Below are 72,089 nucleotides of genomic sequence, written 5' to 3'. Positions count from 1 at the left end.
TAACTTGGCTATTGTGAATAGTGCTGCAAAAAACATGGGTGTGCAAGTGCCTTTGGAGTAGCCTGTGTTGCATTCCTTTAGGTATATCCCCAGGAGTGGTATTGCTGGATCATATGGCAGATCTATGTTTAGATTTTTAAGAAGCCTCCAATTTTTTTCCAGAGTGGTTGCACCAGCTTGCATTCCCACCAGCAGTGCATTAGAGTTCCTTTTTCCCGACATCCTCGCCAACACATGTTGTTGCTGGTGTTTTTGATGATGGCTATTCTAACAGGGGTGAGGTGGAATCTTAGTGTGGTTTTGATTTGCATTCCCTTTATTGCTAGAGATGGTGAGCATTTTCTCATGTGTTTTTTGGCCATTTGAATTTCTTCCTTTGAGAAAGTTCTATGTAGGTCAGTTGCCCATTTCTAATTGGTTCAATGATTTTGGAGAGTTTAGTTTCTTAAGTTCCCTGTATATTCTGGTTATCAGTCCTTTGTCTGATGTATAGCTAGCAAATATTTTCTCCCACTCTGTGGTTGGTCTCTTTAGTTTAGAGACCATTTTTTGTTGTGCAGAAGCTTTTTAATTTTATGAAGTCCCATCTGTCCATTCTTTCTCTTAGTTGCTGGGCTGCTGGGGTTCTATTGGGGAAGTCCTTGCCTATACATATTAGTTCCAGAGTGTTTCCTGCTCCTTCCTGTACTCACTTCAGAGTTTCAGGTCTGATATTAAGGTCCTTGATCCATTTTGAGTTGATACTACTACAGGGTGATAGACATGGATCTAGTTTTAGTTTCTTGCACATGGACAACCACTTTTCCCAGCAGCATTTGTTGAAGATGCTGTTTTTCTCCTTTGTATATTTTTGGCCCTTTTGTCAAAAATAAGGTGGGTATAGTTGTGTGGATTCATTTGCGGATCCTCTATTCTGTACTACTAGTCTTCATGTCTGTTTTTGAGCCAGTACCATGCTGTTTTTGTTGCTATTGCTTTGTAATATAGTTTGAAGTCGGGTATTGTGATACCGCCAGCATTGCTCTTTTTGCTGAGTGTTGCCTTGGCTATTTGCAGTCTCTTGTGTTTCCAAATGAACATTAGGGTAGATTTTTCAATCTCTATGATGAATGTCATTGGAATTTTAAAGGGAATTGCATTAAACATGTAGATTGCTTTTGGGTGTATAGCCATTTTTACTATGTTGATTCTTCCAGTCCATGAGCATGGGAGATCTTTCCATCTTCTGTAGTCTTCCTTGATCTCTTTCTTCAGGGTTTTGTAAGTCTCCTTGTAGAGGTCATTCACATCTTTTGTTAAGTTTACTCCTAGGTATTTGATTTTTTTTTGAGGCTATTGTAAATGGAATTGTTTTCATGTATTCCTTCTCAGTTTGTTCATTGTTGATGTATAGAAAAGCTAATGATTTTTGTAAGTTGATTTTGTATCCTGCCACCTTGCTGTAGCTGTTTATGGTGTCTAGGAGTTTTTGGGTACAGTTTTTTGGGTCTTTAAGATATAGGAGCATATCATCTGCAAATAGGGATATTTTGACAGTTTCTTTACCTATTTGTATTCCTTTTATTTCTTCTTCTTACCTAATTGCTCTGTCTGGAAATTCCAGTGCTATATTGAATAAGAGTGGGGATAGTGGGCATCCTTGTCTCATTCCTGATTTTAGGGTGGAAGGTTTCAGTTTTTCACCATTAAGTATGATGTTGGCTATAGGTTTGTCATATATGGCCTTTACAATGTTGAGGTACATTCCTTCTATTCCTAGTTTTCTTAGAGCTTTTATCATGAAGTGGTGTTGGATCTTGTCGAAGACTTTTTCTGCATCTATTGAGATGATCAAGTGGTTTTGTCTTTGTTTCTATTAATGTGCTGTATTACATTTATAGATTTGCTTATGTTGAACCACCTCTGCATCCCTGGAATGAAGCCAAATTTGTTGTGGTGTGTGATCTTTCTGATGTGTTGCTGGATTTTGTTTGCCATTATTTAATTGAGGATTTTTGCATTGATATTCATTAAGGAAATTAGCCTATAGTTCTTCTTTTTGGAGCTGTCTTTGTCTGGTTTTGGGATGAGAGTCATGTTGGCTTCATAAAACGAGTTAGGCACTGTTCCTTCCCTTTCTATTTCATGGAACAGTTTAAGGAGGATTGGTATTAGTTCTTTAAACATCTGAGAGAATTCAGCAGTGAACCCATCAGGTCCTGAACTTTTCTTTTTTGGGAGACTCTTGATTGCTGCTTCAATTCCATTTTGTGTTATAGATCTATTCAGGTGATTAATGTCCTCTTGGTTCAGTTTTGAATGGTCATAAGTATCTAGAAATCTGTCCATTTCTTCAAAATTTTCAAATTTATTAGTGTATAGGCTCTCAAAGTAGTCTCTGATGATTTCCTGAATTTCAGTGATATTTGTTCTTATCTCCCCTTTCATGTTTCTGATTTTACTGATTTGAGTTTTTTCTTTCCTCATTTGAGTCAGGTTTGCCAGGGATCTTTCAATCTTATTTATTTTTTCAAAGAACCAGCTTTTTGTTTCATTAATTCTTTGTATGTTTTTTTTTTTGTTTCCATTTCATTGATTTCAGCCCTTATTTTAATTCTCTCTCTCCTTCTACTTGTTTTAGGGTTTGCTTGTTCTTGTTTTTCTAGGAGTTTGAGCTAAAGTACTAGATCATTGGTTTGAGATCTTTCTGTCCTTTTAATGTATGCAATCATGGCTATAAACTTTCCTCTTAGGACAGCCTTTGCTGTGTCCCATAGGTTCCAGTAGGTCATGTTTTCATTTTCATTAACTTCCAGGAACTTTTTAATTTCCTCTTTTATTTCATCACTGACCCATTGATCCTTGAGCAATGTGTTGTTCAGCTTCCAATTGTTTGCATGGTTTTTTTTTTTGCTGTTTTTGTTGATTTCTAGTTTTAATGCATTGTGGTCAGATAGAATGCATGGTATTATTTCTATTTTCTTAATTTGCTGAGGCTTGCTTTGTGCCCTAAGATGTGATAAATTTTGGAGAAGGTTCCATGAGTTGCTGAGAAGAATGTATATTGCGCAGCAGTTGGGTGAAATATGCTGTAGTCATCAGCTAGGTCTATTTGGTCTATGGTGTGATTTAGTTCTAGAATTTCTTTATTGATTTTTGTTTGGATGACCTATCTATTGGTGATAGGGGGTATTAAGGTCTCCCACTATCACTGTGCTGGTGTTTAATATATGTTTTTAGGTCCTTCAGAGTATGTTTGATGAAATTAGGTGTATTGATATTGGGTGCATATAGGTTGATAATTGTTATTTCCTTTGGTGTATTTCCCCATTTATTAATATGGAGTGTCCTTCTTTATATCATTTGGTCAATGTAAGTTCAAAGTCTACTTTATCTGAGATAAGTATTGCTACCCCTGCCTGTTTACGGGGACCATTGGCTTGGTAGATCTTCTTCCAGCCTTTCACTCTCAGCCAGTTCTTGTTTCTGTCGATGAGGTGGGTCTCATTTAGGCAGCAGATTGTTGGCTCTTCCTTTTAAATCCAGTTTGCCAACTGGTGTCTTTTGATGGGGTAATTAAGTCCATTAATAGGTATTGATAGGCATGTGGTGATGCCTGTCATTTAGTTGTCTATGTTCTTTAAGTGTGTGATTGTGTGTAGCTGAATCAGTGTCACTCTCTACTGTCTTGCCTTTTCTTCTCTTGTGGTTTGGTATTGTCTGCCCTTTCATGGTTTTGTTTGCTTTCACTTTCTATGTGCAGAATTTCTTGGAGAATCTTTTGTAGTGGTGGCTTGGTGGTCATACATTGTTTTAGTTTCTGCTTATTGTGGAAGACTTTTATTGCTCCATCTATTTTGAATAATAATTTTGCTGGGTAGAGTATCCTAGGGTTGAAGTTATTTTCATTCAGTGCCTGGAATACCTCACTCCATGCTCTTCTTGCTTTTAAGGTTTCTGATGAGAAATCTGCTTGATTTTGATGTGTTTACCTTTATATGTTATTTGTTTTTTCTCTCTTACAGCCTTCAATATTCTTTCTCTAGTCTCTGTGATTGTTGTGTTAATAATAATATGTTGTGGGGTAGTTCTATTTTGGTCAAGTCTGTTTGGTGTTCTGGAGGCTTCCTCTACCTGGATGGGCATAGTTTTCTCTAGATTTGGGAAATTTTCTATTATTATTTTGTTGAATATATTACACATTCCTTTTGCTTGCACCTCTTCTCCTTCTTCAATGGCTGTGATTCTCATGTTTGGTCTTTTAATGAGTTCTTGCATATTCCTTTCACAGGTCTTGAGTTTTTTGACTAATAGTTCTTTGGTTTTTCCTTTAATTACCATTTCATCTTCAAGTTCGGGGATACTGTCTTCTGTTTGTTGTGTTCTGCTGGGATGGCCTTCCATTTTGTTTTGTATTTCAGTTTTGTTCTTTTTTGTGAGGTTTTCCATGTTGAGGTCACTTCCTCTTTAATGTCAATTTTCATCTTTAATTCATTTCTCTCTCTATTTATGGTATTTTCTATTTCATTTTGTTTTTCATTTAGGGCTCCAATGATTTCATTTATTTGTTTTTGTGTTTTCTCATATTCTTTATTTTTATCCTCTTGGAATTTCTTAAATGCTTCTTGCACATTTTGGTTGACCATGTCTAGTTACATCTCCATGAAATTCTCAGTGATTACTTGCAGGATTTCTTCTGTCAGAGTGTTCTCGTGGGCTTCATTGGGTTCTTTGGCATAATTTATCTTTGTTTTTTTTTTGAGTCTGGATCTGGGTATCTGTTTTCTTTATTTTCCTCTGAATCCTGTCCAATTTATTTTGGGGGTGAAGATGGTTTCCATCCCTTTTTCATCTTCCTATATTTCCACTTGATACCGTTTCTGTCCCTGGACTATGTGTAATTTAGTGTTAGCTGAGGTACAATAGTGAAACTAACAAAATCAAAGAAGAAGGAGAATATAAAAAAAGCAAGAGAAACAGAAGGAAAAAATTAAAAATTAAAAAAGAGTATGAAGGAAAGCAGCAGGGAGAGATGGTGGACAATCAAAGAGCAAACCAGACAGCCAAACCTTTCAAGGAAGGCAAACAAACAAAAAATAATTTAAAAAATTATATAAAAAGAAAAAATAGAAAAATAAAAATTAAAAAAATTTTTTTAATTTAAATAAATAAATAAATAAAAATCACCGGTTCAGGAACAGTGGAATTTCAGTCTTACTAGTTCTGCTGTTACTCCTTTAGCATCTAGACCTATCTGTGTCTCCTAGGCAGGTTTGGAGCCCTCCTGTGGCAGGTGGCAGGTAGGTGGTGTCCCATGGGCCTGTGGGCAGAGGCCTGTAGTTGAGGCAATCTAGTGGGCCTTTGGAGCATGGGTCTGGTGTGCCTGAAGGGCATGGGCCCAGTAGAGTGGAGATTGTGAATGTCTGTGGATCGCTGGTTTGGCAGGCGATCCTTTCAACCTCCTCCCCTATCTTATGCCTCTTCCTTTGGACTCCAATCATTCTGAAATCAGCTTACTTGATGTTTTCCTCAAACTCATGTGCATTTTATTTTGGTTAGTTTTAATTATTTGTCTTCAAACTCATTAATCTTTTGTGATGTATAATTGACTAGCAACCCCATCTATCAGATTTCTTATGTTTTGGTCTCTTTTTTTTCATCTCAACACTACAAGTTCATTTTACAGCTATGTTTTAAACTCTACTTTTGTGTCTCTCCTTAGCACATATCTTCTACCTCTTGAACATATGGAATGTATTTATTATAACAGCTATTTTTAATATTCTCTAATAATATATTAAATATTTATTTTCTGTATCTATTTCTAATGTATTTTCTCCTCATTTTTGGTCACATTTTTCTTAAGTGCCTGGTATTTTTTTCACTGAATGCTGGATTTGTAAATTTTATATTTTGTGCTGCATTTATAGATATGTCTGAGCTTTTTGGAACATGGTTAAATTACCTGGTTCTTTTCATGGTTTGCCTTGAAGAAAGACAAGAATTGCCTTTAGCTTAGTGCTAATGAGGTCCATTGCTAAGCAATTCAGAATTTTGAATTCTGTCCTGGAACCTCTTGTCAGGCATCAAGTTGAGGTAATCAGTGGGTTTCATCTCTGTTTCCCTGGTCTCTGCCTTCATTGCCCAATACTGACAATTCTCCATTACCTTAAATAATTGTTTCATATGTGGTGTCTGCTGTGTTAGTCTGTTAACAAAGGAGGGAAAAATCCAGTCAATCTTCTTCATTATGCCTGGAAATAGGATCCAAAGGCAAAGTCTCAATTAAGCCTCTCTGATTTAAACCCTTTTGGATTATTTATCATATACCACAATGAATCCTTTGAAGACAGATCAAGTGTATTTTGGAATATGCTGTAGTGAACCTCAGTGGCATGTTCTCATTGCAGTCTTGGCACCTGTGTTTAGGATGTCAGATGTAGCTTCCTCCCTCCTTTCACTCCAGCTCCACAGATACAGTACCAACCTCACTGGAAAACCATTAGAAATTTTCCTACCAAAAGGTAGCTGCAGAGTTTGCCATTATATCCAGACTCCATTAATGCTGTCAACAGGTTGAGGTGCCTGGCTTGGCCCACTTTGTGTAAATATGCGAAATTGGAATAATTCCTCAGAGCTTTAGGTCATCCTTGACCTAATCTAACATCCCCCAAATACTATTATGTGACAGGTAGTTCCACATGTTAGTTGTCCTTTAAAATCACTGTCAACAGATTCATAAAAACCCCAGAATTACAGACAATGATAGGAGCAAGGAATCCTTAGGTTAAGAAACTTTAAATCTACATATTTAAAAATTCCCATTTGTTCAACTTGTAAAAATATCTTAAAGGAAAAAAATCAAATGGAACATGTTTAGAGGATTAAGCTTTGGTAGCAAAATTTCTGTAGGTTTCTTTCTCAAAGCTTTATGGATGTAGCTATGAGTATGTGGGCATTTTATGTCTCTTAAATGAAAGGGAATTGTTAAACAGAGGTTGTTGTCTTTAGAAAAAATTAACAAACAGTCAATTTCTCTCATAAAATTTCTGTGACATCCCTGATCTGTTTGGGTTGAATCATTAATATCATTTACTTGCAGAATTTTTGGCTTATGTCTGAGTTTCTGACTCTCAACATGAGGGACCTTTTTTTTTTTTTAAGGAAAAAGTTGTGAGTGAATTGTTCTATGGGGAGAAAGGAGGTCACCTTTCCATGTCTTGGTGATCTCCGTTTCTTTTTTTCACCTCACAAAGATAGTACCTCATGGTGGGGGAGGAGGTTTCAGTTGAAACATGGACCTGCTATCAGGTAGCAGAATGCCTGTTCTGGTGTTTGGAGCAAACCTTGCCATGAAAATCTGAGGTGCTCACCTCATATCATGGTATGGGATTGTATAGGATTATGGGTTAACTGGTTCATTAATAGAGTATAAACATGTCATCTTGGACCACATGTTAAACACCATTCAGAAGACTTTTATATTGGGAAACTTATTGAGCACTTACTATGTGACAGAAATGGTTGTAAGTAATTTTTATATGCTAATTCAGTTGTGTGTCCTAGTAAGCCTGTACTAAAATAGCATAAGGTATCTCACATTAAAAATACAGAGAGTTTAAATACAATTTTTAGCTCAGCATAGTAGATCATTTTTGTAATCCCAGCACTCAGGAGACTGATGCAGGAGGATCACAAGTTTGGAGCCAGCCTGGGTTACAGGGTGAGACCCTGTCTCAAAAAGTACTATTTCCAGGGTAACACAATGGTAGGGCTGAAAATTTAAACTATGCAATCATCTTCTTGAGCTTACACTTTCAAGTAACATCTTTTTAACAGTTATTTCTTTTGTAATGTGTTTCATTATGACATGACATTTTCATACACTATATAATGTACTTATATGCATTAAGAGCTGTCATACATTGAGAGCTTGAGCTCTTTTTTTTATTTTTTATTACTGTTTTACCGGGGATGCATTGTGACATTTTCAAAAATTCTTAAAATATATCATAGTTGAATTTACTCCTTCCATCATTCTCAATTATTCTCTCTCCCCCATTCCTGGAATAATTTCAACAAGTCTCATTTTTCCACTTCCATACATGTGTATGAGAGCTTGAACTCTTACCTTCTGTTCTATGTTGGCTTTCACTATACTAATCACAACTTTGTTCAAAGTATCTACTAAATCACAAAGTTCTTCTGGGCCTATACTAGGTGAAGTTTGGTGTGCAAATATACATATGTCTGCAGTTTTTAGTGTATGTGTTTATTGATATGTTTGATCATGTAAGTTGTATGTGCATACATTTATTTAATTGTGTATATTTATTTATTTGGAGTAGTAATAGGCCTTAATATATTCATATATATATGTATACACACATATTTAATATACCTATGATAAACAATAAATTTACATAAAGCATATTTCCATAAATAAACATAAAGGAAATGTAAGCTCATGGAGAGCGAGGTTATGAGACCAAGAAGTAGTCTTCATCAGACATTATGTAGATAGTTTGAATTAGAACTGCTTTGATCTTTATTTTCTTTTCTTTTTTTTATTGTTTTATTATTCATATGTGCATACAACCCTTGGGTTATTTCTCCCCCCTGGCCCCACCCCCTCCCTTACCACCCACTCAGCCCCCTCTCTCTCCCCCCCTACCCCTTTGATACCCAGGAGAAACTATTTTGCCCTTATTTCTAATTTTGTTGTACAGAGAGTATAAGCAATAATAGGAAGGAACAAGTGTTTTTGCTGGCTGAGATAAGGGGAGCTATACAGGGAGTTGACTCACATTAATTTCCTGTGTGTGTGTGTGTGTGTGTGTTACCTTCTAGGTTAATTCTTTTTGATCTAACCTTTTCTCTAGTTCCTGCTCCCCTTTTCCTATTGGCCTCAGTTGCTTTTAAGGTATCTGCTTTAGTTTCTCTGTGTTAAGGGCAACAAATGTTAGCTAATTTTTTAGGTGTCTTACCTATCCTCACCCCTCCCTTGTGTCCTATCACTTTTATCATGTGCTCAAAGTCCAATCCCATTGTTGTGTTTGCCCTTGATCTAATGTCCACATATGAGGGAGAGTATACGAGTTTTGGTCTTTTGGGCCAGGCTAACCTCACTCAGAATGATGTTCTCCAATTCCATCCATTTACCAGTGAATGATAACATTTCGTTCTTCTTCATGGCTGCATAAAATTCCATTGTGTATAGATACAACATTTTCTTGATCCATTCGTCAGTGCTGGGGCATCTTGGCTGTTTCCATAACTTGGCTATTGTGAATAGTGCCGCAATAAACATGGGTGTGCAGGTGCCTCTGGAGTAACCTGTGTCACAGTCTTTTGGGTATATCCCCAAGAGTGGTATTGCTGGATCAAATGGTAGATCAATGTTTAGCTTTCTAAGTAGCCTCCAAATTTTTTTCAAGATTGGTTGGACTAGTTTACATTCCCACCAACAGTGTAAGAGGGTTCCTTTTTCCCTGCATCCTCGACAACACCTGTTGGTGGTGGTGTTGCTAATGATGGTTATTCTAACAGGGGTGAGGTGGGATCTTAGTGTGGTTTTAATTTGCATTTCCTTTATTGCTAGAGATGGTGAGCATTTTTTCATGTGCTTTTTTGGCCATTTGAATTTCTTCTTTTGAGAAAGTTCTGTTTAGTTCACTTGCCCATTTCTTTATTGGTTCATTAGTTTTAGAAGAATTTAGTTTTTTAAGTTCCCTATATATTCTGGTTATCAGTCCTATGTCTGATGTGTAGCTGGCAAATATTTTCTCCCACTCTGTGGGTGTTCTCTTCAGTTTAGAGACCATTTCTTTTGATGAACAGCTTTTTAGTTTTATGAGGTACCATTTATCTATGCTGTCTCTTAGTTGCTGTGCTGCTGGGGTTTTGTTGTGAAAGTTCTTACCTATACCTACTAACTCAGAGTATTTCTTATTCTTTCCTGTATCAACTTTAGAGTTTGTGGTCTGATATTAAGATCCTTGATCCATTTTGATTTAATATTGGTATAGGGTTATATACATGGATCTAGTTTCAGTTTTTTGCAGACTGCTAACCACTTTCCCCAGCAGTTTTTGTTGAAGAGGCTGCTATTTCTCCATTGTATATTTTTAGCTCCTTTGTCAAAGACAAGTTGGTTATGAATTTGGCTTCATATCTGGGTCCTCTATTCTGTTCCACTGGTCTTCATGTCTGTTTTTGTGCCAGTACCATGCTGTTTTTATTGTTATTTCTACATAATATAATTTGAAGTCCAGTATTGTGATACCTCCAGCATTGTTCTTTTGACTGAGTATTGCCTTGGCTATTCGTGGCCTCTTGTGTTTCCATGTAAATTTAATGGTAGATTTTTCAATCTCTTTAATAAATGTCATTGGAATTTTGATGGGAATTGCATTAAACATGTAGATTACTTTTGGGGGTATAGACATTTTTACTATATTGATTCTACCAATCCATGAGCATGGGAGATCTCTCCACTTTCTATAGTCTTCCTCAGTTTCTTTCTTCAGAAGTGTATAGTTTTCCTTGTAGAGGTCATTCACATCTTTTGTTAGGTTTACACCTAGGTATTTGATTTTTTTTTTGAGGCTATTGTAAATGGAATTGTTTACATACATTGTTTTTCAGTTTGCTCATCATTAGTGTACATAAATGCTAATGATTTTCCTATGTTGATCCTGCTACCTTGCTATAGCTATTAATGATATCTAGAAGCTTCTGAGTAGAGTTTTTTGGGTCTTTAAGGTATAGGATCATGTCATCTGCAAATAGGGATATTTTGACAGTTTCTTTACCTATTTGTATTCCTTTTATTCCTTCTTCTTGCCTAATTGCTCTGGCTAGGAATTCCAGTACTATTTTGAATAAGAGTGAAGATAGTGGGCATCCTTGTCTGGTTCCTGATTTTAGAGGGAATGGTTTCAGTTTTTCTCCATTAAATATAATGCTGGCTGTAGGTTTGTCATATATTGCATTTATAATGTTGAGGTACTTTGCTTCTATTCCTAGTTTTCTTAGAGCTTTTATCATGAAATGGTGTTGGATCTTATCAAAGTCTTTTTCTGCATCTATTGAGATGATCAAGTGGTTTTTGTCTTTGCTTCTGTTAATGTGGTTTATTACGTTTATTGATTTTCATATGTTGAACCACCCCTGCATCCCTGGGATGAAGCCTACTTGGTCGTGGTGAATAATCTTTTTGATGTGTTGTTGAATTCAGTTTGCCAGTATTTTTTTGAGGATTTTTCCATCAATATTCATTAAGGAAACTGGCCTATAGTTGTCCTTTTTGGAGGTGTCTTTGCCTGGTTTTGGGATAAGTGTAATACTGGCTTCATAAAATGTGTTAGGCAGTTTTCCTTCCATTTCTTTTTCATGGAACAGTTTAAGGAGGGTTGGTATCAGTTCTTCTTTAAAGGTCTGATAGAATTCAGCAGAGAATCCATCAGGTCCTGGACTTTCCTTTTTTGGGAGACTCTTGATTGCTGCTTCAATTTCATTTTGTGTTATAGATCTATTCAGGTGATTAATTTCCTCTTGGTTCAGTTTTGGATGATCATATGTATCTAGAAATCTGTCCATTTCTTTAAGATTTTCAAATTTATTCGAATATAGGTTCTCGAAGTAGACTCTGATGATTTCCTGGACTTCCATGGTGTTTGTTGTTATCTCCCCTTTTGAATTCCTGATTCTACTAATTTGGGTTTTTTCTCTCCTCATTTTAGTCAAGTTTGCCAGGGGTCTGTCGATCTTGTTAATTTTTCAAAGAACCAACCTGTTGTTTCATTAATTCTTTGTATGGTTTTTTTGGTTGCTATTTCATTGATTTCAGCTCTTATTTTTATTATTTCTCTCCTTCTATTTGTTTTGGGATTTGCTTGTTCTTGTTTTTCTAGGAGTTTGAGGTGTATCATTAGGTCATTGATTTGGGATCTTTTAGTCTTTTTAATATATGCACTCATGGCTATAAACTTTCCTCTCAGGACTGCCTTTGCTGTGTCCCATAGGTTCCCATAGGTTGTGTTTTCATTTTCATTGACTTCCAGGAACTTTTGAATTTCCTCTTTTATTTCATCAATGATCCATGTTCATTAAATAATGAGTTATTTAGTTTCCAGCTGTTTGCATGTTTTTTGTCTTTACTTTTGTTGTTGAGTCTAGTTTTACTGTATTGTGATCAGATAGTATGCACAGTATAATTTCTATTTTCTTATATTTGCTGAGGCTTGCTTTGTGCCCTAGGATATGATCTATTTTGGAGAAGGTTCCATGGGCTGCTGAGAAGAATGTATATTGTGTAGAAGTTGGATGAAATGTTCTGTAGACATCTACTAGGTCCATTTGATCTATTGCATATTTTAGATCTTGGATTTTTTTATTGATTTTTTGTTTGGATGACCTATCTATTGATGATAATGGGGTGTTAAAATCTCCCACAACCACTGTGTTAGAGTTAATATATGCTTTTAGGTCTTTCAGGGTATGTTTGATGAAATTGGGTTTGTTGATATTGGGTGCATGTAGGTTGATGATTATTATTTCCTTTTGGTCTATTTCCCTTTTTACTAGTATGGAATGTCCTTCTTTATCTCGTTTGATCAATGTAGATTTGAAGTCTACTTTGTCAGAGATAAGTATTGCTAGTCCTGCCTGTTTTGGGGGGCCATTGGCCTGGTAAATCTTCTTCCAGCCTTTCATCCTAAGCCTATGCTTATTTCTGTCAGTGAGATGGGTCTCCTGAAAGCAACAAATTGTTGGATCTTCCTTTTTAATCCATTTCATCAAGTGGTGCCTTTTGATGGGTGAATTACGTCCATTAACATTAAGTGTTAGTACTGATAGTATGTGGTGATTCCTGTCATTTAGTTGTCTTAGTTATTTGAAGGTTTGATTGTTTGTACCGAAGTTGAGGTTACTCTCTACTGTCTTGCTTTTTCTTTTCCTGAGGTTTGGTGCTGCCTGTCTTTTCATGGTTAAGTTGGGTTGCACTTTCTGTGTGCAGAATCCCTTGGAGACTCTTTTGTAGTGGTGGCTTTGTGGTCATATATTGTTTTAGTTTCTGCTTATCATGGAAGACTTTATTGCTCCATTTATTTTGAATGATAGTTTTGCTTTGATAGTTTTTGAATGATAGTTTTTTTTATCCTGGGGTTGAAGTTATTTTCATTCAGTGCCCAGAAGATCTCACCCCACACTCTTCTTGCTTTTAATATTTCTGTTGAGACGTCTGTTGTGATTTTGATGGGTTTACCTTTGCATGTTATTTGTTTTTTCTCTCTTACAGCCTTCAATATTCTTTCCCTAGTTTCTGAACTTGTTGTTTTTAATGATGATATTTTGATCTGGTCTGTTTGGTGTCCTGGAGGCCTCTTCCATCTGTATGGGAATATCTTTCTCTAGATTTGGGAAATTTTCTGTTGTTATTTTGTTGAATATATTATGCATTCCCTTTTCTTGCACCTCTTCTCCTTTGATGCCCTTGATTCTCAAGTTTGGTCTTTTGATGGAGTCGGTGAGTTCTTGCATTTTCTTTTCACAGGTCTTGAGTTGTTTAATTAATTGTTCTTTGGTTTTTCCTTTAATTACCATTTCATCTTCAAGTTCTGAGATTCTGTCTTCTGTTTGTTCTATTCTGCTGGATTGGCCCTCCATTTTGTTTTTCCGTTCTGTTTCATTCTTTTTTCTGAGGTTTTCCATATCCTGGGTTTCCTCTTTAATGTTGTCTATTTTTGTCCTGAGTTCATTTATCTGTTTATTAATTGTGCTCTCTATTTCACTTTGGTGTTTATAGAGTGCTTCTATGGTTACCTTTATTTCTTCTTTTGCTTTTTCAAATTCTCTATTTTTGTTGTCTTGGAATTTCTTGAGTGTCTCCTGTACATTTTGGTTGACCCTATCCAGTATCATCTCTATAAAATTCTCATTGAGTACCTGTAGTATGTCTTCTTTTAAATTATTCTTGTGGGCTTCTTTGGGTTCTTTGGCATAGTTTATCTTCATTTTGTTGGAGTCTGGATCTGAGTATCTGTTTTCTTCATTTCCCTCTGGTTCCTGTACTAATTTTTTGCTGTGGGGAAACTGGTTTCCCTGTTTTTTTCTGTCTTCCCATCATTGCCCTTGGTGTTTTTACTGTCCTGTACTGTGTGTGATTAAGTATTTTCTAGCTTGTAATAATAACAATGGTAATATTTAGAATGGAAGGGTGATAGGAGATGGAAATCAATGAAATTAAAGAAAAAGGGAAAAACAAATAAACAGACAAGTAGGAAAAAGTAAAACAAAGAATCAAACAAAAAGGTTTCAAAGATATAAACAGGGTGTGTTAGTGTACTGATCAACAGTAAGCTGAACAGGCATTAGAGAGACAGAGAGAGGATTGAAAATAAAAAATAAAAAGAATAAAGATAAAAATAAAAATAAAAAATAAGTAAATGAAAGAAAAAAATTATATATATATATATATAAATAAAATAAAACAAAATGAAAAATAGAAAATTAAAAAAAAAACCTCCAAGTTCAAATGCAATGAAGTTTCATTCTTAATAGTTTTGGTGTCTGTCTCAGCCTCTAATCCTGGAGATTGTGCCTCAGATGTTGTTCTGTAGTTGTCTCATCAAAGAGGACACATAAAGTAGAACAAAACTTGTCCGCATCTTCCCAAGCCATCTGGGCGTGGGTGACTGGCGGCCCGGGGGCCCTCCTGGTTTCTCTGTTTAATATGAAGTGGCTATTGTTTGCGCCGGCTGGAGGTGTGGAGGGGTTAAACTTTTGCTTCTTCTCAGTGGTTTTGCCTGCAATGTGTGTCTCCAGCGTCTCTCCAAGATTTCACTATAGGAGGCACACTTTCTGCTTTCTCCCTCTAGCCGCCATCTTGGAATTCTTGCTCTTTATTTTCTTTGGGATATAAAGGCTTTGTTCTGCAGCTGAATCACACAAGGCAACATCATAGTCCTCTTGCAGGTCAGTGTTACGAAATTTTTTTTTCCTCAAACCAAGTAGTAAGCTTTGTTTTAAGGAATACATGTATATGTTAGAAAATTTGTTAACTCCAAGAAAGATGCTGAATTAAAGAAACTCCATGCTCCTGCCAGCAAGAGAGAACCACACTTACTATCCTGGGACATATGTTTCAAGTCTTTTCTTCATAAAGAACAAACATTGATAGATAAGGTCATTCTAAATCTACAGTTGGAATCTTGTTCAATTGACTAATTATTAATTAACTGTACAGTGAATTTTTCTATGTTATTAAACATTTGTACAAATTATTTTTTGAATGGCTTTTGGCTGAGCAATAATTTATGGAACCATTTCCATTCAGGCTTTTTCTATAGGCTGTTTAATTCTATTTAACTCCATTTTCCACATACCATGAATAACAGCTCTAAAAACTTCTGAATGCAATAATGTGATAATTATGGATCAAAAATGAATATTTCTGTGCTTCTTGATATAGTGTCTAATTACTTGCAAAGAGGTAATAGAAAATTATTGATACTCTGAACAATTGCTTATGGGTGTATGCATCTCAAAAGACTATTTCAGCATTAAATGCATGTGATGGTGAGTGTATGTGTCTGTGTATGTATATACGTGGAGATGTATGTACCTGTGTGTATGAATGGTTGTATATGTGTCTGCATGTATATATGTATAAGTGTACTACTGTGTGTGTGTTAAAATGTGCATATGCATGCATATGTGTATTTATGTGTGTATGTGCATACATGTATTATGAATGTGTATACATGTGTGCATATGTCTCTGTGTATATGTGTGTGTTTCTGTATATGCATATATATTTGTGTATATGAGTATATGTGTATGTGTATGCATATATGTGTATGTGTACATGTGTATTTGTGTCAATGTGTGCATATGTCAGTGCATGTATGTGGATAAATGTGTGCATGTATACATGTGTTTATATTTATATCTGCATATATATGTGTATATCTGTGTATGTGTTTGCTTGTATATGTATATATAAGTATGTATATCTATATTTGTATGTGTGTCTTTATGTGTGTGTATATCTGTGTATTTGATTGTGTATATGTGTTTGTTTCTGTGTGTGTGTGCTTATGTGTGTGTATACATGTGTCAGTATATGTGTGTACATGTGTCTGTTTGTGTGTGTTCATGTATATATGTGCATACTTGTTTGTGTATGGTTGTGCATGTGCATTTACACATGTTTGTATGTATGTGTGGTATGTGTGTGCATGTGTACACATGTGTATAGATGTGTAGATGTGTGTATGTTTGAATGTGTGCAATTGTGTGTCTTCTAGTGTTAGTATGTGTGTATATGTCTGTTCACATGTGTATCTATGTATGTGTATTATGGATGTGTGTATGTATATTGTATGTATGTGTTAGTATGTGTGTATGATTGTACACATTAGTGTATATGTTTCTTGGGGTGTGCACACGTGTCTGTATGTGTGCATATGTGTATGTATCTTTGTGTACATCTGTGGGTATATGTGTTTATGTTTATGTTCTAAATTTATGTGTCTGTGTGTGCATGCATGTATGTGCTTATATGTTCACATGTTTGTTGATGTGTATGTATGTGAATGTGTGTGTTGGTGTACATGCATGTATGCATATGTATGTGTGTTTTTTATTTATATTTGTGTGTATGTGGGTGCATGTGTTGGCATAACCATATTTATATGTGTGCATGTGTGTGTTGGTATGTGTTTGTGCTTATGTGTCTGTGTTTGTGTAAGTTTATATGTGTATCCATGTGTATATGTGTATTTGTGTGCTAGTATGTATATGCTTGTTTGCATGTGTATATTTATGTGTTAGTATGTGTGTGAGCTATAGGTGTCTGTTGTTTGTGTATGTATGTTTGTATATGTATGTATGTGTATTTATGTGTATGTGTATATGTTCATGTGTGTCTGTATTCTTTTATGTGTTTTACACATGTGTATATGTATGTGTGTGTATATATATTGTGTGTATATGTTATGTTTAGCAGACAATTAACTTCCCATTTGCTCAGTTTTATCATAAATGCTCAAAGTCTATTTTATTTTTTACCTACAGTCTAAATCCTAGATTGATATGAAAGTGTGATCTAAATTTTAGTAATGATTAAAATAATCACTTCAATTGAGTTTCTTGTATGTTCACACATAGTGGCATTCCCTGGTTTGCCAGCTAAACTGACTCTTTGCAAGCTGGAGTCCACTGATTCTCTAAAGCAGCAAATATCCTGCACTAGTGGCTTCATTTCTTGGGGTATATGAAAACTTTCTCCTCTGTGTTCAGCACTTTTCCTCATGTTAACCACAAGGACTCTGTAGAGCATGATGGGATGCTTTGAGCTGGTGAGTGTCTTGTAGAAATTTGAGCAGAATCTTGTGTGCAAGTATTTAATAATTCCATCTCTTCTTTATCAATTTCAGATGCCATTCATGATTTTAGGTTTTGCTGTGGTTTTCTGAGGCAATATAGGTGCATATTTGGTGCTGCTTTATCAGAGATGAATGGAATAGGAAGGAAGAGTGGTGAAAATGTCACAATAAAGTGTTCTGACCTAGACAATGACAGCCTACTCTGCTTCCCTTCCCTTCATCCTTCCACACATTGGACAAATAGGTACATGGCCTTCTCTGCTCCATTCATAATGAACAGATATGTGGACCCAGAGCCTCCGTTTAACAGTGGGTTCAGTGGTGGGCTGTGGCAAGGACAATGGTTCACAGGGACTTAGAAAAAGACACAGAATTACCACCAAAAAGCACTGAGACAACAGGGATTGAAGAAATGGCTCATCCCTACACAACCAAGACTAGATCATGAATGTGATCTTTGTGCATGTGTTCAGTTTATCAGTGAATGTGATCTTAGGGCAGGATCAAAGGCAGTGTATGCATGGAGACTGCTCTATTTCTCTGGGAAAGAATTAGGATGAAATAGGCACCTTAACTGCACTGTCTAATTATTATAGGTACTGTGTATTTTTGCTCCATGATGAGAGCAAGCCAGAACAATTCTGAAATCTTCTCCTTTGAAAACCAAGAAAAACCAGCTGAAGTTAGGAGAGCTAGACCTCCCTGGCTCACTAAGCCTTCAGTGAAAAAGCTTTCCTACAGATTGGAGAGAGAATGCAGGGTGCAGAGATGATTATGCAGCCCATGGTGATAGGATCCTCACCTCCAAGTTATTTGGAAGTAAGGACTCTCCTCCTTGCTCTGCAGCTTCAGCAGCCCTGAGAAGTGGAAGACATGTTCCCTGATAAACATACAAATATTAGCAGGACAGTGAGACCAGAATGGCAGTGAAGAAAGTGGCACTCAGTGTCTTTCCAGCCATCAGGTTCCTTGGAGACAAGAGTGAGGAATAAATGATCCAGGATGATGAAAGGGTTTGTGTGTGAATTACTTAAGGATACTTTCAGCAGGAATAACAATGTCTCCACAGTGGTTTTGTAGGTTTGTTTTTGTCTAAGAAGTCCAGAAATAGGTGGCTCTGGATCAATGATTTAGAAGCAGATAGCTTAAATCTCTTTGTTTCCCTAAAAGATAAATGTATATATAGGTATGTATATACATGTGTATATAAATATATATAATGCTGTACAACTACAATGTACATAATATATATGTATATATGAATATATCTGAGAGAGAGATATTGTAATAGTAGGTCTCTATGAGGGGACAACAGGGAGGCAGGAGAGGAAAAAGGAATGATTGAGCATGAATAGTATTGATATACATTGCACTGTGTATGAAGCTAGAATAACAAAAAGCACTGAAAACTGGTGAATAGTAGGGGAGCAGGGCAATAGAGAAAGTAAATAATACAATGGGGTTAATCTGAATAAAGTATGATATATAAATGTGTGAATACCAAGGCAAAAACCCCTTGAACAATCAATAGAAACTCAAAAAATGAAGGACAGAAAGGTAAAACAGGTCTGTCTGGAGGTAGGTACCAGTGGAAGAAGGTGAGTAAATGGAGAGGGTGAAGGAGGGGAAATATATGTGTATGGAAATAGAATGATGAAATCTGTTGAAATTGTTCTAAGAAAGGGGGGAAGAAGGAATGAGGGTGAATGATGGAGGGGCGAATCTACTTAAGATACTTTGTAAGCACATATGTAAATGTCACAATGAAATCCCTCTGTACAACTAATGTAGGCAATTTTTATTAAAACTGTAAAACCAAAATCTCTTGTCCTCTTTCTTGGCTATAACTTGGTTGCCACACTATAGGGCACTAAGTTCACAATCAAGGTAGGAAAGGGGATGGAAAAGTGTCGTAACTTCAACTTACCACTTCTAGCAAAAAATAATACTGCTTCAGAAACTCAAATGATTTCCTTTATTTTCCATTATATAGAGTTGGGTCAAAAGCTATTCCTTAGTGCCAGGAGAGTGAACAAAGCAATGTCTGACTGCAGCCTTTACAATTTGAGTTGGTAATGGAGATGTGGTCTGAGAATATCGGTTTTGAAAATGTGCTGATTAACCAACTAACCTCATCTGTTACATTTCAGTAAGATTGCTTACACATTTCTCCATAATGTCAAATAAGGGAGATTTTGCAAGGACCTATATTAATATTTGCATTAAATATAATGGACTAAAAACTCCAAGTAAAAGTATTTCATCATATTGGATTTTAAAAAATCAAGCTTGAATATATACTAATTAAAGAGATGAATTTTAAGTATAAATACTGAAGAAAAAGAAAAAGATATACCATAAAATCCTTAATCATAAATATTATAAGTAGTTATATTACTATCTGGAAAAGTATTCCTTTCAAAGCAAGTCCTCATACAGAGTTAGAGATTGGGCCATTCATAATTATGAAAGATTAATCTGTAAAGAAAACAAAAGTCAAATATTAATAACAAAAAACAGGACTGTAAAATAGGTACTGTGTCGGTGGGGGTGATGATAGTAGGAGGGGAAAGGGTGAAGGAAGGAGATGAAGGTGATGGTATATGGCAAATGAATTTCATATACCTATATGAAACAGAACTAAGAAACCTCTTGTAATTGCTTTAAGTGGGGCAGGGAGGGGGTTGAGGGGAAGAGACAAGGAGGGCAATGTAAATAATATATAATATAAGTCTAACTGGAGTTGTCTCTATGAATCCCCCTGTGTAATGAATATATACTAATAAAATTTTTTAAAGAAGAAAGAAAACAAAAATCCTAAATGAGTGTATACCTAGCAACTTAGTTCCTGAGGAAAACCTGACCAATGTACAGGCAGATAGAAAAATCTACAGTTGTAGCTAGAGATTTTAATACTTCACTCTCCCCTAGTAAAGGACAGAAAATAAGTAAAGGTAAATTGCTTCTGAACAGTATTTCCCAATTATATGCAGTAATTAGAATTTATAAAACACAGTATCACTACCTAAAAGATACAAGTTTTTGTGGAGAGTATGAGGTACAGTATTGTGACAACATTGAACATAAACAGTCATAAAACAAGTCAATAAATTTGAAAGAGTTTCCTTGATATAGAAGCTATTCATAAGTCACATGAAATAAAATGCGAAACTGTGTAAGAAAGATCTATTTTTCTCAAATATTCAAAAATTAAGCCAGATGTGTCAAATAACCATGAGTCAAAAAATAGATCACAGTTAAAATGAGCATACTCTTGAACAGAATCAGAATCAATCAATATTTTTTTCTTTTATTATTCATATGTGCATACAAGGCTTGCGTTATTTCTCCCCCCTGCCCCCACCCCCTCCCTTACCACCACTCCACCCCCCTCTCCCCCCCAACCCCTCAATACCCAGCAGAAACTATTTTGCCCTTATTTCTAATTTTGTTGTAGAGAGTTGTTGTAATGTGAGTCAACTCCCTGTATAGCTATCCTTATCTCAACCAGCAAAAACCCTTGTTCCTTCCTATTATTGCTTATACTCTCTCTAGAATCAATCAATATTAATAAAATTTGTGGAGATAGCTAAATAACAACTCAAAAAAATTGATATTGACAATGGAAAAATTTTAGAACAACAACCTAAGTTCAAACTATTAGATCAGAGAAAAAGCACATGATATCACATGAAATACAAAACAGAAAGAAGAAAATAATAAAGGCAAGATCCAAAATCCATGAAATAGATCAGAGAAAATTTACTTGTGTGTGTGTGTGTGTGTGTGTGTGTGTGTGTGTGTGTGCTGCTTGGGATCAAACATGGGGCCTCACACTTGCCAGGCAAGTACTCTGCCATTGAGCTACACCCCCAACACAGAGAAAATTCTTTTTAAAAACAATTAAAATAGTCAATAAAATTCATGACTCCTCACTAAAATAATCAAGAAATTGCAAGGTTTAACTATACTATAGCTGAAACATATTACCATATTCCTTCAGATATTGAAGGAATAGCAAGAGGCTACTCTGAAAAACTACATGACAATGTTTTTGCAGCATGCATGGAAGGGACAATTCTATAGAACATAGGGCTTACCAAAACTAATGCAAAAAATAACAGGAAATTTGAACAGTTTTTTTGTATGTTAAAACGAAATTAAAATCAGGGCTGGTGGAGTGGGTCAAGTGGTAGAGCACCTATCTAGCAAAGTGTGAAGCCCTAAGTTCAAATCCCAGTACTGCCAGAAAATTAAAATCATAACTAAGAGTATTCCTCAAACAAAATCCTAGGTTCATATGGCTTCACTAATAAAAAACTAAGAAAACAAAATATCAATGTTATGAAAACTTATAAAATAATAAAGGAAATGTAACCTTCACAACCTGTGACATCAGCATAATTCTGATATCAAAGCTAGTTCACCAAATTATGTAAGACTAAAGATTAAATTTGCCCATTCTGAGAAATACTTGGCTTATGGTGAGTTACTCAACTTTTCAAAGTTTTAGTTTCTTAACTTTAAAATGGGAATTTAACTACTTTTCTTGTAGTGTCACTTGATGGGTAGGAAATAATTTGTATCATGTACATGTATTGCTTGCATGAGGCAGGTGGCCATCACTTGGAAATAACATGGAAATATCATAATAGTGTCATATCATTGGACTAACCATATACTTTTCAATATGAGTATTCTGAGGGATGGCATACAGTTGAATGTAGTATTGACTGATTGATTTAACAAGCTTTAATCAAAGATCAAGGAAGTCTCTGAAAATATGCTAGTTGTAGGATATGATATTCAGACATGCACACTTGGAACTAGTATTCTATTGGAGAAGAAACTATAATCTAATAAAAATAAAACAGAATATAGTGATACCTGATGACAGGTGCTACAAAGAAAACTTAAGGCAGGATGAGGGGAAGAATAAGTAATGAGAAGAAGGTGCTATTTTTATATAGGATATTCAGAGTAGTCCTCTCTGAGCAGGAAGTTTTGAACAGATACTGAATAAACTGAGGGATTTACACAAGAGGACATCTAGAAGAAGTTTCCAGAAAGAATAGTGAATATTCACAAATACTCCCAAAAAGAGTGAATATTTTTTCCCTAGGGCATGCAATTGGTAGGTGCATGGATAGAGAGACAGAGAGGATGAGCCCTAGAGTGTAGACCTCTTCTAGCAGAAGAGGATGAAATAAAATCCTGTAGCTCCATACCTGGTGTGCTCCTTCCTGAGACCCACCAAGGGAATGAAAGCTACCAAGACAAAGGCCCAACATATTCACATGCTGTGTGGGCTGAATGGGAGCTCCCAAAAGGCATATCCACATAAAAACCCTAGAACTTGCGAATAATACCTTGTTTGGTAAAAAGATTATTGTAGATATAACTAAGCTAAGAGTTGAGATGAGTTCTAGGTTACCCAGGTAAACCCTCCATCCAACAAAAAGTGTCCTGTTAGAGAAAGGCAGAGTGAGATTTCAGATACTGATGGGATATCCATGTCAACATGGAGGCAGAGATTGGAATGATACAGTTGCAAATCAAAGAATGCCTGGAGCCACCAGTAGCTAGATGACCTCAGGAAGAGTTCTTTTCCAGAGCCCCTGAATGCAGTTTTGCCGACACTTTGACTTTGGATTTGTGACCTTCAGAACCATGAGAGAACAAACTTCTTTTGTTTGAAAATATCCAGTATGGTTATTTTTATGGCAACCACAGGAAATGAATGCACATGCCATTCAAAGACTGAGATGCATCAACTAGGGAGAGGATCCCTCCCTCTCTAAACCTGAGAAAAAGCTGGAAAACCCTGACAGTTACAGCTTTTGTTAAAATCAGAAAGCTGAGGATTGAGGTGACAGATTGATCTGGAATGCAAAGGACAGTCCTCCTCCGGTTCCCAAAGCACTGAAGAGAAGAAGGTAGAACCTGATTGGAAGAAATGGCTGCTGAAAGGAAAGGTGAGAAGAAATTATCTTGGGTTTTAATTAATCTGTAAAGGCTGAGCATGAGTCAGAATGAAAGTGTCAAAGCCCTGGGCACTGGGAAGACTGGGAGTTCACATCTACTTACAGATTTTCTCTCATGGATGTCTTCTGAATACCCAGGAGGAAGAGGAGGGCAGGGGAAGATGGAGAGCCTCACTCATGGGGCAGAAGTGGAGGATCTCCACTGCAGGAGTCATGAAGGCTGGATCCCTACTCAGAATCCCCTCTCAAAATGGTAAAGAAACAGCCCATCTCATCACCTCAAGGTGCTGGTGAAGATCCGTTGCTGTTGCAGAAACAGAGAGAGAGAGAGAGAGAGAGAGAGAGAGAGAGAGAGAGAGAGAAAACAGTTCTGAGCCTTGAATCTTACATCAATGCCATAATGTCTCTAGCTACTGGAGGAGAGACAAGAAAGTGCTGCTGGCAAGAGCCACCAATGGATACCAAACTTAGTGGATGGAGTTTGAAGAAGAAACTGGATGTTTGCATGGTTTACAAGTATCGTTTCCAGAAAACTTAGTAGCTACAAAGGGAAAATAATAACTCTTTGGTATTGAAACCTGGCAGATATTAGCTTAACCAAGTGACCAAGGTCAATACCATATGTACCTCTGATGGCATGCATTAAGAATCATCACCCTGTGGTATTCTTTCCAGTAATGCATAACATCCATATGACCATGAGAAAACATCAAACAAGCCCAAACTGAGGGCCATTTTCTAAATAGCTAGCTAATATTATTAAAAAATGTCAAGGTCATGAAAGAAAGGGAAACACACAAGAAATGTCACAGATAAGGGAAACTTAGGATGTGACAACTACATATAATATGGGACTTGGCTTGGATCCTAGAACTATGGGAAAACTGGTGACATCTAAACACTTTATGTATGGGCCAAGGTCAACTTCTTAGCCTTGTTCATTTTTTTTTTCCTGTGGTTGTATAAATTGTTAACATATAGAAACTTTTTACTGTTCTTACAACACTTGTATGGGTCAAATTACCTCAAAATAAAATGTAAAAATCTCATGGGGCTGGCACTGCAAGAACTTCTTGACCCACAGGACTGCAGTACATTGTGATCGCCTCTTCATAATGAAATACAGGTGAATAATCTTGCACAAGCTACTGATAAAACACCTCCACCACCAACAATGATAAATGAACACATAAGTGAATGAATGTATGTTGCAAAGGGCTCTTGTTAGATGTTGTTGAGTTATGGAACTACATAAACCTTATTTGAATATTGTATGTATATGTTATAAGTCGTATTTATTTACAAATTTCTCCTCCGATCCTCTTCTTTCCCCTCATTATTTTAAATAAGGATTTAAGGATTGGGGGAAGAAGTTTCTTTTTCTTTGTAACTTTGCCTGTAGATTAGACGATATTCAGTCAGGGCTGTGACTAAAGTTGAGAATAACTAACATCATCCAGAGATGGATACCTTAGGTGTCATCAAATATAGACAATAATTCTCGGGGATTTCAAATCTCATTTGGGAGTGAAATCAATTCACCTTCATTTTTATGAAGTTCTACTGCCTCTTGTTGGGGGAACTGGATGTCTGTGGATGCTAAGCAGCCAAGGGGTGAAGTGTGCAGTCATGATGTATTGATTCTCAGCTTTATTAAAGTCATCTTCTACGCTCTGCTTGGTGACACTGGGGCAGAACTCTGGGAAGGACCTGCCTCCTTTTCTAGCTAGCTGTTGGCTAGGTTCTCCCAACAGGGGGACACCAAAGGGAATCCAGGAGCAAGGACAAGGGAGAAAGAAAGTGCTTCTTTCTATTTACTTGCTGCCCCTGGTGGTGATCATTGTCCCCACAGCAGCGGTGACAGCATGCACTATGATGTCTTCAGCCCTTTTGAATTCTTTCAGGGTCAGTTCCTCACCCCTGCCACTTCCATCCCGGAGCTGGCTCTCAACCTTCAGGACCTCTTCTTTGAGTTCCAGAGAAGTCCAGCCCCAGCCTCAGAGGTCAGACTCCAGCCAGCTCTGATAGATGCTATCTTCAGGTTTCTGGGCTATATTTCTCCACTGCCTTGAACTTTCAGCCTTTGGGGAAGAAGCTGCTTCTTGGATTTTTACCTGTGTCTTAGTGTTCTCTCTTGGTTCTGCTTTTTTTTCTTCTTTTGCATTTTTGATTAGCCATCATATATTTAGCCCATTTCTCATGTAAAATTTTCTCTGCTAAAATAGCTGTGTGGCTTTTCTTCTCCTGACTGGACTTAGGATGACGAAGAACCAGCTCTGCCAACTCCTAGCAGTCTGCCCATGGAGACTGATCTTCTGGCCACAGTTTTATCATATATGAAGTTGACAATACCTGATCTCAAAGGATTGATGGGGGAATCAGCACAAGAGCACAGACTCAGTGCTAGCCACTGTCCTTCCCAATTCTAGCGTCTTATGATGCCATCATAAGACATCATAAGGGAGTGGTAGACTCCTGCACTGATGAGGGCTTTCAGACTAACAAAGAAAAACGCCATGATGATAAAAACAATACAGATGGTGATAGCAACAAACAAGTATGTACAAATTGCTTAGTAGGAGTCAGGTGCCACACAGATTATATACTTATCCTTAAGAGAAAAGTTTATACCAGTGCTGTTTATCTGCATCCTACAAATTAGACAAGGCACAAAGAGTTAAAACAGCTCCTCCAATTGCAGAGCTCACCAGTGGTAGACCTGGGATTCAAATTCAAACAGCCTGCGGCAAATTTTAAGTGTAAAATCAGTACGAATACAGTCAGTATTTGTGTTATAATTTGCAACATGCTCTGTTCTACATTTTGTCAATTGATCCTTAAAATAACTCGGCAATGCAAAGGGGAAAGAAATTATCATCCCTACCTTACAGATGAAGAAACTGAGGATTAGAGCATTTCAAACCTCCTGTGAGCTGCTGATACCTGACAACAAACTCGTTTTGTTTCTGATACCTGACAACAAATCTGAGATCTTTCTCCAAAGCCAGTGGCCTTTCAGGAGTGTCCCAGAACACACTGCCTCCAGCCCAGGCCTCTGCTTCAATTGTTTTGACTAGATGTCTTTTACGTGAAAGAGAATTCCCAGCCTCTGACCATCCAAGCTTAGCTGGCATGAGTTGTGGGCATGACTGGGGAAGGCCCTGATGCAGGGGGAGGAGAAACAGGCAGTTCCTTGTGTGACTCAAGTACAAGGCTTTGTGCTGATTTTTTTTTCAAAACGCCCTTCACTGACAGAGCAATTTCTCAGCATAGGAGCAGAGGAGCTCACAGAACATGCAAATGAGGCAGAGATGGCACTGACGTGGAAAGAATAGCAATATTACCCTAATGGCTCTGAAATACAATATAATCATGGAGGAAATTTACCCTGAAATTGTGTTATGGGCTTTGTTAAGAAATCTCTCCCCTTCTCATTCACCCAGGGTTCCCTGAGGAACCAGAGCAGAGCATCTGCCTCCAGCTGGTGGGCATCAGCCCTGGAGTTGCAGAACTGCCCTGGCAAGTTGAATCTACCCAGAAGGCCTCCTTGCCATTTGCAAACTTGCCAGCCATGAAAGGGACTTTGAGATGTTTGCTATCCCACACTGGCCTCATAACGTCAGCTGCAAACATTTTCCTATGGGTCGATCCACAGGGATGGGAAAAGCTGAAGGTTTACTCAGGCTAAAGAAAAAACCATGTTTTTCCAGAGCTCAAGCTACCTTGAGTGAACCTCATGGCCTAGGAACTAAAATTAAAAAACTTTAAATAAGGCATTTGGAATACAAGAAATATTTCTGGTTTCTTTTGAGCCACACAGTACCCCCAGGTCCTCATATAAGTGATTGAAAATTAAATCTGTGTGTGTGTGTGTGTGTGTGTGTGTGTGTGTGAGAGAGAGAGAGAGAGAGAAAGAGAGAGAGAGAGAGAGAAACGAGAGAACTAGGGACTAAACCCAGGACCTTGAGAATGCTAGGCAAGTACTCTCCCACTAGAGTCATGCCCAAGCCCTTTTGTTTTTTTTGTTTTTGAAATAGTTCTTGGTAACATTGCACCACCTGGCCTTAAACTCTCAATCCACCGGTCTCTGCCTCCTGAGACCAGTCAAAACATACTTTTTTTTTTTTTCTTTCCCCCTGTCCCTAGCTCTTTATCTATGTAAACCTATATCTCATGCCTACACCAAGGTGGCTGAAATTGAACTGATGTGTTATCTTCTTGTGGCATGCCTGTGTCACATAACAAAACTTCCTGTGACCTTCACTGTGTCTCTTTTATTTGGCGTAAATGGTCAAGTGGCCTGAACTAACTTGTGAAGTCCCAGTTTTTGGGCCAGGGGTCTAAAACTCTGGTTTCATTATATTATACTAAATTAAATAATACTCTTTAAATATTTAGGTTATTTATTTATTTTTTTCTTTTATTATTCATATGTGCATACAAGGCTTGGTTCATTTCTCCCCCCTGCCCCCACCCCCTCCCTTACCACCCACTCCACCCCCTCCCGCTCCCCCCCCTCAATACCCAGCAGAAACTATTTTGCCCTTATCTCTAATTTTGTTGTAGAGAGAGTATAAGCAATAATAGGAAGGAACAAGGGGTTTTGCTGGTTGAGATAAGGATAGCTATACAGGGCATTGACTCACATTGATTTCCTGTGCGTGGGTGTTACCTTCTAGGTTAATTCTTTTTGATCTAACCTTTTCTCTAGTTCCTGGTCCCCTTTTCCTATTGGCCTCAGTTGCTTTAAGGTATCTGCTTTACTTTCTCTGCATTAAGGGCAACAAATGCTAGCTAGTTTTTTAGGTGTCTTACCTATCCTCATCCCTCCCTTGTGTGCTCTCGCTTTTATCATGTGCTCATAGTCCAATCCCCTTGTTGTGTTTGCCCTTGATCTAATGTCCACATATGAGGGAGAACATACGATTTTTGGTCTTTTGAGCCAGGCTAACCTCACTCAGAATGATGTTCTCCAATTCCATCCATTTACCAGCGAATGATAACATTTCGTTCTTCTTCATGGCTGCATAAAACTCCATTGTGTATAGATACCACATTTTCTTAATCCATTCGTCAGTGCTGGGGCATCTTGGCTGTTTCCATAACTTGGCTATTGTGAATAGTGCCGCAATAAACATGGATGTGCAGGTGCCTCTGGAGTAAGTCTTTTGGGTATATCCCCAAGAGTGGTATTGCTGGATCAAATGGTAGATCAATGTTTAGCTTTTTAAGTAGCCTCCAAATTTTTTTCCAGAGTCGTTGTACTAGTCTACATTCCCACCAACAGTGTAAGAGGGTTCCTTTTTCCCTGCATCCTCACCAACACCTGTTGTTGGTGGTGTTGCTGATGATGGCTATTCTAACAGGGGTGAGGTGGAATCTTAGTGTGGTTTTAATTTGCATTTCCTTTATTGCTAGAGATGGTGAGCATTTTTTCATGTGTTTTCTGGCCATTTGAATTTCTTCTTTTGAGAAAGTTCTGTTTAGTTCACATGCCCATTTCTTTATTGGTTCATTAGTTTTGGGAGAATTTAGTTTTTTAAGTTCCCTGTATATTCTGGTTATCAGTCCTTTGTCTGATGTATAATTGGCAAATATTTTCTCCCACTCTGTGGGTGTTCTCTTCAGTTTAGAGACCATTTCTTTTGATGAACAGAAGCTTTTTAGTTTTATGAGGTCCCATTTATCTATGCTATCTCTTAGTTGCTGTGCTGCTGGGGTTTCATTGAGAAAGTTCTTACCTATACCTACTAACTCCAGAGTATTTCCTACTCTTTCTTGTATCAACTTAAGAGTTTGGGGTCTGATATTAAGATCCTTGATCCATTTTGAGTTAATCTTGGTATAGGGTGATATACATGGATCTAGTTTCAGTTTTTTGCAGGCTGCTAACCAGTTTTCCCAGCAGTTTTTGTTGAAGAGGCTGCTATTTCTCCATCGTATATTTTTAGCTCCTTTGTCAAAGATAAGTTGCTCATAGTTGTGTGGCTTCGTATCTGGATCCTCTATTCTGTTCCACTGGTCTTCATGTCTGTTTTTGTGCCAGTACCATGCTGTCAAAACGTACTTTTGAAGCTGCACCTAGCTTTGTTCTATGGCATTATGTTTGTTTGCTGACTATCCTTGTCCTGTCTTAAGCTCTGGGTGTCACATAGTGCAAGGTCCAGTGCATGGCAGTGAGAGTCTCATTCCCAGATATAAGCACTCACATGACACACACACACAGGCACAGAGTCTATTCCCTCTCTTCTTTGGTTAATCTTTAGTTGAATGCTGTGCTCTTTTTCAGTTATGAGTTCCCATTTTCACAGCAATTGCCTTTGCAAATGTACAATGGAGAGTAAGAAATATATAAATACACAGAGAGATTCCTGAGTAGATGAAAAATGAAACAACATTCCAATGGCGTTTCATAATGAACTTTCATACTCTCACTTTCATTCCTCCCTAGTTGGTAATTGCCACTCCCCAGTAAATGGAAGACTGAAAAAGTGAAGGATCCTCCCCACTACACCAGCAACAACTTAACTCCAGACTTGACCCTGTGTCCAAAATCCCTTCAGCTTCCACCTTGGATGTCCCCTGCTCCTCTCCTCTGCTGCTTCAGGCTGCCAGGTGATCCATAATAAGGAGCATCAGAACCACATCAGATGAGGAAACGAGTGACTAAAGCTGAGCCTGAGTAGAGACAGCGTGCACACATACCTCCCGGGAGTGATGTGAGGAGCAGAGACAGTGGAGTGAGGTGGGAGGTATGATCAGAATGGAGTAGCCATCCCAACTCATCCCTACATTCTCCTGTCAAATTATATATTTAGGGTTGTAAAGGGAAAAGCAGCCCAGGAAGGTGTCTGGATTTAGGTAAAATCCCTCCATATGAGCCTGCTTGAATCATAGTATCTTCTCCATCAGTATATATGCAATAAGTGGAGAAACTACCAGTTCAGGATATAATTTCTGAGGTTCTGGGTTGAAAAATACTGTAGCTTCTTCTAGGAGAATGGAGAGATTATTTCTTTGTTGAAGGAAAATTACATCTTGGTATAATTGCCCACCCCCATATCTTCTTGTGAGAATGTGTGAAATATCTGGCGTTCATGGTGGGGTGGGGTATAAATACTCAGGTTAGTGTACATTTATACATTGCTTGGTACGCAGTATGTCGGTATGTGCTCCGTAAATACTTGTGCAGTAAATAAACACTTTCATAAGACCAGTGTTTATTATTCACTGGTTCAGTGTGATTCCTGAGGTCCAAGTTCTGGAATTCAGTGCCATTTTGGAAGGGCACAGAGTGGCTTTACATCCTGACAACAACACTTAGAGATATGATCTTGTGGAAGGGAGAAGGAGTTTAGCATTCAAGTGCATTTGAGTAATTTACCCTTTAGCAATGGTCTTTTAAAGTAGGTAGAACACTATCCCTACTTTAGACAGCAGGAAACTGAGTCTCACAGAAATGAATGTAGCATAAGCTGGCCAAGTTAGTGAGAGCAAAATCTGGGTTTTGAGCCTAGGTCTCTTTTATTTCAAAGGCTGCTATTTTCTACCATATTATGTACTGCCTCAATGTAATACCATTTAAACTCAATGTTCTTGTTTATAACTCAGAGAAGTGAATGTTGAGTTCATACAGTTGCCATGAGGGTTAATTAAGATAACTTCAGGACTGGAAGCATGGCTCAAGTGGTAGAACATCTGCCTAACAAGTGTGAAGCCCTAAGTTCAAACCACCTCCCCAAAAAAAGATAATGTCAGAAAAGTACCTAGCACAGTTCCTTGGTAATAGATGGGTAATGAATTATGATTGTTAGTCTGTCTTCCATTATAGACAGACACACTTGTAAATGAGGTAATAAAAATCTATTATAAGTCCTGTAATTTACTAACCAACCCAGCTACCACATTTATGTACTTATTTATATCTTAACTTATTCAAGAAAGCATTAAGGGAAGCTTATAAACATATATAAAGTACAAGAAGTTAAATTAAAATATAAATTATGTTGGATAAGAAAGAAACACACAGGAAAAATGAGAGTAGGAGTTAAATATTATTTAAAATGCAAAGCTTATGTCCTGTGGAGTTACTATTTATGGACTCCAGTGTGTTTACTGTATGTGGGCCCATATTTGCTCCAAGATTTCAAGAAGCTAAAGTAAAGAAGGAAATCTGAATACTTTTTTATGGTGTCCACAAAATTATTTTTCTCCTAAGAGTTGCACAATTTTTCTTATGATAGGGATCAAGATATTTCTTAATAGAGAGGATACTGTTCTTCCTTCATGCTTGAACATATAAGCAAACCTGCATCCACACATAATAAGCACTCATGCCTCTTGGCTATTGACAGTCCAGATTGACATCTGAGCATACTTATTTACAGCACATCTATCTTAGTCTGTTTTCCATTGTTATAACAAAATGCTTGAGGCTGGATAATGCATAGAGAAAAAAGGCTTATTTAGCTCTATATCTGAAGATAAAGAGTGTGGTGCTGTTATATGTTCTGTTCTGGTGAGGGCTCCCTTGGTTATGTTACACTGTGCCTGATGGCATCTTGTCAGGTTTGTGTGGGAAAGAGAAAGATAATGTGGCAATACCAAAAGCCAGAGACTGGGAGGAGTCATGCTTACTCTTTTATAACAACTAGAACTAATCAGGGTTCATGAAAGCTACCTTAATCTCCTTTGAGAGCACACCCGCAATTCCTAACCACTTCCTGGTAAGCTCTGCACCATCTCGACATTGCTACGCTGAGGACCAGGCTTCTAACATATGAACCTATAGGGGACAAACTATGTCTAAGCTGTGCCCAGCCTTTCACTACCAGCTTCTTGCTAAATTGCATGTTCGCACTACCTATCTCTGGTCACTTTTCTAGTGTTTTCTATCTCTTTGCACTCAAAAATCATCTTAAAGTCCCGCCCAAATGTTTACTTTCCCAAAGAAAGTGCTTTTTCTCTTTTTGAAGTAAACATAGACATGCTCATGTTGGGGGGAGGAATGAGAATAGTTTAGAGACTATGGGCTTGAGTCTCACAGGGGCAAATGTGCAGTTGTGTACTGGTTTATATCCTTAAGGTGTCTGTCACTGCAGATCTTGTTCCATGTCCTTCTTTAGGTAGGCGTCTGACAAATGTTGCCAGCCCTAGGGGGAAGGAATCAAGAAGTCTTTCATTTGTCAAGGCAGAGAGGAGGAGCAGACTTCTTGAGGTCATTCTGAAATCAGAAACTAGGATGGCATAAAGCCTCAGCCTGTGGTCTGCTAATTCTGTCCTCTGAGTTCTGCAATCTTGAAGTTCTCAAGGGGCCTAGAAGGACTAAAGAAATAAGCAGAACCACTGGGGTCACTTGAGGCACTAAAATCACTATCTCCTACATTTGCCTCTTTGGGAATTGAGGGCAAATGTGCCCTACCACTGTAATTGTTGTACTATCCATTTTTTCTCCAACACCATTTCCCTGTTTTGGAAATAATCCCTTTTCTAATGCCACTGGGATTACTTTACTTGAGGGTGCCCAGTAGAGTCAATTGACACAGACATTAGTACCCATAACAAATGTATGCACAGAAGCCATATGACATGAGACTAAAAATATGTGAACTCAAAAACTCTTGTGGAGGTGGCCAATTATCTCTCTTTGAATCACATGGGACAATTCCAAATATCACATGTGACATGGAGAAATGTGAAAAACAAATGGTCCTAATAAGGTGATTAAAAGCAGATAAAAACACATATTTTTCTTCTTTCTACCTTTAACTAATTTACAAAGCAACTGTATAAAACAATGTGTATATAATATATCATGGTGCCTATAATATCTAGAAAGGTGATATATCTATATTTGTCCATAACAGCATAACAGAGATAAATGTATTAGTGTAAGAAAATGGTAAAGTAATAATTAAAACAACTTATCATAAATTGTAGCATGTAGTTAAAATAGTGCTTACAGAGATATTTATAGAATTAAATGCATATATTAAAAGAGAAAAATCTAAAATCAATCACCTACACTTTCATATTTGGGGAAAAACCAGAACATAATCAAAAGCAAACAGAAGAAAATAATAAAAATTAAAGAGAAGTCAATGAAATTAAAAACTCAAAATAATCACAATTGATTAAAGCAAAAGGTAGATATTTGAAAAATCAACAAAATTGGTAAGCTACCAGATACCTAAGACAAATTGAGAGAAGTCACAAGTCACTGACATTAGCAATGAAAATGGGGCATCACTATAGATCTTATGGACATTAGTCAAGTAATACACGAACTATGCCCACAAATTTGATGACCTAGATGGAATGAATGAATTCCTTGAAAGACACAATCTCACACAAAAATAAACAGACAAACTGAATACACTTGAGATATTAAATAAATTGGACCAATAATGATAACCTTGCAAAAGTGATAAGCACCAGGCTCATATGGGTTCATTGATGAAGTCTACCAAACATTTAAAGAATTATGGCAATTCTTTACAACGTCTTAAAGAAGATAGAAACAGAGAATATGTTCTAACTCATTCTTTGAAGCAAATGTCACCCTAATACCAAAATCAGACAAAGATTTACAAGAAAAGAGAATTTGAGATATTGTCTCTCATGAATCTAGATGTAAAATTTCTCAATAAAATATTAGAAAAATATTGAATCTAACAAAGTATAAAAGAATTATACACCATGAGTAATTTAAATTTATCCCAAGTATGCAAGACTGGTTAGTAATTTGAAAATCAATAATATAGCCTATCACATCAATGGGCTAAAGAAGAAATATTACATGATTGTGTTAATAGATGTGGACAATGGATTTGGCAAAATTCAATAGTCATTTATGATAAAAATTCTCAGCAATGTATGGATGGAGGTGAACTTTTTCAACTTGAGAAATCTTCAAAAAGTCCTACAGCTAACATCAACAAGGATGTCTTCTCTCATCACTGTTTTTCAACATCATTCCTAGCTAATGAGATAAGACGAGAAAAAGAAATAAAACTTTTACAGATTGGAAAGGAAGAAATAAAATTCTTTGTCTCTATGGAAAAGTCAAAAGAACTAATAACAAAATCTACAACAAAACTCCTGGTACTAATGAGCAACCACAATAGGGTTGTAAGATAAAAGTTAAAAGTCAGCTGCTTTCCTATGTGGGAAAGACAATGGCATAACTGGAATTTGAAATTGAAAACATAATACCATTTACATTTGCATACAAATAGTGTAACACTTGGATAGAAATGTAGTGAAATATGCAGAATATCTATGTGAGGAAAACTACAAAACTGTGATGAAAGAAATCAATGAGGGAACTAAATAAGTGGAGAAGCAGATATGCCATGGTTGTGGGTGGGAAGGCTCAGTGTTGCGAAGATGTCAGTTTTTCCCAACTTGGTCTATAGATTCAGCACAGCCCCAATCAACTTTTTTTTTTTCAGTACTGGGGTTTTAACTCAGGGTCTACACCTTGAGACACTCCATCAGTCCTTTTCTTGTGAAGGGTTTTTCAAGATAGGGTCTTATGAACTATTTTCCTGGGCTGGCTTCAAACCATGATCTACCTGATCTCTGCCTCCTGAGTAGCTAGGATTACAGGCGTGAGCCACTGGTGCCCAGCTCAACATCTTAACTAGTCACTTTATGGATATTGACAAACTGATTCTAACATTTATCTGGAGATACAAAAGACTCAGAATACCCAGCAGAAGAAAACATCAAGTTGGAGGTCAGACAATACGTAACTTCAAGACTTACTATGACACTACAGTAGTCAAGTAACCAAAGGCTACATTGGTGAAAAATTTGTACTGTGAAAACTACAATTGTTCAAGGTTCTAGATAATTAGAAAAGGTTACATGATTTAAATAAATGCTCCCATCCAGCAAGAGATTGATCAGGATTCCAACATCTATTCTCTTAGTGTGAGGGCAGCCTACTTGACCAAGGGCAGGAAGGCGCATTCACCAGTGAGAAGGAAAAAGCAGGTGTCCACCAATTGCCAATAAAAGACCAATTCATTTGTCTGAGCTTCTTTCCATTTATGGTTTTTTATGGACACTTGTTTGCCTCTTCATCATTGTACCAGGAAACTATTTCTGCTAGATAATTCAACTCTGAAAATTTGTTTGGCTTTAACTTTAAAGACCTTACCTTTAAAACAACTTCATTAAGATATAATTCATATACAAAGAGTTTAGGATCTTGTCTGTCATCCTTTTTGGATTTTAAATTTCTCAGGGGATCTCAACATCTTTTGGCATCTGTGTGCCTAAGTTTTGCTCTTAGTAGGTACATGAAAGAGGCTGGACATTCCGCACAAGAATGCAGAGAGAGAGTAACACCTCATGTTTTTTGGTTGTTTTTGCCCTTTTATAGAATTGAATCATGAGAATTAGCTAGGGGCCTGAACACCAGAGTTTTAGATGCTAGAAATTCCATTGGATTGCTTGGAAATTCCTCACCAAACTTTAGGAAGTCCTCATGAACTCAGGGGTATCTGTGAAGCCAGGTTTGCAAAATCATTCCAACAGTCTTAACTGGCTGGGGCCATCTCTGGATAAATACTGGATATTATTATCTCTGGATAAATACCAGTGTCCTTAGCATCACACTAGCATGACCACTGCTACCAAGTGGCCTCTGGTTCCCATTTTAGCAATAATATTGGATATAAGTATCCTTTTATTTTTATTTCTAAAGCCCTTGTTAGTCAAGCCTTCAACTTCTGGTAATGTGCTCATAAAACACGATTCCAGCACAAAGTGGCAATGATTAAATTAAAACTTAATGATGCTTGAAGCAACTTTCCCCCCTCTCCTAGTGTGGTCCTTCTGATCCAGTGGCTAGCCTGAGAGAAGCTAGTTTCTCTGACAGTCACTCCAGTGCAAAAATAAGGAACCAATTAAATCTGGGAGAGGTTTGTGCTGGGAAAAAGAAAAGCTATAACTTAAAGCTGATATACAGCTACCATTTGAGACCTTGCTTGGCATAGTTAGCACGTGCACCCACACAGATCTCCACATGGCTCACAATAGCCGTTTGGGGGTACTGTCTTTAGTCCTCCAGGGCAGTGGGAAAGGACTGGGTTTGGTCCCACCTCCTCCATCAATAGCTGGGTTACCTTGGGTAAATTCTGGGAATACTCTAAGCTGATCTTTCTTTCCTCTTTGGCAGAGCATTGGTATAAAGACTGAGTGACAAAATGGATCAAAAGTAGAGTAAGGGCATCTCAGCCTAGGGTGACCTGTCCTGCCCTGCCTTTCCCTGAGGGTTGCTAACAGGTGGTGGCTGGGCACAAGTCCCCTGCATTTAGAAGGTGCTCATCGCCACCAGCAGCATTTCGGCACCATCTCAGGTGGACTCGGTGAATTGCTTGAAGGGGACAATGGGTGAGGCAGTCGGGGGCCTGATGAGCAGTTTCTGTTCTCAAAAATCAGACTAAGAAAAGTTGGAAGCATTTTTTAAATAAGTCAATTTCAGCTGTTCTAGTCACAAATGCAAAAAGTAACTGTGTGAGGTGATCTGCTTCATTATGGTAGCCATTTTACTGTCTATACAGACTCTATAGCTTCCTACTTTAAGCCTCAAATGTACCCAATAAAATTATCAAAAATACAAAGTCAGAAGCATTGTGCAAGTAACAGCAGCTGGAGTCCCAGCGTTCAACAGTACTAAAACTAACCCCAGAGGCAAACGGCAACTTGAAAATTCTCAGCAGATTTGGGTGCTTCAGGAAGTTTCTGGTTTCAGCAGAATCCTCAGTCCATTTCTCTCTGCCCTGCTACCTGCTCCTTCCTTGCTTTTTTCACCCCTTCAGAATTTGATATAAAGCTATTGTTTGCAAAAGTGCCTCTGCCCATACCTTGTCAGACCTTTGGGGGAAAAGGCACTTTTTCATTCCAAAGTGTTTTCCATAACAAGAGTCCTTGGGGCCACCTGAGGGTTGAAGTGAAAGCAGTAAGTCTTGGGGCATAAGCTCATACTGGGCAAAATTTCTCCAAACTGAGCATGTCTATCTACCTCTTGCCCACAGATTCTCTGAGCAGTGACTGTGTGGCTGTGGGAAGTGGAAAGATGGTGTAGCTTAGAGATGAGAAGTATGACTCTCAATTTCACACTGCTATTGATTGCCTTTGTCATCCTGGGCAATTTATGATTCCAGACCTCAGTATTTTCATCTGTAAAATGGGCACTAAAATGCTGGTGCAAGAGAGAGGAAGTTCAAAGTACTTCTGCATTGTAGGTGTTCATTTTTCCTCTCTGTCTACCTCCCCATCCCCCACCCCTCCACACCCACGCCCTTCTATGTTACCCGTACAGTGTTATCTCCCCTGGCTGTGAGGAAGAAACTTCATGTGGTGGCTGAAGTCAGTGGTGATGGGACATTCAATCATGGGAGTAAAAATCCAGGGCTGAAATTATTCCCAGAAGGTTTCTGGCCTGAGGGCTTGGAGGCAATGGTATGCTGAAGTCACAACTGTCCCTGTCCTCTCCAGTAGGTCAAATCACACCTTGTGTGAAGGTTAGCATCTCCCAGGAGCCCACAAGTTCCCCATCCCCCACCTGTTGTTTACAACCCATTCCTGGGAGAGGGTTTCCTATGGAGCAGTGCCAGCTGCCTTGAAAGTCATAAGGAGCATGCTAAGAAAGAAATAAGGAAAACGATGCCATTTACAATAGTCTAAAAATTAAAAAAGGTAAAATAAAACCCTAGGAATAAACCTAACCAAAGAGGTGAAAGACCTCTCTGATAAAAACCATAAAACACTAAAGAAATTAAGAAGACATTAGAAGAGGGAAACACCTCTCATGTTCCTGGATTAGCCAAATTAATATTTGAAAATGGATATATTATAGAAAGGGGTTTATAGACTCAATGCATTCGACATCAAAATTCCAATGACATTCTTACAGAAATAGAAAACTAATTCCAAAATTTATATGGAAGCACTTAAGATCTCAAAAACCAAAGTAGTCCTGAGCAAAAAGAGCAATTCTAGAGTGTCACAAAATCTGTCTTCAAATAAGTGATGCTAGAAAAATAGATCTCCACACATAGAAGACTAAAACTATACCCGAACTTCTTGCCTGTACAAAAGGCAATTCAAAATGGATCAGGAACCTAAAGGTAGGACCTGAGGTGTTGAAACTACTACAGGAAAACACTTCAAGGTACAGACATTGTTGTGGCAATATAGTCAGAGGAGAAACCAAGCGACACTCAGAGGAGTGGAGAACTCAGATTTTAATTTTTACGCTAGCGAGCCCAGACATGTACCTGTGTCTGAGCCCTGAACAAAGGATTCACAGGATATTTAAAAGGCAGTACAGGGCATCAGGTTACAAGGAATGTGCTCTCCCATAAATTAGGGGCTAGTAGTGGATTAGAGACCTAAGGTTTAGATAAGAACAGCAGGGGAGTCCTGCTGTGGAAAGTTTATTTACAAGTGGAGACAAAGGAATGCAGGAATGGGTGCTTATCTCTGCATGGTGCCCTTCACCTGGATCCTGAACTTTTGCATGGCTCTAATGGGCAATTCCTCATGTTTTACAGCTCTGTTTGTGGTTACAGCTTTTAATTGACAGTTTACCATGTTTTACAACCCTGTTTTAAGGCTATCTTCCTCTTCATTCCCCCATTTTGATGCTTTTTCCACTTGTGGACAAGCATCAACACTAGACTTTACAAATCTTATAAGATTCTTCTAGTCTCAAAGACCTATATTGTGTTACCAGGAGCTGTAACTTTATCACCTCCATTTGGGAGCTGATGAAGTTAGTTATGGCGTTAAGAAGGCACATACCAACACAAGTGTCAATAGAAGCATAAGGAGAGGCCAGATAATGGAGTCAGCTGTATCTCTGACCATTTCTATCTGTTTTACATAAAATAACACGCTGTATTTGAGGAAAGTCAAAGTCCTTTTTTTGGCAGTGAGTAAATCTAACCCACTCTCATTTTGGAGGACCACTGATGCTAGAGAGTTCAGCTGGTCCTGCATGGTCACTATAGACCTAGCCACTTGTTCTATGTCATTTATTAGGTCCACAGATAATTGATTATAGTAGGCAACTGATGAGGCAGTCCCTCCTATGCCTGTTCCTTTCCCAGTCATTATCCCCAGTCCGATTAATAAAGGTATGAATTGGATAGCTCTCTTCGACCGCATTTGAGCCATTAAAGGTGGTGGGGGGTCTGATTGTTAGGCACTGTGTTTATCTGGGGTGAGGAGTGTTAATGTGCAAATACCCTTCCAGTTAGCTGGCAAGCACTGAAAGCAAGGGTCCCTCAGACAAGGAAGATTCCCAGGCCTGTCAACTGTACATCTAATGGTGGTAGCTGTACAGTTGAGATTCCAAGTTAGGTTTCCTGTCTTAGAAGGAAGCCTTAATGGGGGTTCATGGTGGTGGCAGATCAATGTCTTTTACTGGCCTAGGTCCACCTAGGTAATCACCTCTGGGTGGCCTCTTTAGATCTGTGGCTCTCCCTTTAGTAAACTGATAGGAAGTGGGGTGGAAGCGTAGGGTGACACAAGGAGGTTTATTTCCTCCACTGTTTTATGACTTTAAGGGGTCCCTGTCATTCTACCATCAAACCATCTGCCCTATAGTGCCTTTGTTTTTGTAATCCAGTTAGGCTATCAGCTTTCTTTATAGTAAATCATCCCTCTCCTGGTGCATTCAGAGACTGATATGCTGCACACGGGTGACAGATACTGATAAAAGGTGAAGGCATACCTCAGTTTTCCCTGGAAGGAAGGCGGCCTTATGCAGGCCGAGCAGTCATCCCAGCCTCCCAATTGGACAACCTCAAAATGTAGCAGAGTCAGAAGGCAATAATACATCAGAGACCTCATGCCTGAGACTGGGGCCTGGGCTACAGATGACACCAAACAGCAGTAAGGCTTCCTACTATGAGGAGATAACAGAAGGCCAGTAGTAATCTCTGGCTTACATTTCAATCTTGGGGAGCAGTGACAGCCAGTCTTAGTGCAAACAGGTTGCACAATGCTAATCAGCAGGATGGGTGACAGAGAAGAGGATACTTTTGTGACCTGGTGAATGAATCCTCAGGCTTCTGCCATACATTGACCAACCAGCTTCTGGGATGTGGCTGGGGCAGGACTGGAGATCTCTCCAGTGATGGCATGTTGTTGTGAAGTTCTTTGGAAAATTAATCTGAGGGGTGTTAGTTGAGTCACGGAGAGCCTGTCAGAGGTTGGGCTCTGCAGGGGCGGCTGTCCTTTTATCCAGGAGTGATGAGTCCCTGGGAGTGACTCCTGTAACTTTAACAGTCCTAAGAGCTGCTAACATTACTAGATGGGGACCCATCCAACTGGGTTGGAGTAGTTTCTTTTTAATCTTTTATGTATCATATCTCTCTCTCTCTCTTTTTTAACTGAGTAGAATTACCTTGGCAATAATATACTGTCAGTATATATGTCTAAGAAAACTTATTTTTTTTTAAAGTTAAAAACACCATCTTTAAGTATTAAAGGACATGTTTAGATCCAGTAAAAATAGTTACTTTGTCTCTACTTAAGTAGGAGACCCTGTCTAAAAATATGAGTTTGTGTCTGGAAAAGCTTTAATATCAGATAGCCACACATGCATAAGAACCATTTCTTTAATCCTCTCAGCCTTGGTTATCTTTGAGAGGTCTGGCACCAATGACTCCATTGGAACTTTGATGGCATTCTCCCCTTTGTCTCCAAATTGTTAGTCTCTGAACAGTCTCTTCTGAAGATCTGTCTTCCATCCAAGTACTAACCAGGCCTGACCCTGTTTAGCTTCCAAGATCAGACAAGATCGGGCGTGTTCAGGGTGGTATGGCTGCAGACTGAAGATCTTTCTTAATTGGCTACTTTTTCCTGGATTCTGTTTGTTTGGTTTCAGTCCCACGTTGGGAGGGAATAATGAGCAGATCAGGTGGGAGTCAGTGCCAACTAGACCCTTTTGGCCAAACTTAAGCAACAAAAAGGCTTAGAAAGAATAGCTCTTAGGCAGTGGTCTTTTTTAGACAAGGACAATACAAAACAAAATCTAACAAAAGCAGATGTCGAAGTAGTTAGCTTGGTTGACACATAAGCACTTATTAGAGTCATTTTTATGGATTTGATTATAAATGTACCAGGAGGATCAGAACTGAAATGACAAAAACTTAAAAGAGCCATGGTTAAAATTTTGATGTACAATTTAGCAACTAACAGAGCAGTACATCAGTACCACTAACTTTATGTTACCATTTTTATCTAACTTTTGTATTGTAGAAGGCTTGATATACTTAAAAAAATACAAATATATTTAATACACAGGAACCAGCAATAGCATCACAACTTTATAGAAGTTAATACACATATTAATTTAGTTGTTGCTCTTGAAGTAAAACTTTAGATTTTTATCAGTTGTATGGGAAAGAACAGTTTTAGCAAACCCAAACAGCAAAGTCACAAACTAGCCTAGGGTAAAAACTGTATTAGAATCATCAAAGACAACAGTTGTTTAACCATGAGGTCATCTAGAAAGTTTTACATAACTGTTAGAAAATAAGAGGCATGGAATAGGCACAGAGACAGCTGAAACACTGGTACAGGGTTTATTACTTAGGCAGAAGTCCTGTGGAGGGGGACCCCAGCAAGAGAGCAAGAGCCCATTGCCATATATAGGCTTGGGCTAGACATAGGGGGCTAGTGGAAAAGTATCAGGAAAGTCACTGTCTGCCCAGCTGTCCCTGGCATATATCCAGGATGACAAAGGTGAGCCTTCTGCAAGGGGGAGGGTCTAGTCCTAACATGGCTGTCCTCATTGTTAACCCCAACATAAACCAACTCTTAAATGAACATGACTCAGTTGCCTTAGTAGTTAAAACCTTGACAAAATCACCAGAGAACACAGGTAAATATTTATGGAGACTAAGTGTGGAGTTAGGAAACATAGTGGCCAAGAATCATGGCTTAGATGTTGATAAGAAAGCATATCCCAGATTGTTGACATTAACAGATGGCTCTTGACATATAGCAGAATCCCATCAACCTGCAGTCAATGGAACCCCTCCACCCCACTAAAATAACAACCCCAATCTGGTCATCTCAGGGAAAAATTCCCTCCACCTGCCATGTGGATGGAATAGGACTAACACCTCCACTCTGTTATGTCTAACAAAAACTGGAGATCTTGACTTCCAGTGTAGTGCTCCTTTTGGAGTTTTTATTTATTTATTTATTTATTTTTATCCTATCTGGAGGGTGCACTTTGGCTTTACATAAGTAAATCCATCTTAACCCTCATATCAGTGCAGCAGTACTCCCTGTACTCAGCTGCCTCTTGTCTCTCTGTGTTTTAATAAACTCTTGTTATCTTGACAAATTTATGGATTAACCTGTAGTATCAAAAATTTCTGAGTTATCTTGACAAAACAAAACCATTATAAGACAATTTTTTGTAAATGTTATCTAGACCAATATAATATTTTTAAGGTAGCCTTGTTATTATGACCTTAGAGAATTAAGTTTTACTTTAACATCAGTACATTAAATTTGACCTTATAAAACCTTTAATGTAACTGGATTTTAGTTAACTTAACCAGTTATATACCATCTATAAGCTGTATCATTTTATGACAATTTACTCTGTATCTTTGTGACAATTTATTTTGTATCCTCTGGGGAGCTGGTCTTTATCCTCTTCTTTATCGAAAAGTATTCTTTTAACCTTCTATTTATTTTGAAAAAAACCATATCCTTAATACCTTTTATATATTTTGTTACTTGTTGAAAATAACTCATAAAATCTTTTAACTTAGAGCCTTACATTTGCATGAAAAAAAAAAAACAAGAAAGAAAGCAACCCTGAAATTATTTTTTGTATAAAAGCAATTTATAGAAAACTCATTTGTTAATAGACCCATATATTATAACAGAGAATTAAATTCCAGATTTTATTTATGACAGAATGAAACAGGCTAAGGTCATTTTAACTACCTAAATTCCACGACTTTGTTGCAGACTGTAGCCTCTTATTATTTTTTTTTTTTCTTCCTGGCTAATCCAGAGTGTTAACCCCTGAATGTCTGCATCCTAGTGAGAACTGACTGAAATAAGTTTGAAAACCTGTTTTGTTGTTGTTGTTGTTGTTTAAGGTAGCAGTAGAACAGAGTAATAACTTTTACATTTACTCTATAATAAGAATCATCCTTAAGATGTTTACATATTTAAATGTAAAAGCCTAAGCAGTTTATAACAAAGATCTTTAAAACAAATATCCTGGTTTTGTTACCTTGAGTATCATATTAACCTTATAGTAGCAATTTAAGAACCAGTTTTAAGATGTTTACATACACACACAAAAAAGCTTTATAAATTAAGCATGCCAGAAAAAATGTCAACTTAAGCATACATAAAATGAACTGGAATTCCAGGAGCAGTTTAAATTTTGCCCATGCTTTAAACAAATTCACACACACACACACACACATTCACACCGAAGTTATAACAGTTTTCTTCCCCTCTCTGGGAGAAGTCCCTGACCTGTGGAACTCCTCTTGGAAGTTCCCGGGAGTGGATTAAGCTCCCCTTCCGTCCAGTGGGACTGGACCTGACTAAAGACCTGTGGAACTCCTCTCGGAGGTTCCCGGGAGTGGATCAAGGTCCCCTTCCATCCAGTGGGATGGGACCTGACTTAGGACTGATTTCCTGGAGGTGGTGCTTACCGAGTCCGGACAAGACTGCCACATGAGTTGGTCCACTTCTCCTTGGAGTCCAAGCTGAGTCAAGGCTGCTCAGAGAGTTGGGGCACTGGGGTGAAGGAGAATCCAGAATACCATCGGGTGGTGCGCCACCTCATTCAGTCCCCCATCCCTCCCTACTCCGATGCAGCCCAGCCACCAGCTGGTGGCACAAGGGGCCAGTCGGTTGGAATCTCACTGGGGCCTCCATATGTTGTGGCAATATAGTCAGAGGAGAAACCAAGCGACACTCAGAGGAGTGGAGAACTCAGATTTTAATTTTTATGCTAGCGAGCCCAGACATGTACCTGTGTCTGAGCCCTGAACAAAGGATTCACAGGATATTTAAAAGGCAGTACAGGGCATCAAGTTACAAGGAATGTGCTCTCCCATAAATCAGGGGCTAGTAGTGGATTAGAGACCTAAGGTTTAGATAAGAACAGCAGGGGAGTCCTGCTGTGGAAAGTTTATTTACAAGTGGAGACAAAGGAATGCAGGAATGGGTGCTTATCTCTGCATGGTGCCCTTCACCTGGATCCTGAACTTTTGCATGGCTCTAATGGGCAATTCCTCATGTTTTACAGGTCTGTTTGTGGTTACAGCTTTTAATTGAAAGCTTACCATGTTTTACAACTGTGTTTTAAGGATATCTTCCTCTTCAACATAAGCAATGAGTTTCTGAACAGGACTTCAATCAGTAAGGAAATAACAAGAATTGATTGCATCAAGTTAAAAAGCTTCTGTATAGCACAGGAAACAGCAGGGAGAAGACAGCCTACAAAATGGAAGAAAAATCTTGGGCAACTATTCATCTGATAAGGGATTGATATCCAGAATATACAAAGAACTCAAAAAACTAAACACCCATAAAATCCCTAAAAATCCAGTCAGTAATGGGAAATGAATTGAACAGTTAAAAGAAGTACAAAGGACCAATAAGCATATGAAAATGTTTAACATCATTAGCCATAAAAGAAATGCAAATTGGGGTGGTTCAACATACGAAAATCAATAAACGTAATAAACCACATTAACAGAAGCAAAGACAAAAACCACTTGATCATCTCAATAGATGCAGAAAAAGACTTTGATAAGATCCAACACCATTTCATGATAAAAGCTCTAAGAAAACTAGGAATAGAAGCAAAGTACCTCAACATTATAAAAGCTATACATGACAAACCTACAGCCAGCATTATACTTAATGGAGAAAAACTGAAACCATTCCCTCTAAAATCAGGAACCAGACAAGGATGCCCACTATCTCCACTCCTATTCAACATAGTACTGGAATTCCTAGCCAGAGCAATTAGGCAAGAAGAAGGAATAAAAGGAATACAAATAGGTAAAGAAACTGTCAAAATATCCCTATTTGCAGATGACATGATCCTATACCTTAAAGACCCAAAAAACTCTACTCAGAAGCTTCTAGGCATCAATAGCTATAGCAAGGTAGCAGGATATAAAATCAACATAGAAAAATCATTAGCATTTCTATACACTAACAATGAGCAAACGGAAAAAGAATGTATGAAAACAATTCTATTTACAATAGCCTCAAAAAAAAAAAATCAAATACCTAGGTGTAAACCTAACAAAAGATGTGAATGACCTCTACAAAGAAAACTATAAACTTCTGAGGAAAGAGATTGAGGAAGACTATAGAAAGTAGAGAGATCTCCCATGCTCATGGATTGGTAGAATCAACATAATAAAAATGTCAATACTCCCAAAAGTAATCTACACGTTTAATGCAATTCCCATCAAAATTCCAATGACATTCATTAAAGAGATCAAAAAATCTACCATTAAATTCACATGGAAACACAAGAGGCCACGAATAGCCAAGGCAATACTCAGTCAAAAGAACAATGCTGGAGGTATCACAATACCTGACTTCAAACTATATTACAAAGCAATAACAATAAAAACAGCATGGTACTGGCACAAAAACAGCCATGAAGATCAGTGGAACAGAATAGAGGACCTAGATATGAAGCCAAACAACTTGTCTTTGACAAAGGAGCTAAAAATATACGATGGAGAAAAGGCAGCCTCTTCAACAAAAACTGCTGGGAAAACTGGTTAGCAGTGTGCAAAAAACTGAAACTAGATCCATGTATATCACCCTATACCAATATTAAATCAAAATGGATCAAGGATCTTAATATCAGACCACAAACTCTAAAGTTGATACAGGAAAGAGGAGGAAATACTCTGGAGTTAGTAGGTATAGGTAAGAACTTTCTCAATGAAACCCCAGCAGCACAGCAACTAAGAGACAGCATAGATAAATGGGACCTCATAATGCTAAAAAGCTTCTGTTCATCAAAGGAAATGGTCTCTAAACTGAAGAGAACACCCATAGAGTGGGAGAAAATATTTGCCAGCTACACATCAGACATAGGACTGATAACCAGAATATACAGGGTACTTAAAAAACTAAATTCTCCCAAAACTAATGAACCAATAAAGAAATGGGCAAGTGAACTAAACAGAACTTTCTCAAAAGAAGAAATTCAAATGGCCAAAAAACACATGAAAAAATGCTCACCATCTCTAGCAATAAAGGAAATGCAAATTAAAACCACACTAAGATCCCACCTCACCCCTGTTAGAATAGCCATCATCAGCAACACCACCAACAACAGGTGTTGGCGAGGATGTGGGGAAAAAGGAACCCTCTTACACTGTTGGTGGGAATGTAAACTAGTACAACCACTCTGGAAAAAAATTTGGAGGCTACTTAGAAAGCTAAACATTGATCTACCATTTGATCCAGCAATACCACACTTGGGGATATACCCAAAAGACTGTGACACAGGTTACTCCAGAGGCACCTGCACACCCATGTTTATTGCGGCACTATTCACAATAGCCAAGTTATGGAAACAGCCAAGATGCCCCACCACTGATGAATGGATTAAGAAAATGTGGTATTTATACACAATGGAATTTTATGCAGTCATGAAGAAGAACGAAATGATATCATTCGCTGGCAAATGGGTGGAATTGGAGAACATCATTCTGAGTGAGGTTAGCCTGGCCCAAAAGACCAAAAATAGTATGTTCTCCCTCATATGTGGACATTAGATCAAGGGCAAACACAACAATGGGATTGGACTTTGAGCACATGATAAAAGTGAGAGCACACAAGGGAGGGGTGAGGATGGGTAAGACACCTAAAAAACTAGCTAGCATTTGTTGCCCTTAATGCAGAGGAACTAAAGCAGATACCTTAAAAGCAACTGAGGCCAATAGGAAAAGGGGAGCAGGAACTAGAGAAAAGGTTAGATCAAAAAGAATTAACCTAGAAGGTAACACACAACCACAGGAAATCAATGTGAGTCAATGCCCTGTATAGCTATCCTTATCTCAACCAGCAAAAACCCTTGTTCCTTCCTATTATGGCTTATACTCTCTCTACAACATAATTAGAAATAAGGGCAAAATAGTTTCTGCTGGGTATTGAGGGGGGAGGAAAAGGAGGGGACAGAGTGGGTGGTAAGGGAGGGGGTGGGGGCAGGAGGGAGAAATGACCCAAGTCTTGTATGTACATATGAATAATAAAATAATAATTAAAAAGAAAAAGAAAAGAAATGCAAATCATCTCACTCTAGTCAGAATTGCTCTCCTCAAGAAAACAAACAAGAAATACTGGTATGGAGGGTAGGGGAGCAAGCACTCTTAAATGCTGTTGGAGGGAATGTAAATTAGTGCAGCCACAGTGGAACTCAGTATGAAGTTTTCTCAGAAAACTAAAAATAGAACTTGCTTTGCTACTCCTGGGTACATACCCCAAGGAATGTAAGTCAACATACAATAGAGACACCTGCACACCCATGTTTAACGTAGTGCTATTCACCAGAGCCAAATAATGGAATCAGCTGTGTGCCCATCAACAGATGAATAGATAAAGAAATATGGTATATATACACCACAGAGTTTTATGGCCATAAAGAAGAATGAAATTATATAACTTGCAGGCAAGTAGATAGCACTGAAGGTTGTTATGTAAAACAAAGTAAGTCAGACTCAGAAAGACAAATATCACATTTTCTCTCATAGGTGGATTCTAGGTTTTTAAGGAGACATGGAAGTAGAGGGGGACTGTTTCGGGCAAAACTCTGGGGGATGGAGGAGGACAAGAGAGGGGGATGGGGGATGAATAAATACTTAGTATGCAAGTATGAAAATGTCATAATATTTTAATATAAGCCCATTATATTGTACAATTAGTAATTAAAAAAACTAAAATACCACTAAAAGCTCAAGCGAAGTTGAGCTCCCCTGGAAAGGCGCCCCTGGTTGCTACAGCAAATGCCTCCCACAAGATGTTCAGCCACAGCTCAGGCTCCCAAGGCCTTCAGAGCCAGACAAGGAGCTGTAGCTCTCAGGGCTGGATTCCTCCAGAGATGAGCCCATGCTAAGACAACACAGCTCCCTTTATTTGGGAGAATGAGCCAAGTAGGGCAGGCTCCCCATACTTTTAGGTGAAGGCCCCAAAGAAGACCAGGAGGTTACCTCCTCAGGTCACCTGAAATACTTGTGCTGTCTGGACCAGCTCAGCCCTCTCTGCCGATTCAGTGCATCTCTTATCACTGCTTGGTCCAACAGATAGAAACCAGTCTCTCCTAAATTTTGTTGCCCAGGCAAGTATGTGATGGTTTATACATGTGTGTAATTCAAAAATGAAGTAAAAAAACACCTACTCCCCATCAAAATAAAAGTGTTCCCAAACCCAATCACTCAAAGACATACTTTCCCATGATCTCACCTCTCTTGAAGGTATTTGGAGGATTTCCCTTTAATAATGAATTGCCCACTTGTGACTTGTTTTACCCTGCATTTGCTAGAGTATTTTTGTGTAAGAATCTTAAACCCTTTTCTATTTTGTATGCTTGTGGGTTGTGCCCATTTTATGAAGGATTCTGATTTTCTCCCATATCTGCCTGGCAGGGCTGTGGTAATGGGAGGGAAGTGGGAAGTAAGAAGGTGGTGAGGGGTTAGTAGGGAATCCCAGCACATTAAGACTGGAAGGGAGGGAAGAAGCCTTTTTTAGGCTAAGTAAACTGAGCATCCAGGAGACACTTTTCTTGATGGCCTGCCTTGTCTATTTTTGATTCTCATCATTAAGAGAGCAGCTGATCTGGTCACACAAAGACAAGAAGAGAAGAGAGACACTGGCAGGGCAGAGAGAGAAGCATCGAGGCCTGCATGTGGTTCCCATGGTAGTGGGAGCCATCACAAGAACATCAATGGGCAGTGGGATCAGAGGCATTGGCAGTAGCAATGTTGGAGGCAGCCCAAGCAGCAGTAGGGTTTGTCTCTGAGGCTTATCAAGGCTGCATCAGGGGAGACAAAGAAGTTGTTGTGCTGTTGAAGCTTGGAGGGCTGGGGGAGAACTGACAGGAGCAGCACATTAGGACTAGAATCAGATAAAGTGAAAGTGATGCTGACATTGGGCAATCAGAATTGGCAATGGAGAGATGTCTCCTGCAGTGGTTCAGCCAGAGGTGCAAAGGAGATGTAAAAGAGCTATAACACCTCAGGCCTCAAGCCCAACCCCAATGCTGGAACCTCCCCCCATGCAGAAGCCCTAGCAGTCAAAGGCCAGGGCCTGCAGCTGCTGGCTGTCTTCCTCTGCCATTGCTTGCCAACACCTGCCAAGGGCCCAGATAACTGGAGGTGTTGCTTTTCATCCACCCACGATTTCTATCTGGACCCCAGTCAACTAGTTTGTGGCACATCTCTCCCTTACGCAGGCCTGGACTTGGACAGAATGTTACTGATCCTATGCCAGTGCTTTGCAGGTGGGAGAGGATATCTCCCCTCCATATACAGGGTTTCCCTCTGTCCATCAAATGTAGAACACTAAGACAAACCCATATAGGCTTTCATTAAATTTGCCAAGTCAGTTCAGTCCAAGCCAGCTTTGGAAGTATACATTACAAATTAGAAATGAGTTAAAGAAAACAATGCAAAGCCTCAGAGGGACAGTGTCCTGTGTTTTTGCTTAGACTCCATCTTTTAAAAATTCTAGACTATTTGCTGAATAAATATTGAGTATATTCAAGGTGTACAATGTGATAAGGTGATCTACATGTACATACATACATATATATGTATGTGTGTGTGTGTGGTATATACACATATACCACAAATTATCATGTCTGTCACCACCCATGCTGAACACTAAATCCCTAGAACTTGTTCATCTTATAACCGAAATTTTGTACCTTAAACTAATATTCCCCATTTTCCCAAACCTCCAACCCTAGAAACCACCATGCTATTCTGCTTCTATGTTTGGGGGTTTTATTTATGTTCCATGTAAGTAAAATCTCACATTATCTTCATTCTGTATCTAGCTAATTTTCTTTGGTATAATGTCCTCCAGATTCATCCATGTTTTTACAAAGTGCAGGATCTCCTTTATCATGACTGAATAATATTCCACTGTACCTATTACCACAATGTCATATTAACCACATCTGTTAAACAAGAGATAATAAGAGTTGGCAAAAGTATACTATTGGTTGGAATGTAAACTTGTATAGCTATTATAGAAAAGAGTATAGAAGTTCCTTAAAAATTAAAAATCAAATCACAAGATCTAGAAATTCCATTTCTAAATAGATATCCTAAGGACTTAAAATTAGCATATTGAAGAGATATCTGCTGCCCTAAGTTTACTCAGCATTATTCACAATGGTCAAGATATAGAAACAACCCAAGGATCCATCAATATACAAATGGATAAAGAAATTGTATTTATATCCTACTTTAATACCTCCTCTGGTCCTGGCCCACTGAGCCCCCTTAGAGACACCAAGGTATCCTTGATATACTGCTCTCCAACCTCCCTAGCTCAGGCCCTACACTGTTGGTTAGAAGGACCCTGGCCATTCCCATGAGAGCTCCACAGCATCAGGACGCCATGGGCTGAGCGGGAGTCTTGGTGCACCATATCCGGTGTTAAGTTGAGCTCTGTTGAGCTGAGGACCTCTGTTTTCGCCAAGGACAGAGCGAGCATTATGAGGTGGCCCTCCACAGGTTTGGGTGAGGTCAGCAATGGGCTCAACTGTGCTCAGGGTCAACTGAAGAAATTATGTCATTATATCATTAGGTCCCTTCCAGGGAAGTTCTGACCCAGAAGATCTGGGAGTTTAATTCAGATACCTGTTTAAAAAAAATCCATAGTTGATTTTTCATTCAAGTGTGAAAACCACTGGACTGGATCATTGGAAAATTTTTATTGGAATTAAGATTACATGTCAGATTAATGTGAGCCAATATATGTAGTAGCCATTTTGACCATTTTGACATCACACGGGTATAAGCTATATCTGTCTCTCTGAGAATGCTGTCATAGTTGAGAGTTTCCTTTGTGTGTGTTCAGAGCCAGGTGTGTGAGAGCAGGATCCGGGGGTGTGAAGGTGGAACCTCACGCTTCAGCTAAAGAATTACACCATCACAAAATCTCAGGTAAATCTTCAGCTAAAGAATTACACCATCACAAAATCTCAGGGCTGTAGACTATCATGACAGTCACAGTTGCTACCTGGATGCTGACTGCAATATCTCCTTCTATTTCTTTTCCACTTAGCGTTTTTATTGCCTGTATGGACCTAATTTATTTTCAGTAACTCTTGGCTCTCTTGTGAACACAACATAAACTCTTCACTAGAGTTAGAAGTTCCCACCCTTGCTTGGCCATGTGAGTCAGAATCTCTCATATTAGAACCTCAGTTCAACCTTCCTTCCCCTCCCTTCCTTCCTTCTTCCTTCTCTTTCTCTTTTTTCTGTCTTTCTTTTCTTCATTTAGTGGAGCTGAGGACTGAACCCAGGGTCTTACTTGGTTATGTTGTACACCTGAACTATACTCCCTGTCTCTGCAGCCTTCCTTGTTTGCTCTTTCAGGCTGTTGTCCCTGTGAGTACAGCACCCTCAGGAAGGAGCTTTACCTCTGCTTTCCAGTCTGGATGAAGGCTCTCTTGCACTGCCTTTCCCAGGACTCTGGAAGAGCAGCGAGTGACTGACAATCCATGCAGCCCTTGCTCAATAGAAAGAGGAAGTTGCAGTCATGCCTGGGGATCCTCATGTACCTAGGGGGAGGTTTCTAAGGTGTGGGAAAACAGTATGGAAGACTACAGAAGCACTTTAGAATTTTCCATGAGCTGCCATCCTGCTGCTAAGGAAGGGACCTTCAGCAAGAGAGAGAGAATTAGCAGGAGTGAGGAGCTCCTGTCTGTTTTCTGCTGGAACCAAACCTGTCAGGATGAGGTCCCCAGGAGAGCCACTGGCTTTGGTTCAACCTAAGAGGAAGCACCTGTGTTGGATCTACTTGGTCACAACCATGATCTGATTTAAATCTTTCCCGCTGATCTAAATCCAACTTAGGAACTGTCTATGAATGACTCCAAGCACTTTTGTAGACGTAAAGTCTACACTGTCTATAAAATGGAAAAAAACTAGGTAAACAGCCAATTCATTGTGTCCTTCCCTTTGTTTCTGGAATCTTTAGTCCAGGTGGGAAAGCACACGTTCACTCTTCCTCTTCCTCCAAGAAAACTGTTTTTTGTTTTTATGAGTGTTCTCCCAGGACTAACTTTATAAGCTGTTTTGGTAATTTCTATGGCCTCATTCTATTCTTACAAAGTGACCTTGTTTTTCTGTGTAACCTATGTTTTTCTTGTTGCAGTTTAAACTTGCTTTCTCTCATTATATATAAAGTAACATTAAAAAACAAACAAAACCATGAGAACCAAATACCCTCCTTCTCTACTAGTCATCTTTACAATCATCTTTTATCACCTCGTCATTCTCAAGTTCTCTCACTCACATTCAATCCCATCAAAATTTATTATTGTTATTATGTTATTATTATTATTATCATTTGCTTCAAGTTCAAGGAGGTCCAAGAAGAAAGGTTTTTCAAATTTGGAGTGCCAGGGATCTGGGTCTTGTAAAAGGGGAATATTCTAGAACTGTTAGTGGCCGTAGTGCAGTCTGTGATCAGAAGACTTCCAAATTCTTTGTATCTCACTGGGAAGAATCCATGGCAGGACATATGGGGATAAATGGAATTTGTTAAAAGTTAGGGAAGGGAAATACAAAGGGAAGCATAGTGAGGTCCAGGTGGAAACCGAAGCCAAGAGAGCGTGTTTTTGCTCTTAGGGTGCTTTAAAAACCTGTGATAACCTATGGGAAGGGGAGAACAAGAAGGTTCCCACCCAATAATGACTGGGAGGGGAATGGGTGGTCCCAGCCAGGTGAGGGTGGTTCCTGAGCCAAACCATGGTTAATCTAAGATGTAGTATTTTTCTGTGAGTCCCTAATTTAGCCTGCCACAAAACGATACAACTCTTTGCAGTGTCTTAAAGACTTTCACTCTTTTTTCATTGTATTCTAACAGAAGGATTGAAGGAGACAGGTTTGTTGTTCTTTTTTTTTTTTTTCTTGAGATAAGTTCTTGCGGAACTGTTTGCCTGGGCTGGCTTTAAACAGCAATCCTCCTGATCTCTGCCTCCTGAATAGCTAGATTATAGGCATGAGCCACTGGCACCTGGCTTTTTTGTCACTGTTAAGAAATTTAGTCCTCAGGGAGGCTGAGTGAGTTGTCCAAAACCACACAGCTGGTGATCAACAGATTTGGGGCTTTGACCCCGGTGCTCTAATTGGAAAGTCAGTCTCTTCCCTGCCATGTCTAAGTCATCCTCTGGTTTCAACTCAAGACTGTAAGCTTGTCATCAGCAGCGTCTGCCTGCCCTTGAGCAGACTTCAGCTCTGTGTTCTGTGTTCTGAGATCCATACCTTCCTATCAATTGTGGGAGTAGCTCCTCTGAGATTCCAGTCACCCTATCATACCGAAGTAAACCTAAACCAGGAAGATAAATGGGAAGATCCTGTAATGTAGCTGGCATTGGAGTTACATTATAGTCTCATCATTTTCTACTCCTTTCTATTCTAGATTCTCACCTACAGCTAGCACTTTTGCTGGTCTTGGTCTCTTACCTGCTGGCATGGCAGAACACTCATTCCTTAGAGTTTTGAGCACCCAGTCTCCACACGCACTTGAGTATGTGGTCACTATTTTTGCCCACCTGCCATCAAAATTATACAAATGAGTCCAAGGAGGTGTCCACATACATTACTGGCACGATAAGAATATTTCTTCCTCACCTCACTGTAGAGTAACAGCTGGGTCTCCCCGTGATGGTCGGCATCAGTTATCTTGCCAAGATAGTGGCTGCTCTTCTTGCCTGCTAATCCCTGAAAATGAGTCCAATGTCTAAGTGGCAGAGTTAGCTTATAGTTCAGTAGGATTCTAGCTTTATCCTTGTGGAAAGGGCTTTTCCCTTTAGGGATCAGAACTGTAAAACACATAAGTCATATAGTTTCAGAAATAGGAAGCAGAGATTCCTTAAGTGGGTCACTCACTTGTGGTGTAATCAAACATCTGCTCTGGAATCCATCCCTTCGTACCTATTGGGGTCACAATACCGTATAAAGACTCTTGATTTGATATGTGCATCACATACTAGGGTGTGATTCCCCTCTTCATAAACATGGATTAGTCTTTCAATAGGCCATTCCAACTCTACCAGGAAGCTTCTGTGTGGTATGGTAGAGGATATGTCTAGTGAACTCTATGGTCACAGGTCCACTCTCTCATTTCCTCACTGGGAAGTAAATATTCTGGTGTGATTCGATGTGTGCATGAGACTGTGCCAGGGTATCAAACATTCCATATATTCTGGGACAACATTGTTCTCTGAGTTCCTGCAGGTGGGCAAGGAACTCTGACCTGGAATATGTGTCCATTCTATAAAAAAGGAGTTGCTGATTTGCCTAGAATGATAGGGGCCCAGTGGTGTTATCAGTTAGTCAATCAGTCACACTCAGAGTTGATCATGGTTGCTAGCAAGATGGCCATTTGGCAAGGCACTAGCCATATCAACCTTAGTATGTGGGAACCCATGATATTAAGCCCTGAATTGTCTCTGTCCCTGCCATTACTGTGACTCTGCTCCAGGTGACCAGTGGCAGAAGCTGATATCAACAGGCCTCATCCTGTCTCAACCAAATTCTTTATGCCTTTTTGTGCTGGGTGCCTTGCATGGGCATTAACAGTGTGATGAACAGGCTTTCCATCTGGCACTGGCTCCCGTATGTCCATCATGTGCCTTTTCTCAAGACCTACTTGTTCTCACTTATCCATTTTACTTTCTTTGTAGTCCCTGACTGCTGGTCTAGTTATTCTTTACTGTCCATAAGCTCATATATATCTAACCTGCAGGGCTTTCTCTTTCCACACAAGGTAGAAATCTAGGTGCAATGTCTGAAGCTCCACTCATTGGAAAAGCTTTGATCACCACCTCTTTCAAGACTACTCCTGAGTGCGGTTACAGTGCAGCTGTAGCTGAGGTCATAACCATAGGGCTGACAACTGGGGCTGTCAGCCACCAACTTTGGGGAGCTGAGTCATGGACTGTTTCTTGAAGAGGGACCAGATATTCTTTCTGTCACCCTCCCATCTTTTTTCCATCTGTGCCTTATCCTATGTAAGACATAGCCCTCTCTCCATGAGTCCCTTTCCCTGGTGATTTCTCTCTATGCAGCTGTAAACTTCTACTATATTTATTTGCTTTATTTCATGTCTTCCAAGAAATTTTTGCTCTTTGAAGTCAAGGAATATAATAGGCTTAGTTCATGGCTGTAGTTCAGCAACTGACATAATAGATACTCAAAAATACTTGTTAAATGTTGATTTGCAAGTGAGTAAACACTATTTTCAGAGAGGTTAACCTTAATAGCTGCCCCTACCCTCCAATCAAAGAAGCAAATAACACACTGAACAAGGCCTGCCTTAGGATTCTCACTCACTGTTAGTACTTTTATAAAGTAGATGGCACAATTTTTAATTACAGATGTGTGCTTTTATTTGTTTCATATCTATACTCCATACCACACAGACAGTTCTTTGGAGGCAGGAAGTGTGCCTTATTCCTTACTATACCCCACTACCCAGCACAGAGGCTGATACTAGATGGTAAATAAAGACAGAGGAAAGGAAAAGGAGAAGAAAGAGACAGGAAAAGAAACTACATAGCTCATTTTACACACTTTATAACATTTCAGATGCCAGTCCTTTTTTTATTTTAATTTTATTTATCATTTTTCACATTTACTTACATGGGTATACATTGTTTGGGCCACTTCCCCTCCCCCCACTTTCTGGCCCAATCCTTTTTTTTTTATTTTGGTCTGGAAAATTAACACTTGGTGCTGGGGTGCACACACACACACACACACACACACACACTCACACACTCTGCAGATTGTCTTTTCAAGGGCCGGAGGGAATTCTTAGCTCTCAAAGCCCCAAACTGGTGATACAACTCAGACTTGAGGAAACACCTCAAGGTGTTATGTGGGACTTGCCCTTCATTGCCTCCTATGAGAACATCCTACCTCCTGTCTCCTGATTCTGAGACAGGCTGTATTGGTGAGTGTTCTTCCCTTCCTGCCATCTGTCTCTATTTCCAAATGCAACAGCCGCACAAAGGGTAATCACTGTTCCTTCTACCCAGTCTGGATTCTTTTTCAAGGTACATCCCTCAAATACAGATTTTGAAATGAATTACTAGCAAATATGTGTCTGTGGGAATAAGAGTAGGCAAAGGTCTCATATTAAATTTCTTAGACTGTTTTCTTTATGTCAGGCATGGGTACAATCTTAAAACAACCTCTGGGTAGAGTTGAAATAGAGAAAATGAGGGTGACATCGAAGATTGCAAGGACTGCATAAGTGAGCAGGCAATGTATGCAAACATTCACAGACGCATCCACACACACATGTGTATGCACACATTCCTCTGAATGAAGGAAGGAATGTCACCAGAACAGAGGACAGTGGTGGCCCATGTCAGATGTTTTTGCATCCTTCCTGCATACTGTCTCCAAGCTGGGCACAGCCCTCCTTGTAGGAATCTCGTGGGCTGTGGGAAGCTGACTCTCCTGAGATTGCCGTGTGCCAACTTAAAACCACAACAATATCCCCCAATTTTTTTTACCTGATTTTGGGACTTCTAGTGCTCCAAAAGCCTTCCTTTCAGGGCAAAGATGAGCCTGCAGTCTCTTTATCAGCTTCCAAAGCAAAGCATGACCAATGCTTTCCCTGCCCAGAGTCACTCAGTTATAAAAGAGCACACACATGGGCCTCAGTGGAAACAAAAGTCCACGTCTAAGTCCTGCAGGAACAGAGGTCTGGAACCACAGTGCTTGGGCAGCCTCACTCTGATGAACACTTTCCCTGCTCAGGAACAGGACTGCTGTGTGAGAGCCAGGTTCATGATGGCAGCATGGAAAGCCTTAACAGGCTTTTTACTCATCCATATTAGCTCTCAGTCCAAACAGTCCCTGCTGAGCTCAACCCAGGACATCCTATGATGGACTCCAGATCTCCTGGCTAAGCACCAAATGACCCTGAGCAGGCAGCTTGTCACTTCCAGAGGAGGTTTTTGTTCTCTGAAGCCAGTATTTGAGTATATTCCCTAGATACTTTCCAATGTGGCTTTCCTACAAACCAGGGGCATTACTTATTGGACTTTCTCTCCCTCAGTTCTTCTCCCTTTTCCTGTTTAATTCTATGCTTGTCACCCCCAATTTTTTCCAGAAGCAGCAGAAACTTTCTATGAGATGAGCATATTTGTTCTCAAATTCTTTCTGGTGCTTGGACAACACCAGGTGGCTCCCTCTCAAACTGTGATGAGGTCTTTTATCATAGATGAGGGCTGGGAATGAGCAAACTCCTCCCTCACAGGGGTAGCACTCAGAGCTTGGATCTGTGAGCAGCTGCTCTGTACTCTGGGCTCTTACCTGGCACTCTACCCTCCAGTGAGGACAGGTCCAATATCAACATCAGCACTGGCTAGACATTGCTTTCAACAAAAGATTGCAGTTAAGTTTGTGTTAAAATGTGCACCTGGACTCCACCAATCAAATAGTGGTAGAATCTAGTGGGAAGAGAGAATGGAAAGAAGGGGACAGACTAGAAGTAAGTGACAGTGGCCTTGGTGCTGGAACAAGTGAGGCCTTGGGGAAGAAGTCTCCAAAAGGGAGGAGGCCTCTATCTGGCTCTTGGATATTGAGTTTGTGATATCACAAAAAGAAGTTTAGTACACATCAAGGTACAGACCTAGTATATTTATTGGTAAAACAAGCAAAGAAAGGATAGTAGAAGCACATACATGGGTGCAGGAACACCTGATAACAGGTACCATGAGTGCTCTAACATTATGGGTAATTATGGTGAAAAAATAGATTGGGAGTATGGCTCAAGTTCACCTTAGGATAAGTGCTCCCCTTTGTCCTGGACACTTGGTACACACAATCATTTTTGCTGTTACACTGTTTTATCAATTAGGGCCAGAAATTTCAAGATTGATGCACTTACTATATTTGGGTCATTATGACATAGATGTCTGAGCATCCTTTTAAATAAAGAATGAGTTCTGCTAGATGCTCCCATCAAGACCTAGGTATCCATCCTTGAAATAAATATTTTCCTTTGAAAACACTTTTGTGATCAAAGAAGTCATTTCCCAAGTGTTCTCTCCCAGGATAAGTGCCTTTCTTTGTGATATCCTTTCTCACTTCCCAGAGTGCATTAGTTATTTGGGAAAGGATGGAGGGACAGAGGAAGTGCTCCTCCCCTCTTTGTTTTACTAAATGTTGCAGCTTTGTGAAGTTTAAAGCAAAGAAAGTGGTGTCTGTGTGCTTTTAATCAAGCTATTCATTAATACAGTGCTTATCTCTGAATTGTTGGCTACTGTTTCCCATGCCTCATTTTCCCTGATTTATCCTGCCTCAGCCTTTTGAAAAGGAACACAGTGCATGCTGTCCCCACTGACACGGATCCTTTGCTCATGGGTCTGGAGTTCTAGGCCTATGCTCAGCCCCACCTGCATGTGCTTGGTTCCCCAGGCTGGTTTGAAATGAGAGAGGAGACAGCAGTGAGGCTAGCTGCTCTGTGTGGCTCAGTGTAGGCACTCTTAGGCAGAGAGCAGAGCCATTGCTGCTTTTATTCCTATCTTCCCAACTTGGGCACTTGTAGACTGGATGCCACCTTGGGGTAAAGTCATAAAACCACTTGTCTGAGCTCAACTCCCCTGATTCTCTCTACTTCTCCCCACACAGCAACCTCTTACTTAAACCTTACTTCTCACTCCTCCCCTCCCCACCTCAGTTTTTCCCCCACTCATCCCTCAGCCCCACCCCTGTTTGCAGCTAGAGCCTCTAAGATGAAACCCCCGGTTATGAATCTCTCAGGTAAGAATCCCAGCTCCAGCAGCCCTTGTCTCCTGAAGTCCCAATTCCTTCCCTCCCCCTCCATCCCAGAAGCTGAGAAGCCACCACAGGGCCTATACTGTGCCCTGGGTGGCTGAGCCTCGACAGCAGGACAGGGCGCTGCTACAGCTCTGTAGTGCCAGAGCTCTCCTCTCTGGGGAGCCAAAGCCATGTCAGGCAGGAAGGGCTCTGGCTGGACTCACTAGATTGGCAGATTCTGGTGGTCCCCCCTGCACAGGTGGCATTGAGGTCACAGGACCCTGATATTCCTATTCCACAATCGGAGGCCTCCAGTCCTGGGCATGCTTGTCTAGCACATTTAGGGTGGTTCCACAGTGAAGGTGGTTTTCCACAGAATGAGGCCAATTTGCTTAGCTTCTTCCTGGGTCTTTAATTAGAAAATTAGTCTTAGTGATAAAACAAAATAAAATGGATGATTCAATGACAGATAATTAGTTTCAGGAAATGAACAAAGATGTATCCATCAAATGACTGGCTGGTATAGGGGTGGGGAAATAAGGTAGGTGCCCTCCCATGAGCTCAAACAAGAGGTCTCTGAAGTGGTCTGCAGTGTCTTGGATGCAACTCCAAGAGAAGCCTCCACCAGGGCTGGCGAGAAGGTTGAGCACAGCTAGCCAGGGAGGCTGAGGCTGCAGTGTGTGTCTGCTCATTCAGTGAGCCCCTGTAAGGATGGGGAAGTGTGTGTGCACATACATGTGGGTATGACTAGGGATGGAAGGTGTGGAATGAAAGCTGAGGTGCTGGTCACAGAAGGTCTTTCAGTTGTGGGTCCTGCAAACCCTGAGCAGGCAGAGCTTGGGAAGTGAGGGAAGGAAGGAAGACTCAGAAGGCAGCAGAACCAGAAGCTCACTCCTGAAGGAGATCTCAGCCTCCAGCAGCCAGGCTCTGAGTTACTACTCACTGCAACCTGCTGGTTTCCTCAGCTTTCCCAGTCATCCATTCCTTAAGCACACACAGCCTTCCTGTGAGCTCAGCAACACCCACACCTCCACAGTCAATGGAGCCAAAGCCAGCCTGGGCTACAGTCTGAGAAAACTGTCATAAATGGCCACTCCCAGAATGACACATCGAGTTTTAGGTGTAAGGGAAGGAACACTAGTCTGTGGTGAGTTAGGGTTGATTACTAGAGTCTGGAAAGTGCCAGAGAAGGTCTGTGTGGTTGACAATTCTGCTCATGGGGAGGCACCTGGAACCTGCTCTAAAGGGACCAACCATTTGCTCCAGAGAAAGATGCAGCAGTTCAAGACCTGTGTCAGGAAATGTCTGGGAACTTCCTTCATTCTTAGTGACATACTGCTGAGGAACTTTGACTGTTTCTCAGGGTTCCTATAATTTGGGTCAGTCAATTCTGGGTTTTTTTTGGCATCACAGAGTAAGGAATGAGAACTCAGAGTCTGTTATCCCTCCACTTTGTTGATGCTCTTCTCTCAAACATTTTACTACTTGCACTCTCACATTTTTTTATTATTATTGTTCTAACCATTTGGCACTGAAGTATTTCCTTCCTTCCTTTCCTTCCTTCCTTCCTTCCTCCTCTCCTTTCCTTTTTGCTTTTGACAAGTCAATTTTCATTTCCTTTGCTTTCCATACCACTTTAATTTGAAGTATTTGACATGTTATAATCATGGGATTAAAAATTGATGCCATGACCAGGTATGGTGGTGCATAACAGTAATCCCTGCTGAGACAGGGAGATCAAAAGTTTAGGACCAGCCTGGAATAACATAATGCATTTCAGTCCATCCTGGGCTATATAGCAAGATGCTGTCCCTAAAACAAACAAACAAATAAACAAACTAGATGCAATGACACATAAATAAGAAAGCTGTAATAATGTATACCTGTAGTGCCAGGCAATTTTCTTTGCAGTTTAGAGGAAGTACAGGGAGGTATAGGGTGTGGATAGCTCTCTGGGTGGCAGAACGCACCATGGATGTTATCCTTCTGTTTATTAAACCTGAGGTGACTTTTCCCTCCGTGGCCATTTGCTTCTAAATCTATGTGTTCTTACACATCACCTTCCAATCTTAAAGAACACAGGACTTTCTGGTTATTTTATTGAGAGAAACATATGTTATTTTTCTAATTTGATTACTTTTAAGACCACCCAGAAATGTCTAGCTGTATCAATTTATATAAGGATTTCAGTCAATTTATAAAAGAGAATAGGCTCTCTTCACTTCAACAGTGAGGTCTATTCCATGATAATCTTCAAAAGTTTTCTGAAGCATAATTTTTTTATTTAGTTTGTGCGTTTAGATCCTTAAAAAGTATTGCAAAATTGGTGTTTATAGTGTATTAGAGTCTATGCCATCTGTAACAAATTAAAGACAATGGAAACGGAGAGAGGGGACAGGCTTAAACAGTTAACAGGGAAATTTGGCAGAATGGAGTGACCTCTTCCACTCAGTGGATTCCAAAGTCCAACATTAATCTCTAGGATCATTGACTACCAATGTGCTCAGACAGTGCTGGACTCCTGTCTCTAGGATCACTAATTACCAATGTGCCTGGACAGCATCTGCCTCTTGGGTCCACGTGCATTGATTGAACTTGAAATGTAGCTGTTCAAGTGTGGCTCCTTCAGTTCATTTTTCTTCAGAGCCAGAGAGAACTGGCAAGACTCATTTGGAACTAACATCCACCTACATTCAAAGAAGATATTGAATTGGCTCAGATTATTCATCTCTGGGCCAAGATAAATTATTAGAGACAAAGCAATTCTTGGATTTATGTGGATTTGCTTCCTGACTGAGAAAGCTGAATTTCTAGTACCTTGAAAACAGGAAGGATATGGTGATTGTACACGTGCTGTACTCTATAATTCTTGCCAAAGGCCTCATTGTCATTCTCAGCTCTCCACTTGCAAGATTGCAGCTGTCATGTCTCTCTCACCTTCTATAGCAGCTTGGGACTAACTACACAAGGGGGTAATTCAGGAGGATGAGGGGCTGCAATATATCTTGGGGATACAATATGTGCTGGAATAGCCCTAGGCAGGTAGAGGGTTCTGTGGGAGACGATGAACTAGAGAATTGGAGAGATTCAGTATTTTGTAAAACGCAAGCAGTTGCTCTTTCCTTTGGGCCCCGAGGGGCAGGGTAAAGAGTTTGCATTCTTTTCCAAGTGCACAGGAAGTCCAGTGGAAATATAGTTGGTCTAGGTGGGTTCATTGGGAATAAGGTGGTAACACGTTAGAGCTAGAGGTGAGGAAAGACTTACTGAAATCAGAGGCATTGGATGAACTACCAAGAGAGGTCCACATCAGGAGATGGCTGTTATTTGACGATGACTTTCAGTCTCCAGTCAGCATAGTGGTTAAGTAAGCAGCCTCTTGGGTTAGATGGTTTAGGTTAAAATGGTTTCACATGTTCTAGATTTGCAGCTTTGGGAAACTTGCCTTGCCTTAGATTCATCTGATGAAATAAGGTTTAAAGCTATATCCACTATATTAGGAGGTTGGGAAGATTTGACAGTATGAGGAATGTAAGATGTTCAGCATACTGGAGCGCATAATAGTTTGAGAAATGACCAGCAGTTCTTCTGAGATGGCTGAGTGAATTGCTCAGAAAACCCTGCCCCTAAAAAAACAATGGAAAACCAAAAACACAATTCACCAAAACAAAATTGAAAAAATGGACTTCACTAAAATTCAAAACCCGTGCTCTGCAAAAGGTGCTATCAAGAGAAAAAAGAAAAGCCATAGAATGGTAAAGAATTGTTTTAAACAATACATATCTGACAAAGAAATTGCATCCAAAATGTCTAAAGAGCTCTTAAAAATCAACAGTAAGAAAATGAGCAAACTAGTTTAATACTGTGCAAAATATCTGAGCAGTCACTTCAGCAAACATACACTAATGACAAGTAAGCATAGAAAAATATTATCAACATCAGATATCATCAAGCAAATACAAATTAAAACACCGAGATACTACTGTACACCTATTAGAACAGCTAAAGAGCAAAATGCTGCTGACACCAAACGTTGACAGGAACAAGGAGCAAGAGGAGTTCTTATCCATAGCTGGTGGGAATGCAAGATGGTGCAGTCACTTTGAAAGACATTTTTAAAAACCAAAACTAAACATCATCCTATAATAGGATCTTGTAATTGTGTTCTGGTATTTGCTCAAATGATTTGAGAACTTATATAGCAGCTTCACTCATAAATTACTAAAACTTAAAAACAACTGAGATGTCTTCAGTTGGTGAATGATCAAACTATGATTTATAAAAGAAAGGACCAAAAGGACGTAGATGAAGCTTAAATGAATATTACTAAGCACAAGTAGTCAATATGTACAGGTTATAGAGTATATGATTCCAACATTCTGAAATGAGCAGAAAAAAGGTAAAAGGATCAGTGATTGCCAGCATTTGAGGGACAGGATGGAGAAATGAATAAATAGAGCAAGGCATTTTTAGGGTGGTGAAAGTATTGTGTACGATACAAGTACACAATAATACTTGTCATACAAATATGTGGATACAAGTCATACATTTATTAAAACCCATAGAAAGCACAACACCAGGAGTGAATGCTAGTACAAACTGTGGATTTTGGTAATTTATCAATATCAGCTCATCAATTGCAACAAGTGTGCCACAGTAATGCAAGATTTTAGCAGTAGGAAAATTATTGAGGAGGATGGAGAAGGACAAAGGGATATATACAGACTTTCAGTGCTTCCTCCTTGATTTTTTTGTAAACCCCAAACCCCTCTGAAACCTAGAGTTCATTAATTATGAACACCATTATTTTTTGCAGTGCTCAGGATTGAACTCAGGACCTAACAATATTATGCAAGCAACCAAGATACATCCCCAGCTTTAAGTTTACTAATTTAAAAAAATGGTAATGATGAAATTGGACAGAACTGTCAGAATGAACCACTTCAGTACTCTGGAAATTGGCCAGAGGTATGTAACAAATTGAGAAGCATTTATTCAGGAAAACAACAAGCAGATCTTGAACCTTGGAAAGCACACTGAGCTAGTATTAGCTCCATGCTGCTCCCAGCAGCTCTACCAGCCTTTGCCTCCAGGGAACTTAAGGTCTTGGACTGGGAAGACCCAGGGGAGCAACAGCCTTGTTAAATTACAGAACTCATACTCAAAAAGATGACATAATGTACAACTCCATTGACATGATAATTTGGAAAGTACTAAACAATGGTAATGAAAAGCAGCCAGTGGTTGGCTGGGGTTGGTTGAGGGGGAAGGGCTTCCCTGCAAATGGGAAGCATGAGGGAATTTTTGAGGATTTGGAAAATTTTTGTCTTGAGTTTGGTAATGGTTCAACATCTGCCAAAGACATAGATTTTACTTTATGGAAATAAAAAAGTGAGTAAGAAAAAGCAATCTGAGCCTTATGAAAATGTGTATAATTTAATGACCAAATAGGCTCTTAATTGGTTTAGAGAAGAATGATCATTGCGCTTCGCCAGTTTTCGGGAGCCAATCACATAACATTTCTTTTCTTACTTTACTCAATTATAAAAATCACAATAATAATAGCACCTCCCCCATAGGATTGTAGTAAGAATGAAGTGAGTTATTTGATGCTTAACGCTTAGAACAGTGTGTAAATAAACCAAGAATTAGGTGTTAAAATATGAAATATTGATTGGAAAGTAAACTTCACTCTTACTGATGAGATTGTTTAAGTAAGAACAAATGCTAAGAAACATCAAAGCAATCACATAGAACTACTAAGTAATTTAATGATATAACAGATCAATATTTTATGTTACATTTCTATATACTAGATGCACACATTTTTGTGACTTTCTAATTTTTAAAATGGTCTTTATTTTGAAATAATTAACACAATAAAGTTCAACAGTTTCAAGTAAGTATTGTGTTTTCAAAGTGCAGGTGCTGTGTAATCATCACCTCACTTTTGACATAGACTTTTTCTTTCACTCCAAGAATTCCCCTCACAGCCTTTATATACTATCCCTCCCCTACAGACTCATTGACCTGCTTTTTTTGTTTTTTAGCACTACTGGTGTTTGATCTTAGGGCTTCACACTTGTTAGTCAGGTACTATACTGCCAGAGCTACACTTTTTGTTCTGGTTGTTTTGAAGATCAGGTTTTGCTTCTTCATAAAGCAAGCCTGAACTGCAGTGTTCTTATTTTTGGCTTCTTGCTGTCGATGGGATGACAAGCATGTACTCCAATACCCAACCATTTGTTGAGATGGGGTCTCATGTTCTTTTTGCCAGCTGGCCTCAAACTGCTATGCTATTGATCTCAGCCTCCCAAGTAGTTAGGATTATAGGTGTGAGACAACAGTGCCTGGCTTTATTGAACTACTTTCTATGAGTAGTTTTACATTTTCTAGAAATTTGTTTTGAAAAGGAACCATGAAGTATATTACCTCTGTATCTGTCCTTACCCCTCTACTATGCATCCTTTAAAATGGTTAAAATTTAAAAGAAACAAGTATATTACTGGCTGGTGGGGGTGTAAGACAATAGGGAATCCTGTGCTTTTCAGGTAGAAATTCAAATACTATAATCACTTTGAAGAGTTTGCCATTTTTTATGGAGCTAAACACATATGTACTTATAAACTGGCAAATCCCTCATACTATTCACATAGGAACACTAAACACATGCCACAAAAGAACTCACATCTAAATTTAAAAAAACAAGCAAACAAAAAACCAAATACACATAGCGTTTTATAACTAAATACAAAAGATATATGTCCTTATGCTATTCAAAATAGTATAAAAAAAGAAAGAAAAAGAAAATCTGCTTACAACTCAACTGCTTGTCAACTGACAAATACACAGTGTGTGCTACATCTGTGTATTCGAGCATGTCACTGGACAATTTCACATCTACAGGTCATGTGAATCACTCTAATTCAAAAGCATGACGTCCACAGGACACTTAGTGGTCAGCATTGAACACTAGGACATTTTGGTCATCCTCACCACCTCAAAGGTGGCAAGTAAGGCACAAGTGCACAGGGTCTGGAGAAGAAGAAACAAAGTGTCGTTATTTGCAGGGACGTGATTATAAACACAGAAAAGCCTAAAGGATCTATGGACCAACTGAGATTTATAAGTAAATTCGGAAAAATACTTGGATATAGCCACGTTCACAACTAAACAGTATAGCAGATATTTTTTAACAAATGGAAAATGAAAATTAAATTAAAGGATTTAATAGTAGCATAAAAATGCTAAATTCTAAGGAATAAATCTTAAAGATAATATATAAATTTCTATTCATAATACAATAAATATTACTGACAAAAATTAAAGAAGATCCAAATAAATGAGATATGTCATGGTCACAGATTAAAAATTTTAATATTACTTAGATATTATCTCCATATGATCTGTAGATCTGATGCAATCCCATAAATATTGCACTTAGTATGTATGTGTCTGTGTGTGTGTGTGTGTGTGTGTGTATACCTTGACACATTGATTCCAAAACTGAAAGAAAATGCTAGATCCAAAATAGCCATAAAAATATTGATGGAGGAGTGCAAAGGTAATGGACTTTATTGACAGACACTAATACATGTTTTAGAGCCAGAACATCAGAATATGTATCTCTGTCTTTGGATTATCTATGAGTAGACATAAGATCAAGAACAGATAAGTATGCCAAAGGAGCATAATAGAGTCAAGAAATAGATCCACACACATATGGTCAACTAATTATAACAAAGGTCATACTTTCAATACATATTTCTGAAATGCTTGAATATCATCAATACAAAAAAAATGATGCATCTTGATTCCTACTTCATATCATACAAAAATAAATTCCATCCAGGTTATAAGTCCACATGTAAAAAGGCAAATGAAGAAGCTTAGAAAAGTTAAACTTAAGAGAACATATTTGTGACCTGGGTAGAAAGAACTTCTTTAGAATTCCAAAAGGCAGTGCTACCTACCTATGTGTGGGAAGACAAGTAAACAGGCTTACAAGATTAGAATTGCTGCTGACCAAAGAAACCATTAAGCATGTGAAAACGCAAGTGCATATTCAACAGAGAAGGCCTCACTGATAATCTGTAGGGAAATTCTACAAATCAGTAAGAAAAAGGCAGATGATACAATAAGAATTTACTCATAGCCTGAATTGGCATTCCATAGGAGAATTTACTCAAATGGCTAAAATGCCTATGAAATGGTGCTCAACTTTCTTATTCATAGTGAAAATATTAATGTTAAGCACAATAAGACACTATTCCACATCAGTCAACGTAGTTAAAATGAAATAACATCAAAATTAATACATAGTAGCTCCTACTGCATTTGTTGTTTTTATGAATCAACAAAATTGGAAAACTTTGTATGTGGTACATTGAAGGTAAATTTATAAAACCATTTTTCAAAACATTTAATAGTATCTATTGAAATTGAATATATAATACACTATCATAACCCTCAGTTTCATGTTTACTTATATGACTAACAGAAATACTTACACATGTACACTGAAATATATAAACAAGAATGTTCCCCGATGCAGTTTTAAAACCCAAAACCTAGAAAAAATCCAATGTCCCTCAGCAAAGGAACTGATATATAATTTGTGACATATTCATACAACAGAGTATCAGTGAGAATAAAAAAATTACAAATAAGTCAATATGTGATAATCTAACATCATTATAAGGAAGAAAGAAAGTCGGGCATGAGAGGATGCATGCTGAACTCTGTAAAACTCAGAAACAGAAAACAACCTGTGACTGCTGAATTCAGGATAATTGTCATTCTGGGTGGGGCCTTCATGGCTGAAAAGAGTGCAGGAGTTTTGTTGAATCCAATTTGGGGGTTCTGGTTATGCTGCTTCCTTCTCTGGGTGGTGGTTATAGGGGAGCAAATTAATCTAGATGTATATTTGTGATTTGTACAATTTTGTGTTATATTTCAATCCAAACAAAATAAGCTCCACATCCAGTCATGGAGCATTGGCAGATATGAACAAACACTAGCCTTGACTCTTCCAGCAAGGGTCCCAGCAGGGAAGATCACTAGGGTTGTCATAAAGTTATCTCATGAAATTCTTGGTTCTAACCACTGCTCTAGGCTCTTTTGGCTGGGAGAGAGGAGCATATGTTCTGGGTGTGATATGGAAAATATTATTGCAAAGGACCTCTACTTTTTTTACATCTTTCATTGCACACTCTGTGGAACTATAGTGCTGGAGACTCCTGTTTCTCTGTGGAGCTAGAAGATACTGTGCCTTCTTTCCCTAACTTCCAACACACACATACCTCTCCCAATGCAGGCAACTAATCAGCACTTGAAAGATGTTCCATTTGTATCTGGTCTCCATAATTTCCAATGAGAAATCATCTTTTTTTTTTTGTTGTTTCCCCTTATATAATGCCTCTTTCCCCTCCTTAAGCTTCTTTTAGTATTTCTCTTTGCTCTTGATTTTGTGTCATTTGAATATGATGTGCATGGATGAGATCTTTTTTGTATGCATCCTCCTTGTGTTCTCCTCAGCTTTTTGGATTGCTTGACGGTGAATTCTGGGGCAGTCTTGTGTGCCCTCAATGTATGTATACTTCTCTCCTTTTTTAGGTCCTGGCTCACAATTTCCAGTTACTGGAGTAGCCTGGAATTCCCAGCATCCAGTGCTCAATGACAGGCCACTGATTCATCCTTCTTGAGGCTTATTTTCCCTGCCACCATAGGAAAATGCCAAGGAAAAAGGAGGAGGACCACACAGACTCCCCAACAGCAGGTAACAGTCTGCTGCCTGTTACCTTTGAGGCTGCCTGCTCTTATTTTTTTAAATTTTTAAATTTAAAAATTTTTTACTTTATTCATATGTGCATACAATGTTTGGGTCATTTCTCCCCCCTTTTCCCCACCCCCTCTCTTACCCCCCCACCCCCTCCCTGTCCCCCCCTACCCCCTTGCTACCAGGCAGAAATTATTTTGCTCTTATCTCTAATTTTGTTGAAGAGAGAGTATAAGCAATAATAGGAAGGACCAAGGGTTTTTGCTAGTTGAGAAAAGGACAGCTATACAGGGAGTTGACTTGCATTGCTTTCCTGTGCATGTGTGCTACCTTTTAAATTAATTCTTGTCGAACTAACCTTTTCTCTAGTTCCTGGTTCCCTTCTCCCATTGGCCTCTGTCGCTTTAAAGTATTTGCATTAGTTTCTCTGCATTGAGGGCAACAAATGCTATCTAGGTTTTTGGGTGTCTTACCTATCCTCACCCCTCCCTTGTGTGCTCTCACTTTATCATGTGATCAAAGTCCAATCCCCTTGTTGTGTTTGCCCTTCATCTAATGTCCACATATGAGGGAGAACACACGATTTTTGGTCTTTTGGGCCAGAGGCTGCCTGCTCTTTTTTTTTTTAAAGGAATTTTCCCATTTTACTTAGGGTTTATTCTAAAAGTCTGAAAACAGAAGTCATAACTCTGAAATAAATAAATGCAGTTACCAAAAATAGTAACTGATATCCCATGGGGAAATTATCTAATTATATTATGTAATAAATACAAACATGTTTTGCAAATTGCAAGGATATTCTTACTTGTAGGAGTTCCTTTGAGGAATTTTAAAACTTGCAGCCTGAAGTTTTACAAGTAGAAAACCTTGATTTTTCATCTGGCAAATTTAGGAGGAAATCATACTTCTGACTCCTCATGACACATCACAAAAATTCCACTTAATTTTCATTTAAAGTCTCTACTCTTATGTATCAACTGTTGATATACTAAAATGATTTGATCCCCATACTCTCTTTTCTTGGCTCTTTTTTCTCTTTCTTAATTATTTTAGGTTTTTAAAAAATATGTAACCAGTCACTATTATTTTTTATAGTACTCCAAATGAGATTATGACAATCTCTACAACCTTTCAAACAGTGGGAATTTGGCCCTCATCTACAAATTCAAGGGAGGGACTGAGGCCACAAAATAAGTTATGAATCCTCCAGTTTTCACCTGCTAAGACCTGGATTCCCTCCGGATGCTGGGGTCAGTGTAGTACAGACAGATGACATGTGTGTCCTCAGGGAGCTGACATCCTTGTAGACCTGATGTTCAGGCAGTCAAAACAGGCTGCAAGAGACTGCTTTCGGGTAGTCGCAGTTTGGCTGTTGGCAAGACTCAGGCAAAGGGCTGTTGTGGAAAAAGAATCCTTGAACTCTGCTCTTCCTCCGCAACTTTGAAGCCACTCAGACAACAATTTTCCTGCTTTTTTCTCAAGTTATGTAGTTCTTTTTCTGTTTGTGCTTTATTTCCATTGTTAGCGGGCCCTGTGATGACTGTTGTAATGCTTAAGATATACATGTTTAACTTATTAAAGTCTGAACAAAAGTGTTGCGGGATATTTAAGCAGGGAAACAGGACACCAAGGCTTTTCAGGAAGCAATATCTATTAGCCTGCCAGCAGCAGCTCAGCAGATTCACATCTAAAGCCTGAGCCCCAAGAACAAAGGGGCCTTACCTCATATACCCTAGTGAGCAGGTTACAGAAGCAAGAAGCAAGGTTTAACCCATATATGGCTGCCTGCTTTTAAAACATTCACTCACGTCATGTTCTGCTTATGACAGGAGGGCAAGTCCCAAGCTGTCTTAAATCGCAAGCCTTCATTCTTTGTTATTGTTTTTGAAAAGTACAAAGGTAGACTTCTGTAACCTCCTGGCTCTATTCGCTTACCTTGCTTTTGTGTAAACTGTTCATTCCTTCGGGACAATTTGGCACCTAGCATAGACATTCAGCTAGTTCTCAGAGGTGACAGAACTCAGACTGCTTCAGAGGCTTCTGACCTTTCTGCTGATACCTTGCCCAACAGGCAGACACTATGTTCTTCCAAGTTTCCACTATTCTCAGTGGCCCACTATGGTTTCCACTGAGCACCTGCTGGCTATTTAGGGGTCTACTTGTCTCAGCTGTATCAAAGATACAGTCCTCTCATACAGATGCTGGTATTGCATAGATCTTTGACTGTCAGAAATTGGTTCCCATCTGCTCATATCTTCGGATTACTGGGAACACGTTGCTGCTTGATTTCGTGTAGATATCCAAAGTCATTTTTTCCTGTCATGTTTTTAAAATTTTATAGGCAGACTCAGTGAGCCTCAAAATTACATTAATATGATCATCACTTGCCAGGGTTCTCCCAGGAGGATCTAATTTTCACTTTAAAAGTGGTATAATTTGACTGCTGCTCACTGGGAAACCCCTGGATGAAGAGGAGGAAACTGCTTGCAGTTATGCTTCCTGTAGCCACTGATGATAATACACCATACCTTCATCACAAGGATGTGGTGGTAGCTTGGCTTGATTGTGGTTCTGAGATCCCAACTCAAGAGGTAGCTGACCCCTTGGAAATTACAACCTATTCCAGCAATAGAACAAGCATATTAGCCTCAAAATGTGACTAGCTGTCAAGTGAGAAGAAACTAACACCAGGGAATCCCAGATCTGTAATGTCATTAAATAGTAGAAAGGAGAAGCACCAGGGAGAGGATTAAATTTCAGAGATTCTGGATAAACCATGTCTATACATTTATTTTCCATCCTGATATGCTAGACTAATAAAATGCTTTAAGGGTTTAAAATTCTCTTTTACTAAGCTTTTGAAAGAATGTTGGAGCTTACTGTAGAT

The sequence above is a fragment of the Castor canadensis genome, chromosome 2 (assembly GCF_047511655.1).
Source record: "Castor canadensis chromosome 2, mCasCan1.hap1v2, whole genome shotgun sequence".
Classification (NCBI taxonomy): Eukaryota; Metazoa; Chordata; class Mammalia; order Rodentia; family Castoridae; genus Castor; species Castor canadensis.
The sequence above is the reverse complement of the archived record's forward strand: the minus strand, read 5'-3'. Positions refer to the sequence as shown.